We start from the raw sequence: 72,089 nt of genomic DNA, 5'->3' as shown, positions 1-72,089 counted from the left end.
CCCCACTTTCAGACGATCATTACATCAGGTCAGTACACAGACAGGGATCAGGTCAGTATACAAACGGGGATCAGGTCAGTATACAGACGGGGATCAGGTCAGTATACAGACGGGGATCAGGTCAGTATACAAAGGGGGATCAGTTCAGTATACAAAGGGGGATCGGTTCAGTATACAAAGGGGGATCAGGTCAGTTCACAGAGGGGAATCAGGTCAGTATACAGAGGGGTTTCAGGTCAGTGTAGCACACAACATGCCAGTATACAGAGGGGGATCAGGTCAGTGTAGCACACAACATGCCAGTATACAGAGTGGGATCAGGTCAGCGCGGTTCATATCAAGGTACTTCAGGCGCCTCAACCGCCCCTTCAGGTGGGCGAAGGACCTCTCTATTGTGCACCTTGTGGTTTGGAGTGAGGTGTTGAATCTTTTTTGAAGTCCTGATAGGTGGTCGTTTTCTTTGAAGGGAACCAGCAGCCATGGTTGTGGAGGGTATGCTGGATCCCCCAGGATGTGGGTATGTTTGGGCACCATAGACTGCGGATCAGCAGTAATCATCTGATGCAGGTCTGAGTTCCGATACACCCTTGCATCATGCACTGAGCCAGGATAGGCACCAAATACACTGGTGAAAAGCATTTTGTCATCGCAGGCGGCCTAGAGGTGCATAGAATGGAATGACTTTCGGTTGACATATGTCTCAGGGTATTCTCGGGGGGCCATGATGGGAATGTATGTTGCCTTTGTTCAGCCACTGATGACCTCTTGTACTCTGGCTCCTGTTGGCCAGACAATGACTCGTGCAGACAGATTAGATACTGCTTCGATCACCATCTGGAAGCAGGCGTTGACCGTAGATTTAAAGACATCGAACCTGTCGCCAATTCCCCAGCACAAAGGAATATGATATTATATACATTATGATATACATTTATAGCACTACTCTGAACCTAAGTTCACTCTTTGCCAACTAGGCCTATCAGTCATGATTCGGGATCAAATCCAAATGATGCTGCAGTAACATGCAGTTCATCATTACCACCACAAGGTGTCAGCTAACATGTGCCTTTTGATACAGTACTATGACAGTTGAAAGGTCATGTCAATATCATGTAAACAAAACCGATTGATCATTTAGCAGGATGGATTTCTAGTGAGTTTTACTGTAGATCGCTTGCTGTTTTATTTTATATCTTTTGAAATGTTGGCAGTGTCATACTCCTAAAAGAAACAATTAAAATACATTGTTAGCTATCTGGCTAGAATAGCCTGCGATGTTACTAAGTCAGTTCCGTTATACTACTCAAGCTATTGCCATTCCAGCTGACAATCAGCAGATTGCACTTGCCAACGTTAGCTAGCTTGATGTTACAGTAGCTAAAAAGAAGGTTAGTGACACACTGACAAGCCAAATGCATGTTGCAAGGCCAATGTGTTCATCTTACTGTCCTAATCACTGTCGCTGTCAACCAGTCTCAAAAATGGATGAAACATTGTTCACTACCCAAAAGAGAGCAGTCACGCCTTCTCTGTTTTCGGCAATTTTTATTTGAACAGTTTTATCGTTCGGAAATGTGTCTTTATCAAGCGCTCTAGGATGCTTGAACCAGAGCGCTCGCATTTCAGAGCAGAGCGTCCAGAGTGAATTTCAGAACGCACCCCATATTATAATTTTTTTTTTTAAATGTATCGTAAATGATGTATTGTGTGAGATATGCCTGTGGAGATTTGTTCCTACATGATTGACTATAAGAGTGATGCTTTTGGAGAGTTCATCCTAAATGATTGACTGTATGAGTGATGCCTAATTAAAGAACACTCGTTTTTCTGACAAAAGAGATACACATACAGTACATTTTGTTTTAAGTTTGAAGCAGTTTCTATGGATACAGCATTGTTGCTATGTGACAGATTTGATATGTGACATGAAGTGGGAAGTGTATGTGTTTTCCATGTATGGTGTACATGTGAATGATTGGATATTTGACCATTTTCTGTGGTTAATGGAATAACGGAAGTCACGGCCATCACTCATACCCTATTGGTAATAGCCACAGTCCCTCATGGTGCAAATTACATTTTAGACTCAAGATGGCATGGAAGATGAAACCAAACAAGAGGCCTTTGGTGACTGGCTTCTTTCAACTTGTCAGATTGAATGTTTTTCTTTTTAATAAACTCAGGATCAGTGATAATATGGACTCTCGAGGCATAGCCAATTTGGCATTAGTCTGGATATTTGAAAATGAGTAAAGCCCATGGAGTCAAAGCAACAATGAACAAACCAAAGACTGCACGCAGTAGCATGCTTTTGCATGGTTTACGCGTTCTTCTGCTTCTTCACCTCAGGTGTTGCGCTCTACTTACGATTCAAATCTCTTGAGGGGGTTAACCTTGATTACTTGGATCAGGAGGTGTATAATTAAGGTTCCCTCTCAATTTGGCCTAATCAGTGTCCTTTGCTACATAAGTGATAGAGATTTCTACAGGAACAAGGTTCAAGGGCATGTTGAGGTTTGGTCACAATGGGTAATTATAGCAGAGTAGGGCAGTAGATAACTGCTTGGTGGGTTTAGTTAGGTTAGCTAGGTGTCATTCAAATACTGTTTGAGCAGGTACCGAATCTGTCTAACCCTAGCTTCATGCCCACATCCTTGCTCAATTCTAGCCTCAACTCCAACCCTAGCCCTACTGTAGCTTCATGTCCACATCCAGGTTCAATCCTAACCCTAGACTCAACCCTAACCCAGGTTCGTATCCTTTTCCCACCCCTAACTCTAACCCTAACCCTACTCCTGACCCTAACCCTACTCCTAACCTTAACCTCACCCCCATCCCTAACCCTAACCCTAACCTCATCCCCAACCTCATCCCTAACCCTAACCCTAACCCTAGCGTCACGTCCAAATCCTGACTCAACCCCAACTCTAACCGTAACACCAACCCTAACCTCAACTCTACCTTTAACCCTAACCCCAAACCTATCATCAAGCCTAACCCCAACTCTACCATCAAACCTAACCCCAACCCTATCATCAAGCCTAACCCCAACCATAGCATCATCCCTAACCCCAAACCGAGCACCACGTCCACATCCTGGCTCAACCCAACCCTAACTGTAACCCCAACCCTACCATCAACCCTAACCCCAACCATAGCATCACGTCCACATCCTGCCTCAACCTCAACCCCAACTCTAACCCCAACTCTACCATCAACCCTAACCCCAAACCTAGCATCACGTCCACATCCTGGCTCAACCCCAACCCTAAACCCTACCATCATCCTAACCCCAACCCTACCATCAACCCTAACCAAAGCCCCAACCCTACCATCAACCCTAACCAAAAACCTAGCGTCAAGTCCGCATCCTGACTCAACCCTAACCACAACCCTACCATCAACCCTAACCCCAAACCTACCATCCAGCCTAACCTTAACCCCAACCCTACCATCAGCCCTAATCCCAAACCTAGCGTCACGTTCTCATCCTGACTCAACCCCAACCCTAACCGTAACTCCAACCCTACCATCAACCCTAACACCACCCTAATATCATGTCCACATCCTGGTTCAACCCTAACCCCAACCCTAACCTCAACCCTAGCGTCACATCCACATCCGGGCTCAACCCCAACCCTAACCATAACCCCAACCATAGCATCATCCCTAACCCCAAACCGAGCACCACGTCCACATCCTGACTCAACCCCAACCCTATCCGTAACCCCAACCCTACCATCAACCCTAACCCCAACCCTAGCGCCACACCCACATCCTGGCTCAACCCCAACCTCAACCCTAACCCCAACCCAACCCTACCATCAACCATAACCCCAACCCTAGCACCACATCCACATCCTGGCTCAACCTAAACCCTAAGCGTAACCCCAACCTAGCATCACGTCCACATCCTGGCCCAACCCTAACCGTAACCCTAACTCTACCATCAACCCTAATCCCAACCCTATCATCACGTCCACATCCTGGCCCAACCGTAACCCTACCATCAACCCTAATCCCGACCCTAGCATCACGTCCACATCCTGACTCAACCCCAACCCTAACCGTAACCCCAACCCTACCTTCAACCCTAACCTAAACCATAGCATCACGTCCACATCCTGGCTCAACCCCAACCCTAACCGCAACCCTTCCATCAACCTTAACCCCAACCCTACCATCAACCCTAACCCCAACCCTAGCGTCACGTCCACATCCTGGCTCAACCCCAACCCTAACCCCAACCCTACCATCAACCCTAACCCTAGCACCACGTCCACATCCTGGCTCAACTCCAACCCTTGTATTCCTTTACAGCTGTGGACTATATTATAAACTTAAGAATGTGTAAGAGTATATAAACTTCATAAGCTTTTCTTCAGGTTGTTTAATTAAATTAAACAGGAAAGGAATAATATACATGACACCACCAGAAGCACGTCACCACCAGGAGCACGACACCACCAGGAGCATGACACCACCAGGAGCATGACACCACAAGAAGCATGACACCATCAGAAGCATGACATCAACCAGGAGCATGACACCACCAACAGTAGTAAAACCAAGGGAAATGGAAATGTTGTTTACGTAGGAGTAAATGGGCTTCTCACTAATTGGACCGTCCTGTCTTCTCCTATCAACAGAACACAGCCAAGAATTTTGTCAACACATATTTTATTTTGTTCAGAGTCAGTCAACTGAGAAATTACAAATTGTCAAAACATCCACTATCAACCACTAACGAATCTTCTTTTTTGATGTTTAGCTAACAGCATCTGGATATGCATATTAATTGTATATTTGAGTATGCATAGAGTTCAATATACTACATTGCATGATGATTTCACAGAACAAAGGAGAAAACTAAGTATGTGGACGTAGACAATGGCCATCATTACCTGTTAGCTGGGAAGCACGTGGCTGGAATAGAAGATCCAAATCAAATCAACATGTATTTGTCACATGCGCCAAATACAACATTTCACAGTGAAAGGCTTTACTTACAAGCGCTTAACCAACAATGTAGAAAATATTTACTAAATAAACTAAAGTAAAAAATGTAAAGTAACACAATAAAATTACATAACAATAATGAGGCTATACACAGGGGGTACCGGTATCGAGTCAATGTGCGGGGCTACAGGGTAATCAAGGTAGTTTGTACATGTACGTAGCGGAAGGGTGCAGAGAAAACAGTCAATGACTTGGGTGACTGGAGTCTTTGACAATTATTTGGGCCATCCTCTGACAACGCCTGGTATATAGGTCCTGAATGGCAGGAAACTTGGCCCCAGTGATGTATTGGGCCGTACGCACTACCCTCTGTAGCGCCTTTCGGTCGGATGCTGAGCAGTTGCCATACCAGGCGGTGATGCAACTGGTCAGGATGCTTTCGATGGTGCAGCAGTCACTGTTGTTGTCACCATTTCCCAGAAAATACAGATCTCTCTCTCTCTCTCTCTCTCTCTCTCTCTCTCTGTCTTTCACACTCCACCCCACAGGCCTGAGTGCATCTGAAATCCAAGAGCCTTTTAGGATGCGGCAGAGTTCATATAATTTAACTTACTGGGCACTTTCGGTTGTTATGCTGTTTATGCCGATACCACTTTTCTTATTATGCCACAATTACTGTATACTACTTGGAGGAAGACAAAACCTCTTGGCGAACAGACACATTCATTCATCACACATCTGTTTCCCTGTAAACAGAAGAAACAAACCTCATGTAGCCACAGATATCAATCATTCAGCCAACAGTGGAATACTACACCATGCTGTCTATCTGTCGATCTGTGTAGTAAAAGCCAGCAGTGTTATCTCTTCATTTCTTTCTCATTTCCTCTTTTCCTCTCTGTTAGAAACCCTAACCAGATGATCTCTGCTCTGGCTAAAAGCCATTAGTCACAACAACAAATCAGTTGTTTTCAGTTGACCCTATTACAAATTCCAAAAGGAGTGAGGAGTTAGCGAGTTGATATGCAACCGTGTGTTCTACAGCAGTGCAACATGTACACAACAAACAGTTGACTCCGAGTAGTATTAGACTGAAACTCAGGCAGTAAAGCATGAGTAGTGATCTTAGATGAGGGACCTACTGTATGGAACTGGAAGAATCAGGTTATTACTCTATATAGGGCTATATATGGCAGTACCGAGCAGAAAGGTCATCCTGACCTACACTCACAAAAGGCCTATAGAGACCCATTATCTCTGTGCAGACCCGGGCTGTGAAACATTGTGCAGGAAGATCCATCTCTAGTGCATAATGGATCTAGCATAATGGTGATATAATTCACCTTTGTCATGAACAAACTGTTCTGTCCATTCTCATTGACAATGGGTCTCCTTTAGGTAATTTCCACCATTAAAAAATGGCACGGGTTTCTCTTTTGTTTGATGTTATTCAATTGTTACCATGCAATTGAAACAAGATAGCTCAGATGTGCTAGTGCCTTTTAGAATTTTGAAACATTACAGAATAGGAAAGACTTCACTGAAATATGGTATTGTACATAAACTACAGGGTCATATGGTACAGAGAGCCTCTTGAAAACTGTATAGCTTCTGAGATCTGAGAAGACGAGAGTAACAATATTGACATCCAATTGGTATTTAAGTTTTTCCCACACAGAAAAAGTCAGAATGTTGTCAAACACTATGCTCCCAAACCATATTATCAGTCACATGGCTGTAGAGGTATACTGAAAGAGCACGATGGAAGCATTATGCTAAACATGGATGCAAGTCTTACAGCAGGAGCAGGGGACTACAGTATACAAATTAACTCCAATCTCCAAGTTACATGGGAGTCAGGAATATTTACAGTGGAAGTATCATGGAAGTTCTACTTTATACTGTAGCTCGTTTGAAATTTAAGGCCATGTTCCCGCGTATACGGAGACGGTCAACGCTGCATATGTCGACTCAATCGGAAATTACCTTTACATTTTAACACAGAAACTACTTGCCTGGCTACCCAAACTCATTGCGCCGGACAAACGCCACGCCCACAAAGGTTTCTTCTCCGCAATGAGTCTGGATTTGAGTACCTTCTTGAAATTTATGGAACGCAAAGATGTTCGAACCGTTCTAATTGGTCCTAGGAACTGTCGTGTCTTTGGCTATGCCGGATTAAGTGATATGACATGCTATTCTATAAAATATTTTTTTCTGTAATTAATATTACCTGATTAAGCTAAGCTATACTATCGTAAATATAGTATCTTATGCATTCTAAATTACCACCCATTTCAAAAAGGAGAATGCAATAAATATTTACTCTGAGCTGCGCTTCGGTAGATTGGTCATAGATCGTAGGCCGGGTTGTCCAGCATGGATCTCTGGTCCTCTGAAGACTGTTTAGTGGTGAACTGGAGCGTGGTAGAATGGATACTCTGTCCGTCCTCTCCTAGCCCACGTTTAGCGGGTGGAGGGGATGGCACTTCTTTAGTGAATAAGAGTTCAAAGTTCATGCTATATGCTCATGCTATATTCTGGCTGGTATAAGGGAAATTCATCTTTCCGGCATGTAGGTCGTCACCTTCACATTGAAATTCGATGCTAATTTCATTAGGTTCTCTAAGGTTGGCTTAGTTCTGTAGGTGGTCTTTGTCCTTTCAACGTGGGGACCTCAAGTCCACACGTCCTTGGAACAGGAAGTTACATTTTCGTCAAGGGGCTTATATAGGAGGGGAGAGAAGGGCATGTTTCATAGTTTATAACCAATGTCTGTTCACATGGGCAGGGCCACTGAGTTGAGCATAGTTCACTCATGAAAACCAAAATCTCTCATTTGGAAGCTAAAATTACATTTAATCTTTTCACAAATAGTTTCATATTTAAAGATTTAAATTGCACAACAATTCCATGTGAATCTGATAACTAGAATGTGTAGACTTTCCAAGATACAGTTTATGTCGTCCTATCATCAGTAATCATGTCTCAGATGCCAACTGATCTGGCATCATATTCATTTAGTACCAACGCATATTTTCAGCTGGTTGGATTACCGAAATATGGTTCCGTTTCCCATCTTTTGATGACACCAGACTCTTCATGTTAACAAAGGGATTTTCAATAGTCACATCGGTAGAGTAGAGAGAGGAAAAAGGGGAAAGGTATTTATGGGGGTCATAAACCTCCCCCACTCAGGCCAACGTCATGACAGAACCGATGGATTGGGCTAGAGCCAGGACAGACGTGGGTAAAGCAGCGTTTTTAAAATGTTCTTTGTCATTTACTTTGATACTCTGATTGGCTAGAGACGATCCAAATGCCGATGACTTTGTTTTTTACACCACCCCTCATTTTGACATCACCACAAACGACTTCAACGATGGCAGTCTTAGACTGAAGTATGCAGCGGGCATAGAGCAGCGGAAGAGTTCAGTTTGAGTTGTCAGGCAACAATATTTCCACGATAATAATGAACCATTCTAACAGCCGACCTACAGTACAGTAATAAAACAGTACAGTAATATAGCACATAGATAGGACCAATAGATAAGACAAATGAAATAACTCAAAGGAAAATAATTGTGTGACATTGTGTTCACTCTTCTGTATGCTTATATACACAACTGTGGCCATGGACAGATAAGGCAAATGCAATAGTTTAAATACAGGGGAGAAATTGTGTGTCATTGTGTATGTGGTTATTCTTCCCATAATGTTTGTTTGTGCATGTGGAGATTGCACATACACTGAGTATACCAAGCATTAAGAACACCTTCCTAAAATTGAGTTGCAACCCCCCCCCCCCCCCTTTTGCCCTCAGAACAGTCTCAATTCGTCAGGGCATAGACTCTACAAGGTGTCGAAAGCATTCCACAGGGATGCTGGCCCATGTTACTTGCCACCACAGTTGTGTCATGTTGGCTGCATGTCCTTTGCGTGGTGGACCATTCTTGGTACATACAGGAAACTGTTGAGCGTGAGAAACCCAGCAGCGTTGCAGTTCTTGACACACTCAAACCGGTGTGTCTGGCACCTACTACCATACCCTGTTCAAAGGCACTTTGTCTTGTCAATTCACTCTCTGAATGGCATACATACACAATCCATGTCTCAATTTTCTCAAGGCTTAACAATCCTTCTTTAACCTGTCTCCTCCCATTCATCTTCACTGACTGAAGTGGATTTAACAAGTTACATAAATAAGGGATCATAGCTTTCACCTGGATTCGCCTGGTCAATCTATATAATGGAAAGGGCAGGTGTTCTTAATGTTTTGTATACTCAGTGTGCGTTTTCATTTTCAGGTATGAGTTTCCATTGTTAAGGCTGGGCAGCATCTCCTACTGGACAGTTGATTTATCTACAGTACACTGTACAAATGGGGCATCTGTGAAGGGTTTTAGCATTTGAATAGGCCTACTTATTCTTGACCGACAGATTATACAGTGCAAGTGTATGTTCTCATGCAACGTTCATCACACAAATAATGTCACCTGGCAATCCCTTTTCTATGTTTATTCCATAGAAATGAATGACTTGCATATGGGAGAGGTTATAAGGACACTGGTGACCTGCAAAACGACTAACTAAATTCTAAAACTGACCCTTAACCCTAACCTTAACCAAACCCTTAACCCTGACCTTAACCCTGACCATAACCCTAACTTTAACCAATTCTGAAATGAGATATTGGTTTGCAGGTCAGGAGTGTCCTAAAGCCTTTTCTTGTGCATACAGCCCTGTTGTACAAGTTAACATCTCCCTCTACTGGGCATGTTCAGAATATCAGGCCTCATGTTAGTCTTCTCTTTATTCGACACTGTTAGTCGCTGTAACTAAAACAAGGTACAAACGTGTGCAAAGCTGTCATCAAGGGTGGCAACTTTGAAGAATCTCAAATATAAAATATATTTTGATTTGATAATTACTTTTTTGGTTATTACATGATTCCATATGTGTTATTTCAAAGTTTTGATGTCTACACTAATTTTCTACAATGTAGAAAAAGAAAAATCCTTTATTTATACACTACTGTTCAAAAGTTTGGGGTCACATAGAAATGTCCTTGTGTTTGAAAGAAAAACAAAGTAAAATAGCATCAAATTGATCAGAAATACAGTGTAGACATTGTTAATGTTGTAAATGTTGTAGCTGGAAACGGCAGATTTTTAATGGAATATCTACATAGGCGTACAGAGGCCCATTATCAGCAACCATCACTCCTGTGTTCCAATGGCACGTTGTGTTAGCTAATCCAAGTTTATCAATTTAAAAGCTAATTGATCATTAGAAAACCCTTTTGCAATTATGTTAGCACATCTGAAAACTGTTGTCCTGATTAAAGAACCAATAAAACTGGCCTTCAGTTTCTTGGCAATTTCTTGCATGGAATAGCCTTCTTTTCTCAGTACAAGAATAGACTGACGAGTTTCAGAATAAAGTGCTTTGTTTCTGGCCATTTTGAGCCTGTAATCGAACCCACAAATGCTGATGCTCCAGATACTCAACTATTCTAATGAAGGTCAGTTTTATTGCTTCTTTAATCAGAACAGTTTCCAACATAATTGCAAAATAGTTTTCTAATGATCAATTAGCCTTTTAAAATGACAAACTTGGATTAGCTAACACAACGTGCCATTGGAACACAGGGGTGATGGTTGCTGATAATGGGCCTCTGTATGCCTATGCATATATTACATTACAAGTTTGCCGTTTCTATATACAATAGTCATTTACAACATTAACAATGTCTACACTGTATTTCTGATAAATGTTATGTTATTTTCATGGACATAAATGTGCTTTTCTTTCAAAAACAAGGACATTTCTATGTGACCCCAAACTTTTGAACGGTAGTGTATATATATTACCATCTTATTCAAGGGGAATGTAAGTATTCATCAGTGGTGGGAAAAGTAACCAATTGTCATAATTAAAGTAAAGATACCTTAATAGAAAATGACTCAAGTGAAAGTCACTCAATAAAATACTACTTAAGTAAAATTCTAAAAGTATTTGATTTTAAATATACTTACGTATCAAAAGTAAATGTATAAATCATATCTAATTCCTTATATTAAGCAAACCAGACGGCACCATTTTCTAGTTTGTATTTAATTACGGACAACCAGGAGCACACTCAGACATAATTTACAAACAAAGTGTGTATGTTTTTTGTGAGTCCCCCAGATCAGAGGCAGTAGGGATGACCAGGGATGTTCCCCTTGATGAGTGTGTGAATTGGACCATTTTCCTGTCCTGCTATGTATTCAAAATGTAGGAATATAGTGAAGTGAAAGTATTTTGTCAAAAATATATAGTAGTCAAGTAAAGTACAAATACCCCCCCAAAACTACTTAAGTGGTACTTCAAAGTATTTTTACTGAATTACTTTACACCGCTGGTAAGGGATAATTTGTGTGAATTAAATCATTAAATCATTTGTAAAGGCTAACTAACTTGTCCACAGTTTAGTGTTGTATGTGTACACATCTTACATGCGCGTGTATGGCTGTAAGCCCGGCAGGAAACTGACTAACGTCTCTGAGGGAGAACAGGATGCAGGTTTGTGAGGAGTGCATTTGCCACTGGACAACAATCACAACATTACACCACAGGCCATCACTGTTGGTCAAGGGCCCTGCCATTTTTATAGACAGAAATTCTGGCCTCTGAGGTGATCTGAGTAGTACCTGACCAAGCTCAGATAAGAACTGAAAATGTACTATTGATTGCCATTGACTATCAAGTAATTTAAAAACAAAAGTTTATATCATAATTACTTACATTTCTATTACATTTACTGTATCATACCAGGCGCACTAATCAGATACATATTTTCTTAAACATTTGATTTGCCCTGAAAGTGTCATTGATACTCATATGGAAAGGTATACAGGAATTTAACAAAATTCAATATAAAATTCAATCTACGTATGCCATCAAATACTTAGACGATTCATAGATTATTTTAGTGTCTGACTTATATGGGTGGGTAACATTGTATTATATAAAAAACATACATAAGACATGTAAATTAAGCCTTGCATGCCACTGTCTGACGTCATTGACACAGGCAATGTGTCACTTATTGAAAAAATAAGGAAAGTCCGCCAGTGAGGAGGAGAAGGAGGGAATGCAGGAGGAAGGAGGAGGAGGAGAGGAAGGAGGAGGAGAGGAGGGAGGAGGACAGGAAGAGGATGATGAGGAGGAAGGGGAGGAGGAAGAGGAGGTTGAGGAATGACTGATAGCAGCAGTGGATCTATTTAGTGGAGATCTCTCAACAATCATTCTCACGATATGGCTGACCCTGTAAAACAACACGTCACTGCGCCTATCCGGTGACATTAATAAAACATTGTATTAAATCATTTTTATTATAAACTTGGTGGTTCGAGCTCTGAATGCTGATTGGCTGACTGACGTGGTGTATCAGACCGTATACCACAGGTATGACAAAACATTTATTTTTACAGCTCTAATTACATTTATAATAGCAATAAGGCACCTCAGGGGGTTGTGATATATGGTGTGGCAGACCAGGGGGTTTGGTCAAGACGTTTACATGGATCCGACACGGACAGAGTAGGATTAGCTCGGTTTCAAGGGTGTTTATTAAAATAATAATTCAAAAAGAAAAGGTCTCCCCCATGAGACCCTCTCCGGGGTAGCGTCTTCTGAGCTCCGGGTCTTGCTGTATCCTGTCAGGATCAAAACTGCACTCACTCCTGTTACCTCTGTAATCATCCCCAACTATACAGGAGTCCTTTCTCTCCTCCTCCTCCGCTCCTCCTCCTCCCCCACCCCCACCCCCACCCCCACCCCCACCCCCACCACTCTCCCTGTGTGCTGCACTTCTGGCAGCTTTATGAGCCTAGCACAGCTGGTGAGCAATCAGCCCTTGATTACTCACAAACTCCCAATCAGCCCCAATTAGTCCTGGCCGGAGAACCCGTCGAGACCTGGCACGTCCAACAGATGGAGCCATCGCCTCGTGATGTATACACCGTCTGTCACCAGGCCTCGACGAGTCTCCCCCTGGTGGCTGACCTGCTGTACCTCTACAATGGCCAATATACCATGGCTAAGGGCTGTGTCCAGGCACAGCCTGGGCTTGGTTAAAACCCTGGATGGGAGACAAAGGCATAGCTGTAGATTAATCAACTATTCAGTAGGAGGTGCTGCCCAGCCTTAACCATGGAAACTCATACCTGAATATGAAAATGCACACTGAGTATACAAAACATTAAGAACACCAGCTCTTTCCATGACATAGACTGACAAGGAGAATCTTATTGATGTTAAATCCACTTCTATCATTGTAGATGAAGGGGAGGAGACAGGTTAAAGAAAGATTTGTGAGCCTTGAGACAATTGAGACATGGATTATGTATTGTGCCATTCGGAGGGTGAATGGGCAAGACAAAAGATTTAAGTGCTTTTGAACATGGTGCCAGGCGCACATGTTTGTGTCAAGAACTGCAACGCTGCTGGGTTTTTCATGCTCAACAGTTTCCCGTGTGTAACAAGAATGGTCCACCACCCAAAGGACATCCAGCCAACTTGACACAACTGTGGGAAGCATTGAAGCCAACATGGGCCAGCATCCCTGTGTTCTTGGGGACCTTCAATGCTAGAGACCTTCAATGCTGTACCCTTCCACAGATCTGTGCCTCGACACAATCCTGTCTCAGAGCTCTACGGACAATTCCTTTGACCTCATGGCTTGGTTTTTGCTCTGACATGCACTGTCAACTGTGGGACCTTATAATAGACAAGTGTGTGCCTTTACAAATCATGTCCGATCAATTGAATTTGCCGCAGGTGGACTCCAATCAAGTTGTAGAAACATCTCAAGGATGATAAATGGAAACAATGTGCACCTGAGATCAATTTCGAGTCTCATAGCAAAGGGTCTGAACACTTATGGTAATAAGGTATTTCTGTTTTTTTTATATTTAATACACTTGCAACAATTTCTAAAAACCTATTTTCACTTCGTCATTATGCGGTATTGTATGTAGATTGCTGAGATTTTTTTAATTATTTAATGAATATTACAATAAGGCTGTAACGTAACAGATTGTGGAAAAAGTCAAGGGGTCTGAATACTTTCCGAAGGCACTGCATACAAATATTGTATTTTTCTTATAGTATACAAATACACCCGACATGTAATGAAAAACATACAAAATCTTACCAGATCCTTATTAGTTTTTTGTTCAAATCTTCTTCTGCCATACAAGATTCGTATTTGATTTTCATGATTGTTTTCTTTGTGGGTAATGGTGATGTATTTACAATTTTGCGTAAGGCTAACTCAATAATATTATAGTCTACGGAGTCAAGTAATGACATCAGAGTGTAATGAATTAAATTCCAATCACTTTAAGGCTCTCATGATATTTTTGCTCTGGGTCAATCTTACGTAGTCAATCAGTACTATAGCGGTCTGATCTCATTATTGACCCATTTGGAAAGAAAGGGCACATGAGTCACAGGCCACGGCATGTCTCTAAGAGTGGGGGTGAAAAACACTCATCCAGCTAGCGAGCGCATCTAGTCCACATGCTGTGTTTTCTCACACGTGTTATGTCATAGGCAGAGTCTTCCTGAATACAGGGTGCATTTACAGAGTCCTCCTCCAGCGAGTCCTGCCACCAAAATTAGGCTCCAAACATGCTTTCTCCTAGCAACGGGGCTTACAGGGCTATAGTGAACCCCTTTGTTGTTATTTGTTTGAGAGAAGGGTGTGTGTGTGTGTGTGTGTGTGTGTGTGTGTGTGTGTGTGTGTGTGTGTGTGTGTGTGTGTGTGTGTGTGTGTGTGTGTGTGTGTGTGTGTGTGTGTGTGTGTGTGTGTGTGTGTGTGTGTGTGTGTGTGTGTGTGTGTGACTAACTATAGTTTTTTGGAATAGTAAACAAACCAAAATTTAACCAGGTCAAATGCTATTTCTAGGGGGTTCAGGGTTAAGGTTAGAATGAATGTTAGGGTTAGAATTACATGGAACACAAACCGGCTGCGCTCGTGCGCAAATGTACTTTGTCGATCACGACACGCAGGTTAAAATATTAAAACAAACTCTGAACCAATTATATTAATTTGGGGACAGGTCAAAAAGCATTAAACATTTATGGCAATTTAGCTAGCTAGCTTGCACTTGCTAGCTAATTTGTCCTATTTAGCTAGCTTGCTGTTGCTAGCTAATTTGTCCTGGGATATAAACATTGAGTTGTTATTTTACCTGAAATGCACAAGGTTCTCTACTCCACCAATTAATCCACACATAAAACGGTCAACCGAATCATTTCTAGTCATCTCTCATCCTTCCAGGCTTTTTCTTCTCTTGACTTTATATTGCGATTGGCAACTTTCATAAATTAGGTGCATTACCGCCACTGACCTCGTTCATCTTCAGTTACCCACGTGGGTATAACCAATGAGGAGATGGCACGTGGGTACCTGCTTCTATAAACCAATGAGGAGATGGGAGAGGCAGGACTTGCAGCGCGATCTGCGTCAGAAATAGAACTGACTTCTATTTTACACCGAACCCAAACTGGCTGCGCGCGTGCGCCATCGTGCATAAATGTATTTTGTCCCCCCACACCAAACGCGGTCACGACACGCACGTTAAAATATCAAAACAAACTCTGAACCAATTATATTAATTTGGGGACAGGTCGAAAAGCATTAAACATTTATGGCAATTTAGCTAGCTAGCTTGCACTTGCTAGCTAATTTGTCCTTTTTAGCTAGCTTGCTGTTGCTAGCTAATTTGTCCTGGGATATAAACATTGAGTTATTTTACCTGAAATGCACAAGGTCCTCTACTCCGCCAATTAATCCACACATAAAACAGTGAACCGAATCGTTTCTAGTCATCTCTCCTCCTTCCAAGCTTTTTCTTCTCTTGACTTTATATTGTGATTGGCAAATTTCATAAATTAGGTGCATTGCCACTGACCTCATTCGTCTTTCAATCACCCACGTGTGTATAACCAATGAGGAGATGGCACGTGGGTACCTGCTTCTATAAACCAATGAGGAGATGGGAGAGGCAGGACTTGCAGCGCGATCTGTGTCAGAAAAAGTACTGACTTCTATTTTAGCCCTTGGCAACGCAGACGCTCGTTGGCGCACGCGAGCAGTGTGGGTGCAATAATTGAATAATATAGATTTCAAAATGTATTTTGGAACACTCGCATTGCAAGCGCGAGCGTTACAAAATACATTTTGTGTAGTCAGCCTGTTAGCCCTTTGCAACGCAGACGCTCGTTGGCGTGCGCGAGCAGTGTGGGTGCAATAATTGAATAATATAGATTGCAAAATGTATTTTGCAACGCGAGTGGTGAAGTCAGCCTGTTAGACTTAAGGTTAGATTTTCGGGTTAAGGTTAAGGGTTAGGGAAAATAGGATTCTGAATGGGACTGAATTGTGTGTCCTCACAAGGTTAGTTAAACAAGAATGTGTGTGCGAGGTGTCACTGAGTTTGTCTGTAATAGGTGAAGCTGTGGTAAAAATGTACACGAAGAAAGGATAACAGATATGGTCACCTCATTGATGAGTTAGGCAGGAGGAGGGGGGGGTGAGAGAGGGTTGGGGTACTGTAGCCTAGGTTAAGATATTTCTTTAACCTACTGTAGTATGAGTCACGGACTCTTAGGGTCTGCTGATTTCTATTTTCCCATCACAGTCTAAAGAGAGGCATCAGTGACTATTACCTACTGTAGCTAGCCAACAACCAATAGAGGAAGCAAACATAATAAAAATCATGAAACTGATTTAAACTGATGTTCTGGATAAGGATGACTGAGGTACTGAAATGTACCTTCTGTATGTCAAATGAATTGGAGAAAAACTGTACACAAAAGACAATAACTGTAGAATTCTTTGTTTATGATTCATTGCTAGTTTTAAAATACAAGTTTTGCCTGGAAAAATGGAGATGAAAATGCCACAGTTTTAAGGAAACATACATCTGCTATAGAAGAGAAAACGTACAATACGGATCGTCAAGCAGGATAAAGACTATGGGGAATATGACTGCGTTCATTCAAGATGCACAGCTTTGTTTATAAACTTGTAAGACATCTGAAACTAAAATATAATCTGTTTCTCTAAAGCAAACTTTATTTCAACATCACTTTTAATATAAACGTTTTGACAGCGATATATGGCTTATTACTAAGACACTGGATTAACAAAAATAATGAAAAAGCCAGAAAACAACTGATGCAGTTCATAAAACATACTTTTCTACTATACGCTATAACTACCAATAAAAAAAGAGGACTACCAGAACCATTTATACAGTTGTAAGCAATTATCTATTTACAGTTAAGGGGGGGAAAGCTGTAAAGTTTACATTCAGGATATTTCAAACACACTGTTTGCTGTACATTGGTGTGTTTGCTGTACATTGAGAGAATGGCTCAATTAAAAAAGTCAGATATATTAGCTATTACTATCTATATCTTTCCATAGCACATAAAAACTGATATAAAATATATCATATGAAATTAGTCAAAATGACATATTGAACAGGCAGATTCAGTCTGGATTATTAACTTTTAAATCTTTGTACAATCATAGCAATGGCATATGACTTGGCAATGGTCAGGCATACACTTTTAAAACTATTTGTAAAGAGTTTTTTTTGGGGGGGGGGGGGGGGCAGGGGATCTGATTAAAACATTGAACATCTTTTATTTGATATGTAACAAAACACCTACTTTCTGCACCAATCTCAGCTATCCCTTCTTATAATATAAAAGCACTTTGAGCACTTGCTAGGCCATATACATGCAGTAAATCATATAGATTATTATGCAACACCAATCATTTTGCTCCAAACAGCCTTTTCATGTTTGAATCTACATCAAATACACGTATAATGACAGTGACACTGAACAAGGAAAGCATAGCTCATCTTAGAAATGTGGGATGATCTTGGAAATGTAAGGCACAGTATTACAGTGCAGGTAAGAATACCTGGGATGTTTTGTATAGGCAGGCACTTATTAACACTGCATATACAGCATGTTGTTCATTGTCATTACGAAAAACCTCAAAATTATATTAATTACACAAAATAGAAATAGGTAGGCTATAATATATGTTATACACATATTAACATTTTGCTCTGTTACAACCAAACATGCAACAGATTTGGATAAATGTTACAATCATATAGGCTACTAAGAAATTGGGCACCCATTAGCAAGCATAGAAAGACTATCCCTTTAAGACCTGAATGTAGTCAGATGCATTGTAGACAGCAAACACTCAAAACATTGCCTGCTTAGACAGCTTCAGAAGCTGCTAATTTTGTAATTGCATTTCCCCCTGATCTTTACCTGTGTAAGGATTTAGCATATCATTCTTTGAATATAAGCCCTTTGAGACTACTTCAATATCCAATAATTCATTGAGAAAGGTGAAATACTTTTCTCTAAGCAGTATCATCACTGGCCCAGATGAGGCATCTGGCAAATCCACTGCTTATACTGTAATAAACATTTGAGTTACATTAAGTTCATCACATGACCCAAACACAATGAGGAAAACATTTAAACTATGGAATAAAGACAACACACCATGTAAGAATACACATACACAAAGATTCCCCTACTAAACAGTGCATATAACGTTCAAATTATTTCCTGGGAGGGAACTTCATGTGTTGTGCCGAATTGGTACATAACAACAGAACACAAAAACATGTAGGGAAGAAAATAAAAAATATGGAGAGGTGAAATTACAAGCCAATATTTATTTGGTTATTAGCATGGCAGTGTTCGTCTCCTTTATAGTAGCGAGATGAGATGATCAAAGTAAGCTCAAATTGTATAACACAATACACATATCACAGTGAAATGTTGACATGTTGGCATATTTGATGAATGGTGTCATTGGTAGAATTGTCAACAAGATGGGTAAGAGAGTTACAATTATTTTAAAGGTTTGCATATAGGCAGCGGTGCAAAGTAGTTAAGTAGTACTATAAAGTATGTTTACTTAAGTAGTTTTTTGGGGGGTATCTGTACTTTACTATTTATATTTTTGACAACTGACTTTTACTTCACTACATTTCTAAAGAAAATAATGTACTTTTAATTACATACATTTTCCAAGACACTCAAAAGTACTCGTTACATTTTGAATGCTTAACAGGACAGGAAAATGGTCCTATTCACATACTTATAAAGAGACTCACTAAATACACATGCTTCTTTTGTAAATTATGTCTGGATATCCGTAAATAAAATTTAAAAAAACAAGAAAATAGTTACGTCTGGATTGCTTAACATAAGGATTTTTAAATGATTATTTATACTTTTATTTTTGATACTGAAGTACATTTTAGCAATTACATTTACTTTTGATACTGTATTTAAAACCAAATAATGTTTTACTTTTACTCAAGTAGTATTTTACTGGGTGACTTTCACTTTTACTTAAGTCATTTTCTATTAACGTACAGTATCTTTACTTTTACTCAAGTATGACAATTGGGAACTTTTTCCACCACTGCATATTGGTTTAACAACCAGTACTGTTACAACGACTGCCATGATTGTGACTTGTTTAGGAATGTTCACCCTCTTATTTATTGTACAGAAAAACATCCATTTGAATCCGATAAACCTAAGTAGTAATAAAACAAGGCACAATCTAGTTTCTTTTGGGCCTGAAAACTAAGAAAATTGTCTTTGGCAGAACATTCTTTGGCGTTGGGTAAAAGGCAGAGAATATTTTAGCTGAGAAACAGTTATTTGAAGGAAACGGGCAGAGCAGCCAAACTGCTGGTGGCTGGGGTTGATATACTGTAGGGTTGATATGGAGATGGGCACACAGGGAAGAGGTTCTCATGGCGACGAAGAGTGAGCTGCAGCTGTCCACTTCCTGTTTTCTGTCGTCTATGTCTGACCTCTGGCCTGCACGCCGGTCAGATCCTTCCTTATGATCTCATTTACTGCAGGGAGGAGAAGAGAAACAAATACAGGTTGTTAGTTAGTCAGAGCATCCAAGGTGTTTGATGTAATACTGTGTTTGATGTGTACTGTCATCTGTTCTTCCCAGGCAGCATTTCACAGCTCCAGGGAGGGCAATTTTCATTCCTGGCCTTTTCATATCTCCCTTTCTCTTTCAACAAACACTTACAAAAGGTAAAGTATATTACACAGTAGAAAAGGGCATAACATCTTGACAAAAACATACTGATCCTACAGTAAAACATCACCAAGGGGAACATAACACTAAGTACTACTGATTACTCTGTGTGCAAGTTGGCTGTGGTAGCGATACCAGAAGATGTCACTACAGTGAGCTGCATTGGCACAGAGTGTCCACTAGGAGGACCATAGTGTTCCATTTTACCGCTCTTTTTTTATTCCCCATCATTTCCTGTTGTTCTGCTGACAGCCAGGTGACACAGCACAGCGAGTATAAATGGAAACTTCAGCGTTCTAAAAATAGACTCAGTCAAGTTGTGTGGAGTGCTTACACAGTGTACTCACCACGCCATGTATAAGGTGGGGGAAACACATTTTACACACTTTGCGATGAGATTAAACCTGTCCAAAGTTCAAATGTCAAGGGGTTCTTGTCTGGGAGGTCCATGATAAGGCTAAATATAGACATCTGTATTAAATTCAAATTGCCATCATGAAGTCATTCAGATATTTTACTATTTGAAAAGTCTTCAAACATTGAATGTAGGATTTCCTTTTTAGCTTGCCATGATCTGAGTTTTAATGTATAGGGACTATAACAACATATTTATAGGCCTATTGTGAATGACAAAAAAAAATTATGCCTATACTGTGGCTATAATGGCAAGGTGTCAAACGGAATAATGCGTCTCATTCATAACTAGAACTAGATGTTCACATGAAAATGAAGAGTGATTATATGACCTCACAAAAGCAATGAGAGTGGTAGTGTAGCCGTAACTTACACTGCAGCAGTTTTTGGTTCACATTGACAATGGGGGAAACCTGCAGTAAAGTTAAAGGACTGTCCAGTATGTTGAACATGTACTGTAGTGGAGTCTGTCCAGATAGGCCACATCTTCCGTACTGCAGTCGGTCTGTCTTTATTAGTAACTAACAGCTCCAGCAGGCCTGGAAGCACACTGTGTGTACTGGCACTATGACATAAGAACCTGATGCCATGGCTTCTTGTTTTGACTTTTAGGGAACACATACATTTTAAGACATGTCCAAAATGGAGGGGAAAAAAGTTAGTATGACAGTGACATCATTTGAGCCAAAATGCATTTTATTCATTGATGTAGTATATAAAAGCTGACCATATTCATGTTTACCTGCTGTATACTATATTAGCATGTTTTAAACATTCACAGGGAGGTTGTGTCTCACTTAATACAATAGTTTAATAGAGCAAACTCTGCTAATATGAAGCGTCCTAAGATTGATCATATTTTTATATGATCAATCTTTTTCACTTCAAAGGGATGAATGCGATAATATAGAGTGAGTAAGATTGTAAGCAGCACCATATTATGTATTGTGCGTTGTTTTAGAGTCGGGTTTAGGGGAACTCAATATCCAACAGGCTTTTAGGAGGCCTATTTAAAGGTTGTGATTGTTTTAAATTAAAATGGTTAAAAATATTTAAGAAATTGCTCTTTGCTAAGAAGCTATTTCTCAAGCAAGAATTTGGCAACGACAGTACGGGAGTGGTGTGACTTGGGAGGGCAAAACTGAAAACTTGCTATTTTACCTTTATTTAGCTAGGCAAGACAGTTAAGAACAAATTCTTATTTTCGATGACGGTCTAGGAACAGTGGGTTAACTGCCTTGTTCAGGGGCAGAACAACAGATTTTTACCTTGTCAGCTCGGGGATTCAATCTTGCAACCTTTCGGTTACTAGTCCAACACTCTAACCACTAGGCTACCTGCCGCCCAGCTGTTATCGGCAGAGAGCTTTGGAACTCTTTCTTATCGGTCTATTAACTAATTTATTTCATCAGGCAGCCCAAAAGTCCATCCCACCAAAACAAGCCAAAATTTCAGGCGGTCTTTTCAAACAACTCTCACGCTAAAAGGGCATTATCATAATTTTCACAATTTCACAGTATTATTCCAACCTCATAGCGTGGAAATATATATAAAACACAGGAACATCAAGTTTTGACTGCACTGGGCCTTTAAAGCAGTGATCTATATAGTGGGACAAGGGAAATGGTGTCATCTTTAAACGGCAAGTTAAGCGAACAGACACACTGATCCCTGGCTGAGCATTAGTGTGTACCAAAGTAACCCCCTCAAAGATAAACATAACAGCCCTCACCCCAAACAACTCCAGTTCAACAGATACCACGATGCTGAGGGATACTCAGTGAAACTGGTATCCACTAATACTGGCACCCTGTTTTTTTATGTACAGTTGGAATGAGATAAAACATTCTAAGTTATTGCAAGTCACTGAGTTATTTATCAGATGTGGGAGTTAGAAAGTATTTTGCCTGACAAACAACCCATAAGCTGAGCTAAACCATTGGCAGCTCAGCAAGCTGCAGACCTTCTTATATCATTAAGAGTAGCAGCAAATCTATCCCCCTCCTCCTTTTGACTCCCTCTGATCATCTGCAGATGTGAAAGAGAAATAAACCTTGGCCTTTTATAACAGCTCAACACTAAGCACACTTTATAGAGCAGAGCAGAGCTGCATCTGAAACAGGGAGAGAGGCAAACCAACTAGTGGCCAAACCGGCCCGGGTGCTCCAGCTCTCTCTGCTGTCATCACAACCACAACCTAAACGTCCATGTTTATTTTAGTCTCTAGTGGAATTCCCTTTGACACCTAATGCCTTAAATAAACTTTAATCTCCCCAATGGGGCCACAGGATTTTCCTGAGTATAAAAAGGGGGTTTAGAGAGGCGAGTGGTGCTCCAGAGAAGTTACACAGTAGAGAGCTTTAACGGCGCCTCATGAAGGGTTGGCATGGCCATTTGAGGCTGGCCCAGGGAACACTCAGACTTAACCATACAATAGATGAGTGTCTGGCTTTAGCGTCCTGCGCCAATGAACGTGTTTGTTTACCAACCAGAGGTGGGAGAGAGACACACACAGTACAGTACTGTAGCTGACTCAGTCACTTCACATTGCCTACTGTGAGGTGGGGGAGCGTGTGTGTGTGTGTGTGTGTGTGTGTGTGTGTGTGTGTGTGTGTGTGTGTGTGTGTGTGTGTGTGTGTGTGTGTGTGTGTGTGTGTGTGTGTGTCTGAGAGGGTTGCCTGGGGGACTTTGTTGGCAGCATGAGAAGAATCAACCCACAGAACAAGTGGCATGGGTAGACAGACAGACAGACACCAGACCTGACCACCAGAACTTCTACCTTCAACTGCCAGAGAGCAAATAAGGTGTATGATGTTACACAAGTTTCCATTACACTTGAGTATCAATCATAGCCATTCAGAAGTTAAATTCTCAGAATACAGTATGCTATAACACAGTTTAGTTTCTTAACTCTGGTTCTCTGTATTAGTGTGGGTATGTTGCTATTGTTGTCTTTCCTCTGCCCGCTGGTAAGTGGGACATCAGTGACCTGAAACTAATGTGTGTTCACCAAGCTGTTTTCCTGTGTGCTTTATCTCTGAACGGTAGCTCTCTCTCTCTCCTTCTGCACATTGGAATAATTTCACCTGCTCCACTGCCTTCACCTGCTCCACTGCCTCTGGGGTTAATTCCAGTCAGATTCACTACAGCTACAACATGGAAAGCTGCAGGTACTAGAGTGTGTCCCAACTCCCATCTAGGTTGTGGACAGCATCCTTACAGTATAAGAACGTTGTAGGCCTATATATACACACACACAAAGCCCCTAGCTTCTGATAAAGGCCTTTTGAGTACAGTATGAACTGTGAAGTTCATTCCATGTTTTGATTTTACTCATAGTGAAATACATGACTTTCTTCTATTGTCCTTGACCTCTGTGACACCACAGAGCAGCGCTACCCCGATGACACAGTTCTAGAATCTAAACCACTGAGTCATGATGCGCCAGAGTTGAACACTTTAAAAATGAGCAAGGTGTGAAAGACACTCAAGAGTGACTCATTTGAAAATTGTATTTCTCAGAAAACATCTTTGTGATGTTCAAATAAATGAATGTTTTGGGCATAAAACACAACTTGACATCTTAGTAGAGAAAGACCAACGGGGCTTTCTGCATTGCCCTGTCTTCCTGTGCTGTGTTTGAACTTTGAAGGGAAGGTTTGAAGGTGAGGCAAGGGAGGCACATGTCCTATTCCATTTCTACAGCTACTGTACATAACTACCACTTGTATTGGGTGGGTGGATTCATACCCTATACAACATAACTGATGGATGTTTCTGAGTAAAAAGATTCTTCCGATGCTCTGTCTCAAAGTGCACCTAGAGTTGTACCTTTTTGAAATATTATATAAAGGTGTCCTCCCACTCTGCCTAGAGCGGGTGAAAATGCGCTACGGTGAGAAAATGTCATTACCTTATGTTATAAAATACATTGTACCAAGACACATATGATTGTTCATGTTCTGAATCATTCAGTGGGGTCTTTCTCTAACATATCATTAACATTATATCCATAAATCAGATTTCGTAACCTAATACTTATGATAATAACCACCGAGCTCTGTTGACATAACGATGCAGGTTTCTCCTAACAATGTTTGAGGATTGTACATTTTGTGGTCGTCGTCCTAAAAGTTGTTTCCGCGGGTCGCAAAAAGCTACATAAGCATGACACGAGCTGAATTAAATGTAAAATGTTTTGAAAATATACGCTCAGTGCTCCGTTGACATTTCACAGGGATACGCTTGTTTTTTTTTTAGAAATCTTCTAAAAAGAACAGGAATTTCAAATTAATTTCAAAAACTGTATACTAAAATATGAAAATACATGTCTCAATATCCATCTTAACTTTGTATTGTTTTATGTCCTGCGGATTTGAGAAGAAAGAGGACGAGTTCAACGGGAAAGTAATCCTGTCAGGTAGCCAGTAGCCTTAATTCTAGCAGAGAATCCAGCCTGAATGACCCGAGAATCCAGCCTAACTGACCCGATGCAATTTTCCAGATTTTTGACCCCTCTTTTTCTCTGGCCTGCATTGAGTTAGTCACCCTAATTCTGTCCATCCTACAAGGGTAAACACTCCAATAACTTTTGAACCGATTATGATAGAGACATGAGGGTTGGACCATTGGTTTTCTTAGAGTATTGTCTAAACAATTACAATTATTTTACCCATTGGTCAAAATATACATTTTTTGATTAGACACCCTATATTATATCAATGATTCAAATTAAATCACATTTTATTCGTCACACGCGCCAAATACAACAGATGTAGACCTTACCGTGAAATGCTTACTTACAAGCCCTTAACCAACAATGCAGTTTTAAGAAAAATAAGAGTTAAGAAAGGTATTATGTACATGTAGGTAGGGGTAAGGCGGAGCAGTTGCCATACCAGGTGCTGATGCAACCACTCAGAATGCTCTTGATGGTGCAGCTTTAGAACTTTTTGAGGATCTGAGGACCCATGCCAAAACTTTTCAGTCTCCTGTGAAGGGAATAGGCATTGTCGTGCCCTCTTCACGACTGTTGTTGGTGATGTGGACACCAAGGAACTTGAAACTCTCAACCTGCTCCACTACAGCCCCATCGATGAGAATGGGGGTGTTCCTTGGCCCTCCTTTTCCTGTAGTCCAGGATCATCTCCTTTGTCTTGATCACATTGAGGGAGAGGTTGTTGTCCTGGCACCACACTTCTAGGTCTCTAACCTCCTCCCTATAGGCTGTCTCATTGTTGTCAGTGATCAGGCCTACCACTTTTGTGTCATTGGCAAACTTAATGGGTGAACAGAGAGTACAGGAGGGGACTAAGCACACACCCCTGAAGGGACCCCGTGGCAGATGTGCTGTTGCCTACCCTACCACCTGGGAGCGGTCCATCAGGAAGTCTAGGATCCAGTTGCAGAGGGAGGTGTTTAGTCCCAGGGTCCTTAGCTTAGTGATGAGCTTTGAGGGCACTATGGTGTTGACTACAGCTCAGCGTTCAATGAACAGCATTCTCACGTAGGTGTTCCTTTTGTCCAGGTGGGAAAAGGCAGTGTTGAGTGCAATAGAGATTGCGTCATCTGTGCATCTGTTGGGTGGTATGCAGATTGGATTGGGTCTAAGGTTTCTGGAATGATGGTGTTGTGAGCCATGACCAGCCTTTCAAAGCACTTTATTTGCTACAAACGTGAGTGCTACGGGTCGGTAGTCAGTTAGGCAGGTTACCTTGGTGTTCTTGGGCACAGGGACTTTGATGGTCTGCTTGAAACATAGGTATTACAGCCTCGGCCAGGGACAGGTTGAAAATGTCAGTGAAGACACTTGTCAGTTGGTCAGTGCATGCTTGGAGTACACGTCCTGGTAATCTATCTGGCCCTGCGGCCTTCTGAATGTCGACCTTTTTTAAAGGGCTTACTCACATTGGCTACGGCGAATGTGATAACACAGTTGTCCAGAACAGCTGGTGCTCTCATGCATGCTTCAGTGTTGCTTGCCTCGAATTGTGCATAGAAGTCATTTAGCTCATCTGGTAGGCTTGTGTCACTGGATAGGATTCAATCTTAGTCCTGTATTTATGCTTTGCCTGTTCGATGGTTCAACTGAGGGCATAGAGGGCTTTCTTATAAGTTTTCGGGTTTGAGTCCCGCTCCTTGAAAGCGGCAGCTCTACCTTTTAGCTCATTGCGGATGTTAACTGTAATCCGTGGCTTCTAGTTTGGGTATGTACGTACGGTCACTGTGGGGACAACGTCATCGATGCACTTATTGATGAAGCCAGTGACTGATGTGGTATACTCCTCAATGCCATTGGAACATATTCCAGTCTATGCTAGCAAAACAGTCCCGTAGTTTAGCATCTGCGTAATCTGACCACTTCCGTATTGAGCGAGTCACTGGTACTTCCTGCTTTAGTTTTTGCTTGTGAGCAGGAATCAGGAGGATATAATTATGGTCAGATTTGCCAAATGGAGGGCAAGGGAGAGCTTTGTACGCATCTCTGTGTGTGGAGTAAAGGTGGTCTAGATTTCTTACCCCTCGTTGCACATGTAACATGCTGGTAGAACGGATTTAAGTTGCCTTGCATTAAAGTCCCCAGCCACTAGGAGTGCCACCTCTGGATGAGCATTTTCTTGTTTGCTTATGGCTTTATACAGCTCGTTGAGTGCGGAATTAGAGCCAGCATCGGTTTGTGTTAAATAGACAGCTACAAAAAAATATAGATGATAACTCTTGGTAAATAGTGTGGTCTACAGCTTATCATGAGATACTCGACCTCAGGTGAGGAAAACCTTGATACTTACTTAATATTGGATTTTTCCACCAGCTGTTATTGACAAATAGACACAGACCACCACCCCTTGTCTTACCGGAGGCAGCTGTTCTGTCTTGCCGATGCATGGAAAACTCAGCCAACTATATATTTTCCATGTCGTCGTTCAGCCACGACTCGGTGAAACATAAGATACTACAGTTTTTAATGTCCCATTGGTAGGATAGTCTTGAACAGAGCTCATCAAGTTTATTCTCCAATGATTGGACAATGGCCAATAAGAAGGATGGTAGAGGTGGGTTACCCACTCACTGAAGAATTCTCACAGGGCACTCAGACCTGCGTCCCCTGTATCCGTCTTCTCTTCACGTGAATGACAGGGATTTGGGCCTGGTCGGGTATCTGGAGTAAGTCCAGTTTGAGGTGACTAATCGATGTTCTGATATCCAGAAACTCTTGTCGGTCATAAGAGACGGTGGCAGAAACATTATGTACAATATAAGTTACAAATAACGCAAAAAAAAAGCACAATTGGTTAGGAGCCATTATTATGTCGTCTTTATTGCTTTAGAAGCTTTACATAATGTGTTCTGAATGTATTATTTACAATGCTTTGGGATTAAAGAGGGCACTTAAATGTAGTACTTGTGAATTCCCCAATTAATATTTTTTATGAGATTTCCAGGAAGATGGTGAATTGTTCTTGTAGCTAACAGAATAAAGGGAAGGCATTACATGGAGGGATCTTGGTAGGGAGCTCTGAGATCAACACCTTGATGTTAGGGAGGAGGATCAAACACAGTCCAACCAGTATGACTCTCCCAGTTACTCTGTGTTAACCTGTCTGGGCTAGGGGGCAGTATTTTCATGGCCGGATGAAAAACGTACCCAATTTAAACAGGTTACTACTCTGGCCCAGAAACTAGAATATGCATATTATTAGTAGATTTGGATAGAAAACACTGACGTTTCTAAAACTGTTTGAATGGTGTCTGTGAGTATAACATAACTCATATGGCAGGCAAAAACCTGAGAAGATTCCAAGCAGGAAGTGGAAAGTCTGAGAATTGTAGTTCTTCTTTTGATTCTCTATCAAAACTACAGTGTCTGTGGGGGACGTTGCACTTCCTAAGGCTTCCATTGGCTGTCTAAAGCCTTCAGAATGTGGTTTGAGCATTTTCCTGTCACTGGGCAGATAATAGGAGCTCAGTTTCTGAGTGGACTGCCTGGCAACAAAGGGATTGAATATGCACGGTCACGTGAGCACGCCATTCCTCCTTTTTCTTCTTGAATGAATACGCCATTGTCCGATTGGAATATTATCGCAATTTTACGTTAAAAATACCATAAAGATTGATTTTAAACAGCGTTTGACATGCTTCTAAGTACGGTAATGGAACATTTTGACTTTTCGTCTCTCGTTCCGCGCGTTATGTCTTTGGATAAGTGATCTGTATGCACGAACAAAACAGAGGTATTTGTACATAAATATGGATCATTTCGAACAAAAACAACATTTCTTGTGGAAGTAGCAGTCCTGGGAGTGCATTCTGACGAAGATCAGCAAAGGTAAGAGCATATTTCTAATACTAATTCTGAGTTTAGGTTGCCCCGAACTTGGCAGGTGTCTGAATAGCTCACCGTGATGGCTGAGCTATGTACTCAGAATTTTGAAAAATGTGCTTTCTCCGTAAAGCCATTTTAAAATCTGACACAGCGGTTGCATCCAGGAGTAGTCTATCTATAATTCTTAAAATAATTGTTATATATTTTGTCAACGTTTATGATAAGTATTTTTGTAAATTGATGTGCACATTCACCGGACGTTTTGGTGGGAATACATTTTCTGAACATCACGCGCCAATGTAAAATGCTGTTTTTGGATATAAATATGAACTTTATTGAACAAAACATGCATGTATTGTGTAACATAATGTCCTAGGAGTGTCATCTGATGAAGATCGTCAAAGGCTAGTGCTTCATTTAGCTGCGTTTTGGGTTTTATTGACACATGTCCTTGCTTGGAAAATGGCTGTGTGATTACTTTTGTCTATGTACTCTCCTAACAATCTAATGTTTTGCTTTCGCTGTAAAGCCTTTTTGAAATTGGACAATGTGGTTAGATTTACGAGAAGTTTCTTTAAAATGGTGTAAAATAGTTTTAAAATAGTTTGAGAAAGTTGAATTATGACAGTTGTTTTTGAATTTTCCGCCCTGACATTTCACTGGCTGTGTCCCGCAGGTGGGACGGTGGCGTCCCACCTAGCCCATAGAAGTTAATTCAGAAACAGTAAATGCTGTTGCTGTTTACTGAGGGAAACACTATTAGGCCATCCAAAACTAAATTCCACTCCTGTACCCTTTATTTCAGTTATATTTTTTCCATCTGAACTCGGTCCCTTCCCTCTTCCTGCTGCTGCCTTTCTCCCGACTCCCACACTTAGAGCTATCTTACGGAGATCAGGCTGGATTTTATGGAAGAGAGCAGCTGCGAATAGGAATTTATTGTGCCAGATTGGCAGAATCCCGGGCAGGAGATGGAAAAAAGCAAATCCTCCAGTGGGTTCCCCCACAGAATTGAGGGGTGTGGGGCCAAGGAGAAACCCTGGCCAAGTACAACAAACAAAGAGGCTTTCCCCGGATCTCCGAGGCAGCCCGTTCCACTGTTTGACAATGGTTGCCATGGAACTTGTTTTTCAGATCATAACAGTGTCAACATCTCCAGGCGATTGGTCAGGAGAGCTGGCTGCTGCCTTTTTCCTTTTTTAGTGTAATTTGACAGTTGTGGCTGCTTTGTGTGATATGTTGTCTCTACCTTGCCCTATGTGCTGTTGTCTGTGCCCAATAATGTTTGTACCATGTTGTGTGTTGCTACCATGTTGTTGTTATGTTGTGTTGCTACCATGCTGTGTTGTCATGTGTTGCTGCCTTGCTATGTTGTTGTCTTAGGTCTCTCTTTATGTAGTGTTGTGTTGTCTCTTGTCGTGATGTGTGTTTAGTCCTTTATTAATGTTTTTTTTTTTTTATCCCAGGCCCCCGTCCCCGCAGGAGGCCTTTTGCCTTTTGGTAGGCTGTCATTGTAAATAGGAATTTGTTCTTAACTGACTTGCCTAGTTAAATAAATCAAATAAATAAAATACATTTAATGATATGTGGCGATGCCAGAGAAACCCATCTCTCTCTCTGACAGGGTTGTGGTGAACTGAACCACAGGGTTGTCAGGTCCTTCAGACCACAGATCACCAGGGTTACAACCCTTCAACATGGTCTGGGAGCTGCCGTGAGACTGACGAGGACTAGCTACCTACCTCACCATCCCAACCAGAGGTTTAAAAGGTCAACATCATCATCAGGTCTGGCGATCACACTGTAACAACATGTCGTTTGGATTGGAAGGGCCACAACATAATGAATGAGACCATGACTTCTTGATGTGGTCTGTTACTCTGATCTCACAGGGTAATAATATTAATAATGAGGCTGACACGGGTTAAGTATAAATATATGACTCATAATCCATGTTATTTCCACCTTGAGGAACATGCGTAACTACATTTCCTGTCCATTTCCTATTGAGGGGGCGGGGTTGAAAATAAAATCACCTTCATAATAAAACATTTGCAGGTTAACAATAAGATACATTTCCTAATGTGATGAGTAGCCAAGATTCGAGACAAGATTAGGTAACGTTAGTCACTGCAGTCTAAGTTAATTTAACTCATGACTGTTTACAAAACAAAATAGACTGCTGTGGACAGAACAGCGCACATTTCTTTGTAGGTTACTGCATAACCATGTGTGTGTGAGAAAGAGAGAGAAAATGAGAGGGGTGTTGAAATGTAATTAGTAAACACAAGATTGTGCCTATTAAAACTGAGCACAAATGGACAGCTATGTGATCCATCGCAAAGAAAAGATCTCAATCCAGCACCAGTAGGTAGAAAGCGCATCTGCCACTTGAAGGGCCACACCCAATACTGTGTTGCTTGCTAGATAGTGGGCTAGTATGCATACATGTTTGACATGGGCAGGAGCAGGCCTACGAGTCAAGGGCGAGAGAATGCCATGTTCCTTATTTAATATTGTTTTCATTCCCTTTTCGACATCTTTAGAACTGTAAACTAATACAAAATAGAAGTGGAATACTATTTGAGAGCATTCCTCCAGATCATGTGATATTCACCACATTAGTCAAAACAGGAATATTTTACATATGGCTAGAAATTAACAAGGAAATTATCTCAGAGAAAAATGTCCTCATGTCTCCTACCTATACCCCCCCCAACAGAATCCCCATACTTTAACGATGACAGCTTCTCCATCCTAGAGGGGGAGATCAACCATTTCCAGGCCCAGGGACATGGACTAGTCTGTGGCGACCTAAATGCCAGAACTGGACAAGAACCTGACACTCAGCACACAGGGGGACAAACACCTACCTGGAGGTTACAGTGTTCCCTCCCTAATATGCCCCCCTAGACACAACTATAACAACATAACCAACAAACACCGGTCACAAGTCCTGCAGCTCTGTCACACGCTGGGTCTGTACATAGTCCACAGCTCATCCCTTGGCAGTAGTACTGTAGATTACTTTATCACTAACCTCAACTCAGAGTCTCTCAGAGCATTCACAGTCAGCCCACTGACACCCTTATCAGTCTACTTGAACAGAGCAATATTCAACTATGAGGCATCAAAGACAAAGTAACTGAACAATACTAAGACATGCTACAGAAGGAAAGTAGTGTAGAAACCTTCCAAAAAAACTATTAGGCAACAAATTCAATCCCTTTTAGACAACTTCCTGGACAAAACATTTCACTGTAATAGTGAAGGTGTAAACTTGGCAGTAGAAAACCTAAACAGTATATTTAACCTTTCAGCTTCCCTATCAAATCAAAAAAAATATCAAGCAGACAACCTAAGAACATTTTAAACAATGACAAAGGCTTTGATGAAAAATTCAAAAACCTAAGAAGAAATTAAGAAACCAAAAACAAAGACACCTTCACTATTGTGAATCACTAAAATAATACAAAAATACACTACGGAAAAAGAACATCATTTCAGAAATCAGCTCAATGTAATTTAATAATCCATAGAATCTAACCACTTCTGGGAAAATTGGAACACACTAAACAAACAACATGAAGAGTTATCTATCAAAAACAGAGATGTATGGATAAACCACTTCTCCATTCTTTGGCTCTATAACAAAAAAACAACAGCAAAAACATAAATGATCAATAACAAGTCTTAAAATCAGCTATCAAGGACTTCCAGAACCCACTGGATTTTCCAATTATATTGAATGAACTACAGGACAAAATACAAACCTTCCAATCCAAAAAGGCCTGTGGCGTTGATGTTATCCTAAATGAAATGATGAAATATACAGACCACAAATTCCAATTGGCTACACTTAAACTCTTTAACATCATCCTTAGCTCTGGCATCTCCCCCAATACTTGGAACCAAGGACTGATCCCTCCAATCCACAAAAGTAGAGACAAATTTAACCCTAATAACTTCGGTGGGATATGTGTCAACAGCAACCTTGGGAAAATCCTCTGCATTATCATTGACAGCAAACTCGTACATTTCCTCAGTGAAATCAATGTACTGAGCAAATGTCAAATTAATTTTACCAAATTACTATACGACAGACCACGTATTCACCCTGCACACTCTAATTGGCAAAAAACAAAAAAACAAAGGAAAAGTCTTCTCATGCTTTGTTGATTTCAAAAAAGCTTTTGACTCAATTTGGCATGAGGGTCTGCAATACAAATTGATGGAAAGTGGTTTTGGGGGAAAAACAAGTGTGCAAATCTAACAAGTGTGCAGTTAAAATGGGCAATAAACACACATTTCTTACCACTGGGCCGTGGGTGAGACAGGGATGTAGCTTGAGCCCAACCCTCTTCAACATATGTATCAACGAATTGGCGAGGGCACTAGAACAGCCTGCAGCTCCCGGCCTCACCCTACTAGAATCTGAAGTCAAATGTCTACTGTTTGCTGATGATCTGGTGCTTCTCTCCAGTATCTTCTGCACAGATTCTGCCAGACCCGGGCCCTGACAGTAAATCTCAGTAAGACAAAAATAATGGTGTTCTGAAAAAGGTCCAGTTGCCATGGACCACAAATACAAATTCAATCTAGACACCGTTGCTCTGGAGCACACAAACAACTATACCTACCTTGGCCTAAACATCAGCACCACAAGTAACTTCCACAAAGCTGTGAATGATCTGAGAGACAAGGCAAGAACGGCCTTCTATGCCATCAAAAGGAACATAAAATTCAAAATCCCAATTAGGATCAGTTACTTGAATCAGTTATAGAACCCATTGCCCTTCATGGTTAGTATCCAAGATGGCGTAGCAGTCAGACGTCTTTGTCCTTCGTCTTGTCGCGTCCCATGTGTATATATATATTTACATCTTTTCTTCGCATATCTTTTAATATATTTTTTTCTAAAAACTCAACCTCAAAACACTCTCCTGCAACCCACCTTACCAATTAAAAAAAAGAAAGTATTATTTACCTCAAATCTGAAATCCACAACAGAAGCTAGCCAGCGGTTAGCCAGAGGTTGGCCAGTTCACTGGGGCGGTGTTGCAATCTACTGCAGAGAGAGCCTGCAGAGTTCTGTCCTACTATCCAGGTCTGTACCCAAACAATTTGAACTTATACTTTTAAAAATCCATCTCTAAAAACAAGTTTCTCACTGTTGCCGCCTGCTATAGACCACCCTCTGCCCCCAGCTGTGCTCTGGACACCATATGTGAACTGATAGCCTCCCATATATCTTCAGAGCTCGTGCTGCTAGGTGACCTAAACTGGGACATGCTTAACACCCCAGCCATCCTACAATCTAAGCTTGATGCCCTCAATCTCACAGAAATGATCAATGAACCTACCAGGTACCAGCCCAAAGCCGTAAACACGGGCACCCTCATAGATATCATCCTAACCAACTTGCCCTCTAAATACACCTCTGCTGTTTTCAACCAAGATCTCAGCGATCACTGCCTCATTGCCTGCATCCGTAATGGGTCAGCGGTCAAACGACCTCCACTCATCACTGTCAAACGCTCCCTGAAACATTTCAGCGAGCAAGCCTTTCTAATCGACCTGGCCCGGGTATCCTGGAAGGATATTGACCTCATCCCATCAGTAGAGGATGCCTGGTTATTTTTTTATTTTTTTTATTTTTCTAAATGCCTTCCTCACCATCTTAAATAAGCATGCCCCATTCAAGAAATGTAGAACCAGGAACAGATATAGCCCTTGGTTCTCTCCAGACCTGACTGCCCTTAACCAACACAAAAACATCCTGTGGCGTTCTGCATTAGCATCGAACAGCCCCCGTGATATGCAACTTTTCAGGGAAGATAGAAACCAATATACACAGGCAGTTAGAAAAGCCAAGGCTAGCTTTTTCAAGCAGAAATTTGCTTCCTGCAACACAAACTCAAAAGTTCTGGGACATTGTAAAGTCCATGAAGAATAAGAACACCTCCTCCCAGCTGCCCACTGCACTGAGGATAGGAAACTCTGTCACCTCCGATAAATCCACTATAATTGAGAATTTCAATAAGCATTTTTCTACGGCTGGCCATGCTTTCCACCTGGCTACCCCTACCGCGGTCAACAGCATTGCACCCCCCACAGCTACTCGCCCAAACCTTCCCCATTTCTCCTTCTCCCAAATCCAGTCAGCTGATGTTCTGAAAGAGCTGCAAAATCTGGACCCCTACAAATCAGCCGGGCTAGACAATCTGGACCCTTTCTTTCTAAAATTATCTGCCGAAATTGTTGCAACCCCTATTACTAGCCTGTTCAACCTCTCTTTCGCGTCGTCTTAGTTTCCAAAAGATTGGAAAGAAACTGCTGTCATCCCCCTCTTCAAAGGAGGGGATACTCTTGACCCAAACTGCTACAGACCTATATCTATCCTACACTGCCTTTCTAAGGTCTTCAAAAGCCAAGTCAACAAACAGACTACTGACCATTTCGAATCCCACCGCACCTTCTCTGATATGCAATCTGGTTTCAGAGCTGGTCATGGGTGCACCTCAGCCACGCTCAAGGTCCTAAACGATATCGTAACCGCCATCGATAAGAAACAATACTGTGCTGCCGTATTCATTGACCTGGCCAAGGCTTTCGACTCTGTCAATCACCACATCCTCATCGGCAGACTCAATAGCCTTGGTTTCTCAAATGATTGCCTCGCCTGGTTCACCAACTACTCTGATAGAGTTCAATGTGTCAAATCGGATGGCCTGTTGTCAGGGCCTCTGCTAGTCTCTATGGGGGTGCCACAGGGTTCAATTCTTGGGCCAACTCTTTTCTCTGTATACATGAATGATGTCGCTCTTGCTGCTGGTGAGTCTCTGATCCACCTCTACGCAGACGACACCATTCTGTATACTTCTGGCCCTTCTTTGGACACTGTGTTAACCCTCCAGACGAGCTTCAATGCCGTACAACTCTCCTTCCGTGGCCTCCAACTGCTCTTAAATACAAGTAAAACTAAATGCATGCTCTTCAACCGATCGCTGCCCGCACCTGCCCGCCCATCCAGCATCACTACTCTGGACGGTTCTGACTTAGAATATGTGGACAACTACAAATACCTAGGTGTCTGGTTAGACTGTAAGCTCTCCTTCCAGACTCACATCAAACATCTCCAATCCAAAGTTAAATCTAGAATTGGCTTCCTATTTCGCAACAAAGCATCCTTCACTCATGCTGCCAAACATACCCTCGTAAAACTGACCATCCTACCGATCCTCGACTTCGGTGATGTCATTTACAAAATAGCCTCCAATACCCTACTCAATAAACTGGATGCAGTCTATCACAGTGCCATCAGTTTTGTCACCAAAGCCCCATATACTACCCACCACTGCGACCTGTACACTCTCGTTGGCTGGCCCTCGCTTCATACTCATCGCCAAACCCACTGGCTCCAGGTCATCTACAAGACCCTGCTAGGTAAAGTCCCCCTTTATCTCAGCTCACTGGTCACCATAGCAGCACCCACTTGTAGCACGCGCTCCAGCAGGCATATCTCTCTGGTCACCCCCAAAGCCAATTCCTCCTTCGGCCGTTTCTCCTTCCAGTTCTCTGCTGCCAATGACTGGAACGAACTACAAAAATCTCTGAAACTGGAAACACTTATCTCCCTCACTAGCTTTAAGCACCAGCTGTCAGAGCAGCTCACAGATCACTGCACCTGTACATAGCCCATCTATAATTTAGCCCAAACAACTACCTCTTCCCCTACTGTATTTATTTATTTTGCTCCTTTGCACCCCATTATTGCTATTTTGCACTTTCTTCCACTACAAATCTACCATTCCAGTGTTTTACTTGCTATATTGTACTTATTACTTTGCCACCGTGGCCTTTTTTGCCTTTACCTCCCTTATCTCACCTCATTTGCTCACATTGTATATAGACTTATTTTTCTACTGTATTATTGACTGTTTGTTTTACTCCATGTGTATATCTGTGTTGTTGTATGTGTCGAACTGCTTTGCTTTATCTTGGCCAGGTCTCAATTGTAAATGAGAACTTGTTCTCAACTTGCCTACCTGGTTAAATAAAGGTGAAATAAATAAAATAAAAAATAAAATGGTCTGGGGTTTACTCACCAACCAAGAAGCCGTTAAATTCTACAACCACCTAAAAGGAAGCGATTCCCAAACGTTCCATAACAAAGCCATCACCTACAGAGAGATTAACCTAGAGAAGAGTCCCCTAAGCAAGCTGGTCCTGGGGCTCCGTTCACAAACACAAATAGACCCCACAAAGCCCCAGGACAGAAACACAATTAGACACAACAAAATCATAAGAAAACAAAAAGATAATTACTTGACACATTGAAAATAATTTACCAAAAAACAGAGCAAACTGGAATGCTATTTAGCCCTAAGTAGAGAGTACACAGTGGAAGAATACCTGACCACTGTGACTGACCCAAAATTAAGGAACGCTTTGAATATGTACAGACTCAATGAGCATAGCCTTGCTATTGAGAGCAGCCGCCGTAGGCAGACTTGCTCTCAAGAGAAGACAGGCTATGTGCACACTGCCCACAAAATGAGGTGGAAACTGAGCTGCACTTCCTAACCTCCTGCCAGATGTATAACCATACTATAGAAACACATTTCCCTCAGATTACACAGACCCACAAAGAATTTGAAAACAAATCCAATTTTGATAAACTCCCATATCTATTGGGTGAAATACCACAGTGTGCCATCACAGTAGCAAGATGTGTGACCTGTTGCCACAAGAAAAGGGCAACCAGTGAAGAACAAACACCATTGTCAATACAACCCATATTTATGCTTGTTTATTTTCCCTTTTGTACTTTATCTATTTGCACATCGTTACAACACTGTACAAAGCCATAAAATATGACATTTGATATGTCTCTATTTCTCTGAAACTTAGTGATCGTCATGTTTACTGTTCATTTTTGATTGTTTATTTCACTTTTTGTTTATTTCACTTTTGTTTATTATCTATTTCACTTGCTTTGGCAATGTTAACATATGTTTGCTATGCCAATAAAGCCCTCAATTGAATTAAATGTAATTGAGAGAGGCAGCGTGGCGTGTCCAAAAGTAAAAAGCTGAATTGCCTCAATTATGTTTGCCTCAATTATGTAATTACTCCTGCCTATACAATCATTCAAAATAGGCTAGTACACCAGCAAGCATGATTTGGCCCCAGATGATCATTCGCTTCAAGAAATTTTTTAAATCACAAGCATATAGCCTACAGTTGGAAGGCCCACAATTTGGGCAGAACTCGTGGCAAATACCAAACAAATGATTGTTGAGTTGTGACTGTCAGTGAAAAGCTGCTAATATAGGCCCATGCATATCACAATAATTAAAATACAATCGCGGGAAAACATCGTTTGCAAAGCAATACTAATCTGTCTTCTAGTTATCAAAATTCTCAAATTTGAGTATCTTATTAACACCAGTGGAGAGCATCGTCTTCAGCCCCAGTGAGTGCGCATATTCACTCTTCATCATTGAGTGCCATTTGAAACTTCGTATTTGGACAATAATTTCCTCCTCCAGGTTAAACGTCATATTGTACAATTATTGTCTCCCTTTTAGTAGACCTAGATTAGATGGTTGCATACAAGGCATAGCTGCAAGAATTTGTTTTGAGCAGGGGGTACTGACCAATCACCTTTATAATAAAGCAATGCATGCATCTATGCAGAATAACAAAATCCAATTCCTAATGTGATGACTAGCATAGGACAAGATTTGGTAACAGTATTACTGCAGCCTCATGGCTGTTTGCAAAAAAAAATTGTGAACAGTGCACACATTTCTTTGTTGGCTACTGCAAGAGAGAAATTTGATATTATTCCTATTCCCGTTCACCAAGTTTAGATATGTAAACGAATAGAAAATAGTCAAATGTCATATATTTTAATATCCTGTGTTTTTTCTCTAATTTAATCAAAATAAAACATAGTTTGGAAAGAAAATTGCTATTGCTGTAAAGAGAAGACAATAAAAAGACTAATCTGTCTTTTACAGTACTTATCATAATCTGCAACTTAAGCGAATAGTCTTATTGGCACCAGCGTAGCACTTTGGCCATATCCCCTGTGAGTGCCTTGTGCACGTATTAACTTTTTAGAATTAGGTCAGTTCCACTTGAAACTTTGTTTTGGACGATCATTTCCTCCTCCAGGTTAAATGGACTTCATATTGTACAATTTGTCAGTGTTAGCAATATAGGCCTATAGTACCCTGTCATTTTTGTCATATTAAAAAAGATTCTGCTAATGTCTCTAGACAGAAGGTGTAGTAGAATTGCATGAAATGTGTTTATAAACACAAAAAGAAAGAAGATATGGATCTGATATAGCCTTTAGCCTAGGCCTACTCTATGCCACTACATGCTCAGCCATGCATTGAACACTGCAGTCTTTTTTGCAAACAGTGATTATTATTTGCCAAAATTATGACTATCCAATGCTGTTGTGATTCAGACAATAAAATAAAAAACAACATGGATGTTACACCACCATGCATCATTCAAGAGCATTAATTCTATTGATGTATAAAACCCTGGCACTAACTTACACTCACCGTCATCAAGGTACATCTGATCCAGGTTCTCCTCCTTGACCGTGACCTGTCCTCCAGGGAGGCTGGCTCTCTGCTCCTCTCTAGGGGGGCATCTCTGGGCTTCCATCCCTCCAGGAGAAGACCTACCCTTGGGCACCACCTTGGGCATGTAGGGCTGCTGCTGGATCACCGTGGTGGGGTAATGCTGGGGGGAGTGGGCCGGGACAGGGGAGTGAGCTTGGGCTCCAGCCTGCTGAGGGAAGCCATCACAGTAGATGATATGCTGCTGGTTGTCAGGCTGGAGAGGTGGAGGGTCGCCTCCCCTGAGCAGGTGTTGGTTGGTCGGGGAGAACTGGATGATGGAGGGGTGTTGGCCCTGGCCCCCTCCGTGTTGCTGCTGGACTGGGGAGCCTGTGTGGACCAGGACAGAGCGGTGTGGGTCGGGCATCATCCCCATCCCTTCAGTCTGCTGGTAGAGCCCTTCGGGGCTGCCGCTCAGACGCTTGCCCCCGTGGGTGTACACAATGGCTGGGCTCTGTTGCTGGAAGCGGGGGTCTGGGCCGGGGGTGGGGAGGCCAGATCGGACCTGCTGGCATGAGGCCATGCTGGAGACCAGGCTGTTGTCTGGATGAATGATCCCCACAGGACTGTGGTGGTAGTAGGACTGCGGGGAAACACCCAGGATCTGGGGCATGGCGAAAGGATAGTCATCCACAGGCTCTGTTTTAATGGAGGGAACTGTGGGAGAGACGGAAGACAACAGAGATATGAGTCATATTGCTTAAAGTAACTACGTCCTACTACTCCAAGCATATCAATGTGACATACTAATGACATGGAATAACATTTGACTTGATATCATTCCTAAATCATTATATTGTTCTTTCAGAGCACTTAAAGGGGCTCAGAGCCTCCTTATTGCTGATGCTTATGGTACCTACCTGCCAATGGGGTGAATGTGAAGTGCTGTGGCTGGCTGCGCTTCCTCTTCCCGTTGATAACATAGAAGTTCACTTTGGCAGGATGGCAGATAGATGGGTCACGATAGGAAGGGATCTCAACGAACAGCAGACTCTACAAAATTACATCATTTTCAGTTCATATTAATCTGTCACATTATTATTTAAGATTATAATCAGAGTTGATAAAGTAGGACATTATTATTTTAAATCAAATTAGGAAAAAAAACTAAGACGATCAATCCACACAGTATAATCAGTGACTGGTTTGACCACTGTTTCAGACATGGAGAAGTGGGCCATCTATGAAAGGACTGGTACTCACAGGCTGACATTTATCTTTGTCTACTGTTGTCTCCATCTCCCAAATCTGCTGTCCATCTGCAGAGACAGATAAGGGAAGGGTTGTTTCAGGTCAAATCAATAATTCAGTGTATATTTCAACACCCTATTGGACACAGAAAATACAGGAACACTGAACAAGGAGAGGTAAAAAAAATAAACAATGGTCAAATAATGTGTGCTACTGGTACTATGCTTAATAAGTTGCAGACCAATGAAAAATGTACTCTAAACAATAACAAATGAACTATCCCAGCTGTATCTCTATTGTCTCTTCAACAGATTATGACAGCATGAGAGGGGAATCTCCACCTGTCTCAGAACACAACGCCTAGTTTAACCCATCACATCACTGTCTTCCTGCCACGAACCCATAGGCCATATGATTAACATGGAGTTAGAGAAGGCTCTTTGTGTCACATAGATTATATCTCTTTCCTAACCACTTACCCTTCCACCATTCTGCTCACCTACAGCCAAAGACAGCTATATACAATGCCTTTGGAAAGTATTGCTGCACAGCTATTTTCAGGTCTCTCCAGAGATGTTCGATCGGGTTCAAGTCCGGGCTCTCACTGGGCTACTCAAGGACATATCCCAAAACCACTCCAACTTTGTCTTGAATGTGTGCTTAGGGTCATTGTCCTGTTGGAAGGTGAACTTTTTCCCCAGTCTGAGGTCCTGAGCGCTCTGGAGCAGGTTTTTTAAAGGATCTCTCTGTACTTTGCTCTGTTCATCTTTGACTCGATCCTGACTAGTCTCCCGGTCCCTCCCATTGAAAAACATCCCCACAGCAAGATGTCACCACCATGCTTCACCGTAGGGATGGTGCTAGGTTTCCTCCAGGCGTGACACTTGGCATTTAAGCCAAAGAGTTCAATCTTGGTTTCATCAGACCATAGAATCTTGTTTCTCATGGTCTGAGAGTCTTTAGGTGCCTTTTGGCAAACTCAGAGTGGGCTTTCATGTGCCTTTTCCCGAGGAGTGGCTTCTGTCTGGCCACTCTACCATAAAGGCCTGATTGGTGGAGTGCTGCAGAGATGGGTGTCCTTCTGGAAAGTTCTCTCATCTCCACAGAGGGATGCTGGAGACCTGTCAGAGTGACCATCGGGTTCTTGGTCACCTCCCTGACTAAGGCCCTTCTCCCCAGATTGCTCAGTTTGCCTGGGCAGCCAACTCTAATAAGAGTCTTTGTGGTTCCAAACTTCTTCCATTTAAGAATGACGGAGGCCACTGTTTTCTTGGGGACCTTCAAATCTGCAGACCTTTTTGGGTACCCTTCCCCACATCTGTATCTTGACACAATCCTGTCTCGGAGCTCTACGGACAATTCCTTTGACCTCATGGCTTGGTTTTTGCTCTGACATACACTGTCAACTGTGGGACCTTATATAATCAAGTTGTAGAAACATCTCAAGGATGATCAATGGAAACAGGATGCACCTGACCTCAATTTCATGTCTCATAGCAAAGGGTCTGAATACTTATGCAAGTAAGGTATTTGTTTTTTATTTTTAATACATTTGCTAAAAATGTCTAAAAACCTGTTTTCAGCTTGTCATTATGGGGTATTGTGTGTAGATTGCAGAGGATTTTTTTTTTTTAAATCAATTTTAGAATAAGGCTCTAACGTAACTTTCTGAAGGCACTGGATTTACCATGAAGTGAAACCATTACCTGACCGCACATTTATCATAACATATTGTATGAAATCATACATACAATCACATATTTACTGTGTGTCAAGCAATATTGGTAATATTTTAAAAGTAAAGAAAAGTATATTCTATAAAGAAAGTGTGATAGAGAACATTGGTCCAATGGTTGATACACACTACTGATCAAAAACAGGCCAAACCTGTCTTTAATATCTGAGGCAGTGACTAGGGTCTGGTTTCAATGATGGACTCTTTTTGCATAGATGAACTACGTCACTGCCTACGTTGATAGGGGGGGGGGGGGGGGGGTTCCAGGGACTCTCCGAACAAAAACACAAGGCAGACATGCCAGAACGTCATGATTCAGAACCAATGTTTGCCTGCAAAACCTATGCAGTGGCTTTAGCTGATGCAAACTAGCCACTTGTGAAATGCACTCATTAAAAATAACTTCCGTGATCTCCATCTTGCTAGCTACTATTTTGTATTTTATTCAAGCGGATAAGGTAGTGACATACACAGTGATGCAGTTCCTCTATGCCAAAGGAGTTCATCACTGAAACCAGACCCTAGTCACTGTTTCCTAGGGTCAGGTTTTTGAGACTAAAACCTGTCTGGGTATGAAGAGATTTTAGAGGAGATACTAACCCACTTGTTTTACACCATGTTTTATGTATACCAATACTCTGATATTGTTGATTTTGACAACTGTCATACTGTAAGGCATTGCTTGAAACTCAAGGTTAGGTTTTGCTCAACAATGTAACATTTATGTGCTGAACATATTTAATGTGCTGGGAACCTCCCATCGTAGGTGTTGTTGCTGTTATCTGCATTTAGCTGTTGGTGTCATTTTATTTTCTTATATTATATTGCAGTAATTTAAAACTGGAAAAAGATGAAAGGTCAACAACTTGTTGGAAATGACACTGATGATGAGTTCATGTCACTAGGCAGGTTTCCATTAACTCAGGTTTATTCTACAAAAGCAAAGTTGCAAAAAAAATGATTGTGACGTGGAATGGAAACGGCAGATACAGTGGCTTGCGAAAGTATTCACCCCCCTGGCATTTTTCCTATTTCATTGATGTCATGACTTCCGCCGTAGTTGGTGCCTCTCCTTGTTCGTTCGGCGGTCATCGTCACCGGCTTTCTAGCTATCACCAATCCATGTTTCTTTGTCCATTTGTTATGTCTTGATTGTTCACACCTGGTTCCCATCTCGTTATGATTATTTCCCTATTTAAACCCTCTGGTTCTCATGATGTTTTGTGTGTTATTGTTTTCTTGTTTGTCGTGTTAGTTGTGTTTTGTCAAGATTGTTTATCCCTGCGTGGATTTTTACTCTAGAAAAACTCATAAGTCAATTACGTTATTTTACTCATTTCGGTGTCCTGCGCTTGACTCTATTCCTCACCTCCATTATACTGACACTGACAATTGCCTTACAACCTTGAATTAAAATAGATTTTTGGGGGGTTTGTATCACTTGATTTAGACAACATGCTTACCACTTTGAAGATGCAAAATATTTTCTGTGAAACAAGCAAGTAATAAGACAAAAAACCTGAACTTGAGCGTGCGTAACTATTCCCCCCCCCCCCCCCCCCCCCCAAAAAAAAGTCAATACTTTGTAGAGCCACCTTTTGCAGCAATTACAGCTGCAAGTCTCTTGGGGTATGTCTCTATAAGCTTGGCACATCTAGCCACTGGGATTTTTGCCCATTCTTCAAGGCAAAACTGCTCCAGCTCCTTCAAGTTGGATGGGTTCCGCTGGTGTACAGTAATTTTTAAGTCATACCACAGATTCTCAATTGGATTGAGGTCTGGGATTTGACTAGGCCATTCCAAGACATTTAAATGTTTCCCCTTAAACCACTCGAGTGTTGCTTTAGCAGTATGCTTAGGGTCTTTGTCCTGCTGGAAGGTGAACCTCCTTCCAAGTCTCAAATCTCTGGAAGACTGAATCAGGGTTCCCTCAACAATTTCTCTGTATTTAGCGCCATTCATCATTCCTTCAATTCTGACCAGTTTCCCAGTCCCTGCCGATGAAAAACATCCCCACAGCATGATGCTGCCACCACCATCCTTCACTGTGGGGATGGTGTTCTCGGGTGATGAGAGGTATTGTGTTTGCGCCAGACATAATGTTTTCCTTGATGGGCAAAAAACTCAATTTTAGTCTCATCTGACCAGAGTACCTTCTTCCATATGTTTGGGGAGTCTCCTACATGCCTTTTGGCGAACACCAAACGTGTTTTCTTATTTTTTTCTTTAAGCAATGGCTCTTTCTGGCCACTCTTCCAGTAATGCCCAGCTCTGTGGAGTGTACGACTTAGTGGTCCTATGGACAGATACTCCTATCTCCGCTGTGGAGCTTTGCAGCTCCTTCAGGGTTATCTTTGGTCTCTTTGTTGCCTCTCTGATTAATGCCCTCTTTGCCTGGTCAGTGAGTTTTGGTGGGCTGCCCTCTCTTGGCAGGTTTGTGGTGCCATATTCTTTCCATTTTTTAATAATGGATTTAATGGTGCTCCGTGGGATGTTCAAGATTTTGGATATTTTTTTATAACCCAACCCAACTTCTCCACAACTTTGTCCCTGACCTGTTTGGAGAGCTCCTTTGGTCTTCATGGTGCCGCTTCCTTTCAGAGCAGGTGTACAGTTGAAGTCGGAAGTTTACATACACTTAGTTTGGAGTCATTAAAACTCATTTTCAACCACTCCACACATTTCTTGTTAACAAACTATATTTTTGGCAAGTCGGTTAGGACATCTACTTTGTGCATGACAAGTAATTTTTCCAACAATTGTTTACAGACAGACTTTCACTTATCATTTAATGTATCACAATTCCAGTGGGTCAGAAGTTTACATACACTAAGTTGACTGTGCCTTTAAACAGCTTAGAAAATTCCAGAAAATGATGCCATGGCTTTAGAAGCTTCTGATAGGCTAAATGACATAATTTGAGTCAATTGGAGGTGTAGCTGTGGAAGTATTTCAAGGCCTACCTTCAAACTCAGTGCCTCTTTGCTTGACATCATGGGAAAATCAAAAGAAATCAGCCAAGACCTCAGAAAAAAAATTGTAGACCTCCACATATCTGGTTCATCCTTGGGAGCAATTTCCAAACACCTGAAGGTACTACGTTCATCTGTACAAACAATAGTACGTAAGTATAAACACCATGGGACCACGCAGCCGTCATACCGCTCAGGAAGGAGACGCATTCTGTCTCCTAGAGATGAACGTACTTGGGTGCAAAAGTGCAAATCAATCCCAGAACAACAGCAAAGAACCTTGTGAAGATACTGGAGGAAACAGGTACAAAACTATCTATATCCACAGTAAAATAAGTCCTATATTGACATAATCTGAAAGGCCGCTCAGCACGGAAGAAGCCACTGCTCCAAAACCGCCATAAAAAAGCCTACGGTTTGCAGACTACGGTTTACAACAAAGATCGTACTTTTTGGAGAAATGTCCTCTGGTCTGATGAAACAAAAATAGAACTGTTTGGCCATAATGACCATTGTTATGTTTGGAGGAAAAAGGGTGGGGCTTTCAAGCCAAAGAACACCATCCCAACCGTGAAACACGGGGGTGGCAGCATCATGTTGTGGGGGTGTGTCGCTGCAGAAGGGACTGGTGCACTTCACAAAATAGATGGCATCATGAGGAGGTAAAATTATGTGGATGTATTGAAGCAACATCTCAAGACATCAGTCAGGAAGTTAAAGCTTGGTCGCAAATGGGTCTTCCAAATGGACAATGACCCCAGGCATACTTCCAAAGTTGTGGCAAAATGGCTTAAGGACAACAAAGTCAAGGTATTGGAGTGGCCATCAAAGTCCTGACCTCAAGCCTATAGAAAATGTGTGGGCAGAACTGAAAAAGCGTGTGCGAGCAAGGAGGCCTACATCCTGACTCAGTTACACCAGCTCTGTCAGGAGGAATGTGCCAAAATTCACCCAACTTATTGTGGGAAGCTTGTGGAAGGCTCCACAAAATGTTTGACCCAAGTTAAATAATGTAAAGGCAATGCTACTAAAATCTAATTGAGTGTATGTAAACTTCTGACACACTGGGAATGTGATGAAAATAATAAAAGATGAAATAAATCATTCTATCTACTATTATTATTATTTTAAAAAAAATTAATTTTTACATTTACTTTTAACATTTAAGTCATTTAGCAGACGCTCTTATCCAGAGCGACTTACAAATTGGTAAAATGTGTAAGTCTCTAGTAGAACACAACTTATGTTTCAAGATTAATTCCTCTCCAAAACATACAAATAACCAACAAAAAGAACTGTTGTTTTCAATTCTTTTACATTTAAACTAGATTGACCACCTTTTCAAAATAAAGAGCCTACCTATTTTCTCAAATGGAAAGAAATCCATAAATAAAAGTGGTGATCCTAACTGACCTAAGACAGGGAATTTTTACTAGGATTAAATGTCAGGAATTGTGAAAAACTGAGTTTAAATGCATTTGGCTAAGGTGTATGTAAACTTACAACTTCAACTGTATATACATGTATCCTGAGATCATGTGACTGATCATGTCACTTATATTGCACACAGGTGGACTTTATTTAACTAATTATGTGACTTCTGAAGGTAATTTGTTGCGCCAGATCTTATTTAGGGGCTTCATAGCAAAGGGGATGAATACATATGCACCCACCACTTTTCCGTTTATTTTTTCAAATTTTCTGAAACAATGAATTTTTTTCATTTCACTTCACCAATTTGGACTAGTTTGTGTATGTCCATTACATGAAATCCAAATAAAAATCTATTTAAATTAAAAGGAACAAAATAGGAAAAACGCCAAGGGGAATTAATACTTTTGCAAGGCACTGTACAGGAGATCTTTTTTTAAAGATCGAATACATTTTTATCCGTTTGACAGGGGTGGAATTTTCTTTTGTTTTCCTTTCTTTATTGCGACAAATGATTATGGAAATTGTGTTTTTTAAATAAATTATGATTGCTGAATACTGTAATTTTGAAGGTACGCGGGGCATGTGATGTTATCAACTATAAAGCTCCACTCCACATTTAATTCTAAATACCTACTGCTTGCAAAAACCATTTATTCAACAATAAAGATAATGTTTCTTTGCAGCACAAAGATTGTCCTGACTTTGAAGAATGCCTGAATTGCTTCCCATTGGAATTTGAAGTTTCACCATCAAATTGTTTCAGATCATCGGCCTTTAGTCAGCAGAACAAAGGTGGATTCCGTGAATCTTGCCAAGATTTCTTTATTTTTTCTCTTGTTTTATGGTTAACTCGCCCCGTTTCAGTACACAGTAACGACAGGTGATGACTGCTGCTGTCTTGGTGTTTATATTTGTTTGTGTTTTGTTCTAAAACTACTCTACTGGATACCTCTAGAATTTTCATGTATCTCTGGTAATTAGGAATGGAGGCAGTCAGAAAGATCTGAGCAGGCCCAGCATGACTTCTGTCTGTGTGTGCGCGTGTCCTGGAGCCACAGAAGGCCCCAGACAGAGCCAGTTTTGTCCCATTCAAAGGGATTTCATTGGCTCACTGTTCCAAAACTCATATGTCATATGGAGAACCTCTACAGCACAATGGCAATCCCTCTTCTATGTAGATATACTTTTTTTTCTTCATTTTTCTTTCTGTCTCCAATAATATACATTACTGCAGTGTGTTGTAAACCAGCAGCAGGGAAGCCCAGTGAAAAAAGTGTAGAGAAGAAATCCAAGTTTTAGCTAAAGCAGTCCACAGAGAGCCCACATCTCATAGCTCCCCACACTCGGCCCACATCTCATAGCTCCCCACACTCGGCCCACAGAGAGCCCACATCTCATAGCTCCCCACATTCGGCCCACAGAGAGTCCACATCTCATAGCTCCCCACACTCGGTCCCCAGAGAGCCCACATCTCATAGCTCCCCACAGAGAGCCCATGTCTCATAGCTCCCCACAGAGAGCCCATGTCTCATAGCTCCCCACAGAGAGCCCATGTCTCATAGCTCCCCACAGAGAGCCCATGTCTCATAGCTCCCCACAGAGAGCCCATGTCTCATAGCTCCCCACACTCGGCCCACACTCGGCCCACAAACAACCAGATGTAATGAGACACAACCATATGCTAAGACTAATAACAGACAAAGCATCTTAAAACTAGGCTACTCCATAGCCGTCATAGACAAAGTCCACATCTCATAGCTCCCCACACTCGGCCCACAGAGAGCCCACATCTCATAGCTCCCCACATTCGGCCCACAGAGAGTCCACATCTCATAGCTCCCCACACTCGGTCCCCAGAGAGCCCACATCTCATAGCTCCCCACAGAGAGCCCATGTCTCATAGCTCCCCACAGAGAGCCCATGTCTCATAGCTCCCCACAGAGAGCCCATGTCTCATAGCTCCCCACAGAGAGCCCATGTCTCATAGCTCCCCACAGAGAGCCCATGTCTCATAGCTCCCCACACTCGGCCCACACTCGGCCCACAAACAACCAGATGTAATGAGACACAACCATATGCTAAGACTAATAACAGACAAAGCATCTTAAAACTAGGCTACTCCATAGCCGTCATAGACAAAGTCCTAAGACTGCTGAGGGCCATAAACAACAACCTCTAGAGGAAAACTATTGTGAACCACAAATAAAAACGTAGATGTGATTTATGGAAGGTGATTAACAAATCCTGGACGGCCAAGCTATGTACAGTATAACAAAACCTAGACAACATAACACACCACCTAACAAGGAATAAAAAGCTACATTAAAACAGTCCCTAGGTTATGCATCTGGTTTAATAAGAGCTGATGTTATGTTCAGTGTTTGGGTGACGACTGCCAAGATGAACCAAGTAGCTGCCGTAAGTGCTGTAGATGGATCAATAAGGCTCTTCCCTGTGGACTCAGTATTGAGGATATTGAGGTGCAATTAGGGGACATAAACTGTATATCCCTTTCTACACAGTGGCTGCGTTTACACAGGCAGCCACGTTCTTATATTTTGCCAAATTATTGGCAAAACATCTGATCTGATTGGTCAAAAGACCAATTAGTGGCTAAATAATCATCTGCCTGTGTAAATGCATCTAGACAGTCTGTATTGAGAGTGGAAACAGAGAGCAGCAGAACAAAGACTGTCCCGAAAACTGTAACTGACAACTTCCTAGGGCTGCAGGTAGCCAAGCGGTTAGAGCTTTGGGCCAATAGCCGAAAAGTTGCTAGTTCAAATACCCGAGCCGACAAGGTGAAAAGTCTGTCAATGTTCCCTTGAGCAAGCCACTTAACCCTAATTTGCTCCAGGGGCGGCATATTTACAGTTGAAGTCGGAAGTTTACATACACCTTAGCCAAATACATTTAAACTCAGTTTTTCACAATTCCTGACATTTAATCCTAGTAAAAATTCCAATCTTAGGTCAGTTAGGATCACCGCTTTATTTTAAGAATGTAAAATGTCAGAATAATAGTAGAGAGAATTATTTATTTCAGCTTTTATTTCTTTCATCACATTCCCAGTGGGTCAGAAGTTTACATACTACACTCAATACATTTTTGGTAGCATTGCCTTTACATTGTTTAACTTGGGTCAAACGTTTCAGGTAGCCTTACACAAGCTTCCCACAATAAGTTGGGTGAATTCTGGCCCATTCCTCCTGACAGAGCTGGTGTAACTGAGTCAGGTTTGTAGGCCTCCTTGCTCGCACACGCTTTTTCAGTTCTACCCACACATTTTCTATAGGATTGAGGTCAGTGCTTTATGATGGCCACTCCAATACCTTGACTTTGTTGTCCATAAGCCATTTTGCCACAACTTTGGAAATATGCTTGGGGTCATTGTCCATTCGGAAGACCCATTTGCTTTAACTTTAACTTCCTGACTGATGTCTTGAGATGTTGCACTCGTTTTACTGTGGATATAGATAGTTTTGTACCTGTTTCATCCAGCAACTTCACAAGGTCCTTTGCTGTTGTTCTGGGATTGATTTGCACTTTTCGCACCAAAGTACGTTCATCTCTAGGAGACAGAATGCGTCTCCTTCCTGAGCGGAATGACGGCTGCGTGGTCCCATAGTGTTTATACTTGCGTACTATTGTTTGTACAGATGAACGTGGTACCTTCAGGCGTTTGGACATTGCTCCCAAGGATGAACCAGACTTGTTGAGGTCTACCATTTTTTTCTGAAGTCTTGGCTGATTTCTTTTGATTTTCCCATGATGTCAAGCAAAGAGGCACTGAGTTTGAAGGTAGGCCTTGAAATACATCCACAGGTACACCTCCAATTGACTCAAATTATGTCATTTAACCTATCAGAAGCTCCTAAAGCCATGACATCATTTTCTGGAATTTTCCAAGCTCTTGTCAACTTAGTGTATGTAAACTTCTGACCCACTGGAATTGTGATACAGTGAATAACAAGTGAAATAATCTGTCTGTAAATAATTGTAGGGAAAATTACTTGTGTCATGCACAAAGTAGATGTCCTAACCGACTTGCCAAAAATATAGTTTGTTAACAAGAAATTTGTGGAGTGGTTGAAAAACAAGTTTTAATGACTCCAACCTAAGTGTATGTAAACTTCCGACTTCAACTGTATATGGCTGACCCTGTAAACAAAGTACGTCATAGTAAGAATATATATATATATATATATATATATATATATATATATATATATATATATATATATATATATATATATATTCTTACTATGACAAACAAAGTACATCTCTTAAGTACAGTGTACAATCCTGTAAGCTGTCAATGAAGCACATGAACAATCTGCACTCGATACTAATACTGTCAGCTTGTTGAATAATTGGGTGAAGTCTAAAATAAACCTACAACAAAACCTTGCTGTGATAAGCTTCTTATCTGAAAAAGGACTCCACTGTTTAGTATCAGGAGGAATCTGAATGCAAATATCTGAGCGGTGAGTGAGGAGGAAAGGTCAGGATTCAAATGACAGAGAGCACGCTGGCCTTTGTCACTTTTACTCAGTCACATTGATTCATACAGCAATATCTGACACCATCGGTTTTGTAATGGTGATTCCGCCATTCCGTTGTACAAGTTAAGAGCTTTAAATAGTTGTGTCACAAGACCTAAATAACACTGGATTGAGCAGACCAATAATGCAGTAATATAATTCTGGTACTGTGATGTCACAAGCAAGGCTAGTAGCAACTTTTTATTTTCCTAATGTACTGAGGTATTTGAAGCTTGTCTACAGGTGTGTGTACAACATGCAACAGAGGTCCTATTCCATGCACAACAAAATAAACAGCATAAAGATAACATAACACATAAATAACAAGCGGGGAGGAGAGGGCACAGGAGAGTGAGGCTTCTGCCTTATCTGATGGATCATGCAAACTATTCATAGGTTAAACGAAGCATGGCATTAGCTATACAATAGTTTCAAAGTGGTGCTGGGGAAGTGCGTTTTAAAACTGTGTAGCTGAATTTGTGAAGGCATGAACAAAATGAGAGCAGGGATGGGGTCAATTTCATTTCAATTCCAGTCAATTCAGGAAGTACACTGATATTTCAATTCTGTTCAATGCTTTTCAATTTGGAAAATGTTAAATTGGGTTTACTTCCTGAATTGAATGGAATTAAAATGGAATTGACCCCAACCCTGCAAGAGAGTAAAGTAATAATAAATGGCTGTGGTGTTAAAAGCATGGGTAATAACTGTAAGTCTGATTATCATGGCTGGTTTATGAGGGTAAATACTTTTGCAACCCTTCTGGCACATAATGCAAAAGGTTTTTTGCAACAGAATCTGGCAACTGTTAGAAGAATACTGCCAAACATTTTCCTGGATCAAAATAACCATAACATTTTAAATAGATGAGGCGGCACATCATACAGCATATGGACCATGCCATTATCTTTTCCTCCCTCCCCCAGAGGTGTTGGCTGAATACTCACCATGGGTTTTTTCCATAAAGATGACTTTGGAGTCAGAGCTGAAGTTCTGTCCAGTCAAGATCATCTGCTGACCTCCCAGGACAGAGCAGCTATCCATGTCTTGTTTCTCCACCATTGGTAGCTCATGGGCCGACCGCTGGGCTGTGGGATGGAAGAGAGAACATGACGTTACACATTCTGTGGTACTGACAGGTCATGTTGGCGTAGTGGGTAGAGAACTGGCCGCTGGGCTGCAGGACAGCAGACGGAGCATGGTATTATTATGACTTGACATTACACACTGTGGTAGGTCAGTTTGATATTTGCTTTGAACTCAAGGTAATTGTTGGCAGATTTCAATAAATGATGCTTGTACCGACTCATTTCAAAACCATACTTCCTCATTGTGTATTTCAAATATTAGATTTGTGTAAACATTAATATAGGCCAATGACTTGGTACAGTGCAGTACATTTAGTGCAGTGGGAGGATATGAATGAAGGTTGTAATGTAAATTGCGGCTACACGCTAGAGGCCTGGACACACAGAGCACATCATGGAAGTGGGACTCTGTCCAGTGGAAACAAATGACAGTGTGCAGTAACCTACAGTACAGAAAGGGGCAGAGGGGAGGAGGAAGAAGGAATATGGAGGATGGACCTCTCCAACACTATCATCATTACGCAATGGAGCGTATGTTGGCATATGTTCAACAAACCCTGTGACCTGTATGTGAAGTAGACAATGAACGGCTACTGTAGTGTATTCTCTCCTGGAACGGTAGGTTTCCTGGACTGATAGCTTAATCAGGAAGCTACGGCCACAGAGACAGCCATAGAAATAGAATAGAGGCAGCCATAGAAATATAATTACTAGAATGGGAAAAGCTCCTCAGACTATGGCAATTCAACTGGAACACTCATGGTTACATTCAATATGGTTACCTGTGCATAAACCCATCAACTTGAATGGGAATTTTGGATCTAGTCATTCTTTTTGTAATATGTATTTAACTACGAAAGTCAGCTAAGAACAAATTCTTATTTACAATGACAGTCAATCCTGGTCAAATCCGGACGACACTGGGCCAATTGTGAGCCGCCCTATGGGACTCCCAATCACAGCCAGATGTGATACAGCCTTGACTTGAACCAGGGACTGTAGTGACGCCTCTTGCACTGAGATGCAGTGCCTTAGACTGCTGCGCCACTCTCGGGCCCCATAGGGAGGCATCCAGGGTTGGGGAACCATTACGTTACAGCATTAAATGACTCAGCACTTCTCTTGCTATCTATAGTGACTGACCTTATTCCTTTGGATCAACTGTCGGCAGTCTGAAGTTGATTCATGCCAGGTAGCACTTGTAATGAATGAGAAGGGCAGTTGCCCTCGATTTAGCTGTTTCATGTTTACTTCTAGAGTAGTCTGTGTGGCAATTCAATTTAAAAACATTTAGTACACATGAACGGTGTAGTTACTTCCTCAAGCTTATTGTCATCGTCCTGCCTTAATTACTGAAATTCAATCTCCACTGAGGCTTGTGAAGTGTACTGTGAGTACACTGAGGATGATACCTGGAGGCTAGTCTCTTCATCCACATCACCGACGGACAGTTTTGCTTGCTTATCGGCCATTTTGACAGATATGCTGGGGGTGTTATAGTACGATTGTGCAAATACAACTTTGCACCTGATTTTTGGGGGGGGGGTTCGGTGTTGCCAGCACTACATAATCATAAAAACACACACACACACACACTTTTGAGGGTTGAGAGAACCAAATCAAATTTGTCACATGCGTCAAATTGTCACATGCGCCAAATACAACAAGGTGATACCTAGTCAGTTGAACAAATGAATGCGTTCAACCAAAATGTGTTTTCTGCATTTAACCGAACCCCTCTGAATCAGACCGCTGCTGGGGCTGCCTTAATCAACATCATAAGGCACCCAGGGAGCAGTTTTTGGGGGTTAACTGCCTTGACTGCTCAGGGATTCAAACCAGCAACCTTTCAGTTAATGGTCCAAATCTCTTAACTACCCAACGCTCCTAACCACTATGCTACCTGCCACCCAACAGGTTTAGACATTAATGTGAAATGCCTACTTATACAAGCCCTTTCCCAACAATGCAGAGTTCAAAAGTAAGAAAAATTGGTAAAAAAATAAAAATTAATAGTAACAACAAAACAGTAATGAGGCTATATACCGGTACCGAGTCAATATGCAGGGGTATGAGGTAATTGAGATAATGTTTTCTATTTTTTTAACCTTCATTTAACCAGGTAGGCCAGTTGAGAACAAGTTCTCACATGTAGGTAGGGTTAAAGTGACGACATTCAGGATAGATCAGCCTTCCCTGTAGCTCAGTTGGTTGAGCATGGTGTTTGCAATGCCAGGGTTGTGGGTTTGATTCCCACGGGGGGCCAGCACAGAAAAAAATTTTTTTTAAAATGTATGAAATGTATGCATTCACTACTGTAAGTTGCTCTGGATAAGAGTGTCTGCTAAATGACGTAAATGTAGATAATAAAGAGAGTAATGTGTGTGTGTGTGTGTGTGTGTGTGTGTGTGTGTGTGTGTGTGTGTGTGTGTGTGTGTGTGTGTGTGTGTGTGTGTGTGTGTCCCTTGAGTGTGCATAGAGCCAGTGCAAATAAAAAGGCTGTCAAGCCTAATCATAAAAGAGGCTTTGTATGTCTGTGTGCCTGGACCATCAGTACTACTCCCAGCTCATTTAAATATAGTCCCGCTTACTATGTGTGTTATGTCAGTCCAATGAAAACAGGCAAGAAACATAGCTGGAAATATACTGCACTGTGTAAAATCTACATGCACATGTTAAACCTAAACCAACCTTTAGGACACATCTATAGAAGGCATAGACAGAATTATACATAAAATCATACAATCATAGGTTTATGACACATAGAATGACTTGGCCCTTCTCTGGACACTGTTTTAACTAACCTCCAAATGAGCTTCAATGCCATACAACACTCCTTCCGTGTCCTCCAACTGCTCTTAAACGCTAGTAAAACCAAATGCATACTTTTCAACCGTTCGCTGCCCGCACCCGGCCGCCCGACTAGCATCACTACTCTGGACGGTTCTGACCTAGAATATGTGGACAACTACAAATACCTAGGTGTCTGGTTAGACTGTAAACTCTCCTTCCAGACTCATATTAAAAATCTCCAATCCAAAATCAAATCTAGAATTGGCTTTCTATTTCGCAAGAAAGCATCCTTCACTCACGCCGCCAAACTTACCCTAGTAAAACTGACTATCCTACCGATCCTCAACTTCGGCGATGTCATCTACAAAATAGCTTCCAATACTCTACTCAGCAAACTGGATGCAGTCTATCACAGTGCCATCCGTTTTTTTACCAAAGCCCCTTATACCACCCACCACTGCGACCTGTATGCTCAAGTCGGCTAGCCCTCTCTACATATTCGTCGCCAGACCCACTGGCTCCAGGTCATCTATAAGTCTATGCTAGGTAAAGCTCCGCCTTATCTCAGCTCACTGGTCACAATAACAACACCCACCCGTAGCACACGCTCCAGCAGGTATATCTCACTGGTCATCCCCAAAGCCAACACCTCCTTTGGATGCCTTTCCTTCCAGTTCTCTGCTGCCAGTGACTGGAATGAATTGCAAAAATTGCTGCAGCTGGAGACTTACATTTCCCTCACTAACCGAGCAGCTAACCGATCACTGCAGCTGTACATAGCCCATCTGTAAATAGCCCACCCAATCTACTTACCTCATCCCAATATTGTTTTTATTTACTTTCTGCTCTTTGGCACATCAGTATTTCTACTTGCACATCATCATCTGCTCATCTATCACTCCAGTGTTAATTTGCTAAATTGTAATTACTTCGCTACTATGGCCTCTTTATTGCCTTACCTCCTCATGCCATTTGCACACTCTGTATATAGACTTATTTTTTTTTGTATTGTGTTATTGACTGTACCCTTGTTTATTCCATGTGGAACTCTGTGTTGTTGTTTGTGTCGCACTGCTTTATCTTGGCCAGGTCGCAGTTGTAATTAAGAACTTGTTCTCAACTAGCTTACCTGGTTAAATAAAGGTGAAATAAAAAAATAAAAAATGTGTTGGATTTATAGTACTTACAGCACTCGATTGGATGGGAGGAAACTTGCAGTGAGATGTGTTGCCCATTGGGTTGGGGTATGTGGACACGGAACACTAGACGCACACGAGTGTTCTTCCGTCCGATGTCCGTCTCGCCCTTCCTTAGCTCAATGTCAGCATTCCTGAGCTTCAGGATCCCAGCACAGTCGATTCTGTGAGAAACACACCAATATGAGATCTACTGTAAATCCTGTACACAAATGTTGCATTATGATTACAACCGATATGGCTAATTACATCAGACCTGTGTTCAATTAGTTTGTTATTTTTCATTCAAATCCTTGATTGAGCTTGCCTGGCACAATGGAACCAATAGAATAGTTTTATCAGTTCAAATCCATCATGCCCATCTTGTGGCACTGGAGACAGGCTGAGTAAAAATGCTCAAAAAGATTAGAAGAAAACAAATACTGTTTGAACCCAGTTCTGCAAAGGACACTGCTCTGTACGGGTGGTGTATGGCATGTGTCACTACTCTAGCTACTCTCACATAGCTTTCATGTTGTTCTTGGGCTCCAGAGGGATCTCCAGGACTTTGGTGGAGTTGATGATCTTCTCGTAGCTGGTGGTGGTGACCGTCTTGCCCGTGATGCGGTGGACCTGGTAGAAGGCGTGAGGCTTCAGGATCCTGTCGTCTGCAGTCCCGATGAAGATCTGAAGGCCTAGGGGCTCCTTACCCCTGTAGCCATGCAACTGGAAGAAACACCAGAGGAAACTCCAATAAAACATGAATAAAACAAAGACAAGATGTTCACACTTTTTATAATGTGTCATTTTACAATGTAAAGAACATTTCTACTCTACCTGTTCTTTTTCACTCCTTATATACACTGCACAACACTGGTAGGTACCCAGTGTTTATTACATAGTTGAATTTATATAATGATTGTTTTTTCTCATTATTTTGCCAATAACTATATGTATTTTTTGCCAGTTTGCTGCTACCAGTTTAGGCTGAACATAAAGCTTACACCCTGGTAGACACACACACTGCTGGAAACATTAGTATTATCCAGTCCTCACCATTAGCATTCAGTCCAGTCTCAATTTACTGTTGAGAGTCAGAATAGTAGAATACACAAGGTGCAATTTCAAAACTTTGTTGCAGCAGTTTGTCTTGATACATGCTGACATTCCCTCAATTAGCCCATCTCAGTTAAAATAATTTTGATTGGTAAATTCGTCTAATTAGTCTAGCCAGCTTTCTACACTTGTAGTAATCATGGCCGAATTACCGACCGGCCCCCACTGATTTTGTTAGTCACTCTCACTCAGATATCATATTATGTAAGCAAGACAAAGGAGATGATCGTGGACTATAGGAAAAGGCAGGCCCGAACATGCTCCCATTAACGGCGCGGGTCAAGAGGTGGCTGTAGTGGCGCGGGTCAAGAGGTGGCTGTAGTGGAGCGGGTCGAGAGTTAAGTTCTTTGGTGTCCACATCACCAACGAACTATCATGGTCCAAACACACCAAGACAGTCATGAAGAGGGCACAATAAAACCTTTTCCCCGCCAGGAGACTGAAAAGATTTGGCATGGGTCCTCAGATCCTCAAAAGGTTCTACAGCTGCACCATCGAGAGCATCCTGACCAGTTAAATCACCGCCTGGTATGGCAACTGCTCGGCATCTGAACGTAAGGTGCTACAGAGGGTAGTGTGTACGGCCCAGTACATCACTGGGGCCAAGCTTCCTGCCATCCAGAACCTTTATAATAGGCGGTGTCAGACGAAAGCCCATAAAATTGTCAGAGATTCCAGTCACCCAAGTTATAGGCTGTTTTCTCTGCTACTGCACGGCAAGCAGTACTGGAGCACCAAGTCTAGGACCAAAAGGCTCCTCAACAGCTTCTACCCCCAAGCCATAAGACTGCTGAACAATTAATAAATCGCCACCGGACTATTTACATTGACCCCCCCTCCCCATTTGTTTTGTACACTGCTTCTACTCGCTGTTTATTATCTATGCATAGTCACTTCACCCCTACCTACATGTACAAATTACCTCAACTAACCTGTACACTGACTCGGTACCGCTTGTATATAGCCTCATTATTGTGTTACTTTTTATTATTCTTTTTTACTTCAGTCTATTTGGTAAATATTTTCTTAACTCTTCTTGAACTGCACTCTTGGTTAAGTGCTTGTAAGTAAGCATTTCACGGTAAGGACTACACTTGTTGTATTCGGCGCATGTGACAAATAAAGTTTGATTTGATATTGACCTGGCATAAGACATGGCAAAATGTGATGAATTGCAGGAAATTTGCTATAAAGCTTTTTTTTTAATGGTTCTACAAAGCAAACTTATTTGTTTACCTTTTGTTAACAAAATACTTTTTCTGCTAACAGATCCCCCAGTATGTATTAAATTAGAGTTTTAATCCCAGTGCTGAGTTAATGTAAATTGTAAAGGGGTGCGTAACTGGTGGCAGGGAAGTCAGACGCAGGAGAGCAGAACTAGGTAGTAGCTGGAGCAGTTTAATCCAAAAACCAAAGGCATAAAATTTCAACAGAATATCGGTACAAAAAACCCAACGCGCACCAGTAAACAAGTGCACAAGCACTTACAACAAACAATCCTACACAAAGACATGGGGGGGAACAGAGGGTTAATTACACAACAAATAATGAGGGAAATGGAAACCAGGTGTGAAGGAAAACAAGACAAAACAAATAGAAAATTAAAAGTGGATCGACGATGGCTAGAAGACCGGTGACGCCAACCGCCACCCGAACAAGGAGAGGAAACGACTTTGGTGGAAGTCGTGACATAAATCTTATTTGATAAAATATAGAATTTGGCATTTAAATGCTATTCTATGGACTATTGTAGTAATAACACATTCACAAATGGCAAAAATACAGTCAATAAATGTATCATAAGGAATACGTTTTTTTAAGTGTTTGTCCTATATCTAGGAGATAAGAAAACTCAGTAAATATTAGTGCTTTTTTTGGACACATATTTAACCCCTTATATTTGTTGCCACAGAATTACCTTCATACTTCCATTAGTTTGTTTGGGTTACCTTCCGACAAGTCCCGTGACACTGATGGGGGTCGTAGAGCAAAACAGAGAACACCATCATGTTTGCGAGAGTCTCCCCTTTCCATAGAGTGGTGACAACCATTCGGACACTACAAATGTTTTCGTGAGAAGACCGATTTTCTTTTTGTCATGGTCTGACAAACACCGCTGTAGCTATGCCACCTTCCACCGCAGATGCAGAAGGCCGACATAGGCGGATATCTCTAGCTTAAACTGACGTATTTGTAATGGGTATTTTTTTATTATCTTACTTAGATTTACGCATGGGTGCGTTAATAATCTCTTAAGGATTAACGTGTAGCGGCTAAATGTATAGCTAATAGTAAATGAGCTTGAACTTTAAAAAATTCAAAAATACATTTGACGGCCCTGTCGGAGGATGGTTTCTGTTTGTGCTAAAGTAAATGGAATTCAAAAGAGCTACGTAGGAATAACTATGATTCACTGGAATACTTGTTAGATGAGAAAATTAGACTGCCAAAGCCTTAGCTTTACCCCGTGAGCCAATGTTCCACGGACACTTTCAAGACAAAAGAAAGAAGGCAAGGTCTACGTTCATTCCAGTACTTCAAGTTTCTATACAGTGGAGAGATCTGGTGAATTGGAGGAGGCCACATAGAAAATACATGTTTATAACATGATGTAAAACTCTTGTCACGTCCTGACCATAGAAAGCTGTTATTTTCTATGGTAGAGTAGGTCAGGGTGTGACGGGGGTTTTCTAGTTTAGTTTTTCTATTTTGTTATGTTCTAGTATTGTATTTCTATGTTGGGTTTTGTTTGGGATGATCTCCAATTAGAGGGAGCTGGTCCTCGTTGTCTCTAATTGGAGATCATACTTAAGTAGGGTTTTTTTTCACCTGGGTTTGTGGGAGATTGTTTCTGAGTTAGTGTATTTTTGTACTCTGCGTCACGTTTTGTTCGTTCAGTTTATTGTGTATGTATTGCAAAGTTTCACAGTGAAAATAAAATGTGGAACGACACACAAGCTGCACTTTGGTCCGCTCCTTCCTACGACAACCGTGACAAACTCCTAATCATAAATGTTTATCAAAGTCATTACATAAAATTGCAAATAAGCTGTAGGCCTAGTTGTCGACAATATTGAGCTAAATAAAGTCTGCTTGCAACAGACGTCTACACTTTACGTACTTCTCTTTTAACTCACACCACTAAACCCCCTACGTCTCTGTCTCACACACGCACAAACAGTGTCAAGCTCATGACTTTTTAGACAGATACTTTTAGTTGCAAGTTCACGCTTTGTGGTTTTTGCATGCTTCCTTCCAAGGTAGTTGCTGGTCTCTCCACTAATCTGCATCTGTGTGTGTGTGTGTGCGCGCGCGCATGTGTGTATATATATATATATATATATATATATATATATATATATATATATATATATATATATATATATATATATATATATATATATATATATATACTGAGTGTAAAAAACATTCCTAATATTAAGTTGCACCCCCTTTTGCCCTCAGAACAACCTCAATTCATCGGGGCATTGACTCTACAAGGTGTCGGAAACTATTGAGCATGAAAAAACTAGCAGTGTTGCAGCTCTTGACACTAAAACTGGTGCACCTACTACCATACCCCATTCAAAGGCACTTAAATCTTTTGTCTTGCCCATTCACCTTCTAAATGGCACACACAGAATGCTATATTATTGGATGTAATGTATTTTGTATTGTTTTAGTGAGTATGTGTATTGTGGCCTTGTAATTGTCCTTAGCTGCCCGGGAACTACAGTGCAAATTAGCTTTTGGCTAACCCCGGCACATTTACATGAATTTTGCATTATTGTAATATTGACGTTGATTTATGTGCATTGTCCCCTATAAATCAGTAAATACACAATCCATGTCTCAAGGCGTAAACATACTTATTTAACCTGTCTCCTCCCTTTCATCTACACCAGGTATTCCCAAACTGGGGTGGGGGTACGCCAAATAAAAATGTGATTCACATGAAAAGAAATATAGAATTTTGAATTTCTTCACATTTTCAAACAGTCCATTTATATATACAAATGCATTTGGGTGAGTTTTTTTTCCTCGCCTGAGTAGCCTTGTTTCACTGCCAAAAATAAAATTTAACCATCTAGTGTTAAGCAAAATAACAACACAATGTCAAATACAGGTAGCCTAGTCAAATAATTAACATCCAATCATATTAACCATTACTCTCCGTGGGAAACCTTCACTCTTGCGCAGACATTTAGAAATGAAACATGACAATTTGAAAGATAAGCCACGGGAGTTTTTTGAATGAGAATAAAGAACTTTCGAGAAGTAAGACGTGTATAAAAGCAACAGATACCATTAATAAGAAGGGGCTAGAAGCATCTTATATGGTGAGCTACCGAGTGGCTAGGAAAGGCAAGCCCCATACTATTGTGGAGGACTTTACTCTTCTTGCTGCCGCGGATATGGCTGGGACAATGCTGGGGGAAAAGGCCAAAAAAACTATACAGACAATGACTCCATCAAACAACACTGCTTCACGACGCATCAGTGACATGGCAGGAGATGTTTTGAAACAATTACTGCTTCGCATACAAGCCAGTGAATTATATGCATTACAGCTGGATGAGTCAGACTTGGCGGGCCTGGCAAGGCTCCTGGTATATGTCTGTTATGTTTATGGGGGGTCAATTAAAGAAGACATCCTCTTTTGCAAACCACTGGAAACCAGGAGAGAATAATTTTTAAGTACTGGACAGCTTTGTGACATCAAATGGACTTTGGTGGCCAAGATGTGTTGGTATGGTTAACTTTGTTAAAGCAAGGCCCCTGAACTCTCGTGTATTTTCTGCATTATGCAATGATATGGGCAGCGACCATGTAACACTTAACACATACAGAAGTGCACTGGTTATCAAGGGGCAAAGTATTGACACGTTTTTTTGGAATTGAGAGACGAGCCTAAAGTTCTTTATTGACCATAATTTTCACTTGTCTGACCGCTTGCATGATGACGAGTTTCTCACAAGACTGGACTATCTGGATGATGTTTTTTCTCGCCTGAATGATCTGAATCTAGGATTACATGGACTCTCCACAACTACATTCAATGTGCGGGACAAAATTAAGGCTATGATGAAGAAGTTGGAGCTCTTTTCTTTCTGTATTAACCAGGACAACACACAGGTCTTTCCATCATTCTATGATTTGTGTGCAAATGAACTCAAGCTTACGGACAATGTCAAACGTGATATAGCGAAGCACCTGAGTGACCAATTACGCAGGTAGTTTCCCGAAACGGATGACACAAACAACTGGATTCGTTATCCCTTTCATGCCCTGCCTCCAGTCCACTTACCGATATCTGAACAAGAGAGCCTCATCCAAATTGCAACAAGCGGTTCTGTGAAAATGTTATTTAATCATAAGCCACTGCCAGATTTCCGAATAGGGCTGCGATCAGAGTTTCTTGCCTTGGCAAATCGCGCTGTTAAGACACTGATGCCCTTTGCAGCCACATACCTATGTGAGAGTGGATTCTCGGTCCTCAATAGCATGAAAACTAAATACAGGCACAGACTGTGTATGGAAAATGATTTAAGACAGACTCTCTCCAATACAACCAACAATGCAGAGTTATGTGCATCCTTTTAAGCCCACCATCCTCATTAACCTGTGGAGAGTTATTCACAATTTGATGAACAAATACGTTTTTACATGTAAGATGGCTAAATAAAGAGAAAAATTATTGATTTTTATTATGATTATTATTATGATTATGATTATTATTATTATTATTAGTGCCTTGGTCCTATTAGAGCTCTGTGTCACTTCCCACGAGCCGGGTTGTGATAAAAACTCACATTTATTAAACATAAGAATGAGTGTATCGTATAGTGTGTGTGGCAGGCTTACAATGACGGCAAAAAGCAACATTTGAGAGTGCGCTGACCCTGGTGCTAGAGGGGGTATGCAGCTGGAGGTGAAATGTTTGAATGGGTACGGGACTATAAAAAGTTTGTGAACCACTGATCTACACTGATTGAAGTGGATTTAACAAGTGACATCATTAAGGGATCATAGCTTTCACATGGATTGGTGGCCCCTTCACACACTGGTCTCATGACAATGTTTCAGGAGACAGGAGTGATGAGCTTTTAGTCAGGCATACTCATATGAAAAAAAATGTAAATAAAAAATGTAACATTTTGTTACCTTTTGACACAATTTATACATGCTGTATAGAGTTAGCAGCACTTCTTTACATGTTCAATGTAAGCTGAACTTAAAGCACAACTGGCAAGAAACAACTTCCCTGAGAGAAAATGGCCTATGTGGTATCGATATTTGTTCAGAAAGTTATTCGAGTGTCAAAATTGACTACAAAGTGTAAATAGGATAATTTTGGTCATAAAGTCAGTCTCATTCAAAACAGAGTTTTGTAAACGAGTTCATCACGACTTGAGAGTTTGGTTTTGATTTCAACAATGCTCACTTGCCCACTAACATACACATCTGCAGCGATTACACTCTATCCAATACTACAGCAGAACACACAGACAGTGAGACAGACTGCCCGGCAGCGCAGCGGATCAGACTTTGTTAACAGCTTTATTCTAAAATGGATTAAATATTTTTTTCCCTCATCAATCTACAAACAATACCCCATAATAACAAAGCGAAGACAGGTTTTTAGAAAAGTTTGCACATTTTTGCAATTGACATTTACATAAGTGTTCAGACCCTTTGCTATGAGACTCGAAATTGAGCTCAGGTACATCCTGTTTCCATTGATCATCCTTGAGATGCTTCTATAACTTGATTGGAGTACACCAATTCAATTGATTGGACATGATTGGGAAAGGCACACACCTGTCTATATAAGGTGCTACAGATGACAATGCGTGTCAGAGCAAAAAGCAAGCCATGCGGTTCATGGAATTGTCCGTAGAGCACCAAGACAGGATTGTATTGAGGCACAGATCTGGGGCAGGGTACCAAAACATTTCTGCAGCATTGAAAGTCCCCAAGAACATAGTGACCTCCATAATTCTTAAATGAAAGAAGTTTGGAACCACCAAGACTCTTCCTACAGCTGGCTGCCCGGCCAAACAGAGCAATTGGGGGAGAAGGACCTTGGTCATGGAGGTGACCAAGAACCCGATGGTCACTCTGACAGAGCTCCAGAGTTCCTCTGTGGAGATGGGAGAACCTTCCAGAAGGACAACCATCTCTGCAGCACTCCACCAATCAGGCGTTTATGGTAGTGGTCAGATGGAAGCCACTCCTCAGTAAAAGGAACATGACAGCTTGGAGTTTGACAAAAGGAACCTAAAGGACTGTCATACCTTGACAAACAAGATTCTCTGGTCTGATGAAACCAAGATTGAACTCTTGGGCCTGAATGCCAAGTGTCACGTCTGGAGGAAACCTGGCACCATCCCTACGGTGAAGCATGGTGGTGGCAGCATCATGCTGTGGGGATGTTTTTCAGTGACAGGGACTGGGAGACTAGTTAGGATCGATGGAAAGATTAACGGAGAAAAATACAGAGATCCTAGATGAAAACCTGCTCCAGAGCGCTCGTGACTTCAGACTGGGGCGAAGGTTCACCTTCCAACAGGACAACAACCCTAAGCACACAGCCAATCCTGCGTTGTCTTAGCTTCGGGACAAGTCTCTGAATGTCCTTGAGTGACCCAGCCAGAGCCCGGACTTGAACCCGATCGAACATGCCTGGAGAGACCTAAAAATAGCTGTGCAGCAACACTCTCCATCCAACCCGACATAGCTTGAGAGGATCTGCAGAGAAGAATAGGAGAAACTCCCCAAATACAGGTGTGCCAAGCATGTAGCACCATACCCAAGAAGACTCAAGGCTGTAATGCTGCCAATGGTGCTTCAACAAAGTACTGAGTAAAGGGCCTGAATACTTATGTAAATATGATATTTAATTTAATTTTAATAAATTTGCAAACATTTAAAAAAACAGGTTTTTGCTATGTCATTATGGGGTATTGTGTGCAGAGTGATTTTGGAATAAGGCAGTAACGTAACAAAATGTGGAAAAAGTCAAGAGGTCTGAATAATTTTCCGAATGCACTGTACCTAAGACAACATATCTCACATTTAACTTGATAAATACTGCATCAGACACCTTAGCTAGATGTAAAATTGTGCTACTAAACCTCCTCTACAAAAACGTCTCAATTAATGACAGATTTATTGAGTTATCTTAGATTCATTCTGACTATTTTGAGGAAGTGATACTGGCTTTGTTCCTATGGTGTCTGATGGGGGACAAACATCAGTAACTGACACCAAACTACACCCCAAGACAAATATCTTGTTTTCTTAGTGAGCAACAGAAAAATACATGTGGAATCAGTGCGTTCAGATGCTCTTTAATAGAAGACATTTCCACATGTTGACGGTCGTCTGTATATTTTAAGCAGGGCCTATAATTTTCAGTTCATATTTTAACGTTTCCACGGCAACGTAATGAAAGCTTCCTTGCGGTTGTTGACTGTCAGAACCTGGCCGAGCGGAAATTAAGCATTTCTCAATTTCTATTTTCTGTCTCTCACGGTCAGTGAGTTGTGCCTGGTGTCATCCAATCATGTGGCTGGCTAGGCACGTCCAAACTCCCTCCCAGTCCCAGACTGAACTCTTCACTTTACTTTTCCCAGTCCCCCTCGTTCTGACTCACTCACTGCAACCATGGCAACCGGCTTCTCAAATGGCCTGTTTAGTATTTGCAGCAGTAGACTATTTTACTCACTGTGTCAGACTCAGCTACCTTTGTTCAACACCACGTATTCATGTCACTTTATGACCAAAATGTTCTTATTTACACTTTATAGTAAATGTGATACTAGAATAAATGTTTCTGAACAATATCGATGCCACAAAGGCCATTTTCTCTCAGATAAGTTATTTATTGCCTTCAGTTGCACTTTAAGTTCAGCTTACATTTCTGTTTATCATATGAGAACGCCTGACCAAAAGTTCACTACTCCTGTCTCCTGAGACCACTGTCATGAGACCAGTGTGTAAAGGGGTCACCAAGGACCAAATAAACAGAAACCTACTTGTGGTTGAAAACATGTGGCTGTGAGGGGTACCGCAGCGCTGTGTTTTTTAGCAAGAAGACAAATCTTTTCATGATACTTGGTTTGAAATAATTCACAACACACTGTACAAAATATTAAGAACACCTGCTCTTTCCATGACATAGACTGACCAGGTGAATCAAGGTGAAAGCTATGATCCCTTATTGATGTCACTTGTTAAATCCACTTCAAATCAGTGTAGATGAAAGTGAGGGGCCAGGTTAATGAAGGATTTGTAAACCTTGAGACAATTGAGACATGGATTGTGTATGTGTGCCATTCAGAGGGTGAATGGGCAAGACAAAATATTTAAGTGCCTTTGAATGGGGTATGGTAGTAGGTGCCAGGTGCACCAGTTTGAGTGTTTAAAGAACTGTAATGCTGCTGGGTTTTTCACACTCAACAGTTTCCTGTGTGTATCAAGAATGGTCCACCACTTGACACAACGGTGGGAAGCATTGGAGTCAACATGGGTCAGCATCTCTGTGGAACGTCTAGAAAGGTTTTATAGTAGTAAGTATGGGAGTTGGTGTGAGGATACAGTAGCTGCCATGTATAAGATATCAGTGCAAGATATAACTAATTTCAGTGAGTGTGGCAGGCTGCTAGGAAGAAAAGAGAGGAGTGAGAGATAGAGGGAGAGATAGAGAGAGAAAAGATGAGGTAAAGGATGACAGATAGAACGTACACGGTAACACACAGTAGTCATTTTCATAAGCCAGGCCCTGGGGCAGTAGTACCACATGCTGTAATGATGACTAGGAAATACCATTACACGCAACAGGCCTTCCTATTCAGACTGTCCTACATTAAAATGGGCTACCTAGAACCATACAGGGTTCTTCACCTGTCCCTCTTTGGTTCTAGGATATGTTTTAACTTTTTGCTGCAAGGTACTATAGATTCCTTTCACCAAATGGTTCCTAAAGGGTTCTTGATGGTTCTTCATTGGGTGAAAACGTTCTACATGTAACCAAAAAAGGTTCCCAAAAGCACCTCCTTTTCAAGAGTGATACAGAGCCAGCAGCGTACCTGGACGACAGGATGACCTCCAGTGGGGGCTTTGACCGCTCCCCTGCTCCCCTCTGTCTCATAGTGGGCTCGGTGATGAGGCTTGGGCTGCACGTCAACATGGAGCTCATACTGGTCTGTATGGCTGGGGACAGGCCATTCCAGAGGGGGCAGAGAAGAAAGTGGGATGCTACAGGAAATAAGAGATGGAAAAAAGGGTTAATTGTCTGTGATTAGGCTTCCTAAAGTGTGGCTCCTAATGTAGTCATATAACTGATACAATGTAATAGACACTAAATCTGATTCATAATATGGGTGTGTCCCTGGTTAGGCAGAAAGTATTCCAGTACTAGCCTACTAACTGCACCCTTTACCTATACAGTACAGGCTTCCTACACCATTCACCTGCAAAGGTTGGGGACCAGCTGCTTGGTCCAGATGGGAGGGATCACAAAGAAGGACTCCGCCCCAGTTTTACTCTTAACGTCTTGCTCACAGGACACCAGGTAGTTGACCTCCCTGTGGTTCTCTGGGTAGAGGGCGTACGCCTGGTTGGCCGTCTTCACTACCTTGGTGGGGACCAGACCAGGCTGGACGGTGCCGTAGCCGTTCATGGCCTCAGCCATACTGTTGGGGGTCCCGTAATGGGCACTTGCGTTCTGTTGGGAGTGCTCCCCGTGGCCCCCGTGTGGGGAGGGACTGCGGGAACGGATCCCAGTGACCAGGCTGGGATTCCTGTACATGTCGTAGGTGCGCTTGCCCTGTGGCGAGGTGGAGCGGGATCCTGGCCTGATGGATGGGGAGGGTGAACGGGGGCCGAGGCAGCCCTCCTCAGTGCGGGGGGAAGTGCCTGGGGATGTGCGGGGGGAGCCGGTGTGGATGTTCTGGAAGCGGGGGCAGAGGTCTCCGGACCCGGTCTGACCACTACTTGGGGACACGCAAGGGGAGGCCCAGGGGGAATAGCTCTCCGAGTGCCAGCTGGTGGAGGAGTTGCTGCTGGCTGGGCTCAGGCACTGGGGCTCACGGTATACCAGGCTGTCGTGGCCCGGGACGGTCAGAGTGGGCCGGGGACTGATGTTCAGAGGGTGGTTCTGAAGGGAGTCTCGTCCATGGCTGTAGAGCTCACGTGACGGGGTGATCTCGATCCTTGGGCTCAGGGCGATACCCCCAGGCCTGGTGTGGTCCAGGTAGTTTTTAGCCTCCAGGTGTTCATAACCAGAAAGGCTCTCTGGGTTGTGCTCGCTGCACTTGATGTCGTAGGGGGAAGTCTCCTCCAGGGGGTAGGCCAGATGGGATGCAGCACTGAGGACTCTCTGTGAGGAGAGATTTGGCTCATCTACTGAGAGGTAGGTAGGGAACAAGGAAGAGAAATGATCAGAAGAAAATATTATATAAAATTACTGAAGATAATACATTTTCTCATAAATCACACATCTTACAAAACTTTGGATCCATGTTTGCAATATACATGAGAGCCACAAACAGAAATTGTATGTTCTTTGAATTCAACAAACAACCATTTCAAATAATAATGTTGTCAATCATTTTTATTCAATCCCTTTGATCAACAATCATAGAAAACAAAAGGTTTAGTCGTGGAAACTATTCACGTCATCAAATGGGGCCCCTTGTGACTGTTAGAATATTTGTAAACATTAAAGCATGCACATAAAACAAATGACAGATGATGTTTTCCAGTTAGAAAGTGTGTTGAAACAAGCTAGCCATGATTATACAATGTATACAGACATGCATAGCAAATGCAGGATCAATTGTATAATTTTTGTGGGAAAAAATGTATTTCCTTTTAGTAATGTTTACTAGAACTAGAAGTGGAAGGAAAATAGCATTCTGTCAAAATCACATCGCTGTTTATTTGTTTTCAATAACGCCACTGCATTTAACGTTTTACGTTGAAAAGTAATATAAGCATCTAAAGGTGAAAAGCGCACGGGAGACTTGACAAGCCATTGGACAAACCTTGATCTTCCCCGGGAAAGTTGTTGCAAGGTGGTTCATATTCAAACAGGTAATCAAACTCCAACTCATCTTGGCAGTTTACTTGACTCAGTTCCTCTTCCAGCCCTAACTCACTAGGGTCTTTTCTGTCGTAAAACGAGCTCATCTGTCTTATTGAATCAATCTACTTATAATAAAAATTAAAGGAAGCAGATATTTTGTATAATCAATGATGTTACTCTGGCTGTTCTCTTCATCCACGAAGGCCTTGCGATGTCAGAGGCCTTGACGGAGGTGGATAGGCTATGATAGAATCTTCACTTGCTCAATTGAAGCGATAATGCGCCACTGACGCCTCAGTAAAAAAAAAAAAAACTGCGAAAAGAACGAGCAGCGAGTGCAACGTAATAGCAGCTAAACTTCCTCTTTCAAACTAAACCTCATATAGAGATAAGGCGTGTCTATTTTCATATAGAAGCCCTAAATAAATACGGTGCAAGGTGTCAAAGGCGGAGTGATCACGCCTCCCTATGATCATTGACAGAACAGCTGCAGGTGCACAACTTCATAGTGATGAGTTGCATCAGTAGTACAGTTGATGTGCTGCTGCCCCCGGGTGTCTGGCACCAAGCAATTACGCATGGCATATAGGGGTATCTTACTGTAATTTGTTATACAAACTGTAAAGATATGCCCAATTACAGTCGCCTATATAGTCTACAGTATGAAAGGATGCTAGACTGGCTTACTGGATGAGCATTCGAGCATTTTCATCCATTTTCACCCATCATCCCAGATGCTTTATCAATGAGTAAATAAATATTTAAATTATGAATAATTACAACAACAAAAAATAAGTTCACTGGTATGGTCTATGTTCTAATGAATGTATTACTAATAAACGTTTATACCAGAACCTTTATAAACTAAATTTGACAAAGGCATTTCTAAAGCTGGCATTGGTTCATTACATGTAAATCCAATGGAAACGGCTTCAGGATTCGACTGTTTAGGTGGAAATGTTTGTAACACTCTAAAAATAAAATGTTCCTGGAGTATATTTTCGGGGTTCTTCAAATTGAAACTGTGGGGGAAGCCCTATAAGTTCTTCAAAGAACCCCTTTTAATGGATCCTCAAAGAACCTTTTGAATAAGCTTTTGGGGTTCATTTTTTTAACTACCCCCCTCCCCTATTATAATTAATAATAATAATAATAATAATAATACGCATAACAATAACACAATCTTTTAGTTGTCAGTGTTTATTAGGATTTTAGTGGCATAGCAGAATATAAAAATAAACTCCCAGCAGAGCCCTAAGTCCAATGGGTATATCCTCTGGAGTGTTGATGTCTATGTGTTGATGTACTCTGTATCCTCTGGAGTGTTGATGTCTATGTGTTGATGTTCTCTGTATCCTCTGGAGTGTTGATGTCTATGTGTTGATGTTCTCTGTATTCTCTGGAGTGTTGATGTCTATGTGTTGATGTTCTCTGTATCATCTGGAGTGTTGATGTCTATGTGTTGATGTTCTCTGTATTCTCTGGAGCGTTGATGTCTATGTGTTGATGTTCTCTGTATTCTCTGGAGTGTTGATGTCTATGTGTTGATGTTCTCTGTATTCTCTGGAGCGTTGATGTCTATGTGTTGATGTTCTCTGTATCCTCTGGAGTGTTGATGTCTATGTGTTGATGTTCTCTGTATCCTCTGGAGTGTTGATGTCTATGTGTTGATGTTCTCTGTATCCTCTGGAGTGTTGATGTCTATGTGTTGATGTTCTCTGTATTCTCTGGAGTGTTGATGTCTATGTGTTGATGTTCTCTGTATCCTCTGGAGTGTTGATGTCTATGTGTTGATGTTCTCTGTATTCTCTGGAGTGTTGATGTCTATGTGTTGATGTTCTCTGTATCCTCTGGAGTGTTGATGTCTATGTGTTGATGTTCTCTGTATCCTCTGGAGTGTTGATGTCTATGTGTTGATGTTCTCTGTATTCTCTGGAGTGTTGATGTCTATGTGTTGATGTTCTCTGTATCCTCTGGAGTGTTGATGTCTATGTGTTGATGTTCTCTGTATTCTCTGGAGTGTTGATGTCTATGTGTTGATGTTCTCTGTATTCTCTGGAGTGTTGATGTCTATGTGTTGATGTTCTCTGTATCCTCTGGAGTGTTGATGTCTATGTGTTGATGTTCTCTGTATCCTCTGGAGTGTTGATGTCTATGTGTTGATGTTCTCTGTATCCTCTGGAGTGTTGATGTCTATGTGTTGATGTTCTCTGTATTCTCTGGAGTGTTGATGTCTATGTGTTGATGTTCTCTGTATTCTCTGGAGTGTTGATGTCTATGTGTTGATGTTCTCTGTATTCTCTGGAGTTTTGATGTCTATGTGTTGATGTTCTCTGTATCCTCTGGAGTGTTGATGTTAATGCGCTGATGTTCTCCGTATCCATAGCCAGAATGATTTTGCAGTGCATGGTGATCGAACAGGTTTCCTGT

The 72,089-nt window shown here is 41.5% G+C and overlaps 1 protein-coding gene across 3 annotated transcripts; it reads right to left on the bottom strand.

The window, feature by feature from the left end:
• Window positions 1–16,837: 16,837 nt before the first annotated feature.
• Window positions 16,838–70,088, bottom strand: LOC106572627 (nuclear factor of activated T-cells, cytoplasmic 2). Of its 3 annotated transcripts, none has more exons than XM_014146980.3 (10): window positions 69,619–70,088; window positions 68,044–68,974; window positions 67,660–67,828; window positions 56,973–57,175; window positions 56,462–56,634; window positions 52,341–52,481; window positions 40,721–40,776; window positions 40,378–40,510; window positions 39,452–40,174; window positions 16,838–19,937 (listed from the first exon to the last, which is right to left on the bottom strand). In XM_014146980.3, exons 1-10 carry the CDS (start codon window positions 69,761–69,763, stop codon window positions 19,882–19,884), a joined length of 2,730 nt encoding a protein of 909 aa, XP_014002455.2. In that variant the 5' UTR covers window positions 69,764–70,088; the 3' UTR covers window positions 16,838–19,881. The 3 variants fall into 3 exon arrangements, with proteins under 3 accessions (XP_014002455.2, XP_014002454.2, XP_014002456.2); XM_014146979.3 differs by having other exon boundaries at window positions 68,044–68,977; window positions 69,619–70,087; XM_014146981.3 differs by having other exon boundaries at window positions 39,458–40,174; window positions 68,044–68,977; window positions 69,619–70,074.
• Window positions 70,089–72,089: the final 2,001 nt, after the last annotated feature.

Source organism: Salmo salar, chromosome 15 (genome assembly GCF_965601325.2).
Source record: "Salmo salar chromosome 15, fSalSal1, whole genome shotgun sequence".
Taxonomy (NCBI): Eukaryota; Metazoa; Chordata; class Actinopteri; order Salmoniformes; family Salmonidae; genus Salmo; species Salmo salar.
The sequence above is the reverse complement of the archived record's forward strand: the minus strand, read 5'-3'. Positions and strand labels throughout refer to the sequence as shown.

Bases quoted from the DNA above. Each gene is read 5' to 3' on its own strand.
- LOC106572627 (XM_014146979.3), bottom strand. From the start codon at position 69,763: ATGAGCTCGTTTTACGACAGAAAAGACCCTAGTGAGTTAGGGCTGGAA. The intron at 40,777-52,340 runs GTGAGTATTCAG...CTGTCTCTGCAG, and splicing joins CTTTATGGAAAAAACCCATG to ATGGACAGCAGATTTGGGAG. The intron at 19,938-39,451 runs GTAAGTTAGTGC...TCCTCCCTGCAG, and splicing joins GTACCTTGATGACGGTGAGT to TAAATGAGATCATAAGGAAG.